The 72,089-nt window shown below is 43.7% G+C and overlaps 3 protein-coding genes across 3 annotated transcripts; 2 read left to right on the top strand and 1 right to left on the bottom strand.

The window, feature by feature from the left end:
• Positions 1 to 6,364: 6,364 nt before the first annotated feature.
• Positions 6,365 to 19,345, top strand: LOC310773249 (zinc finger protein 513-like; the record flags this gene model as incomplete). The annotated part of the gene is made up of 7 exons (XM_083633135.1): positions 6,365 to 6,461; positions 6,769 to 6,978; positions 8,972 to 9,094; positions 12,708 to 12,842; positions 14,076 to 14,576; positions 16,521 to 16,726; positions 18,722 to 19,345. The coding sequence occupies exons 2-7, from the start codon at positions 6,939 to 6,941 to the stop codon at positions 19,343 to 19,345; spliced, it is 1,629 nt and encodes a 542-aa protein (XP_083489261.1). The 5' UTR covers positions 6,365 to 6,461; positions 6,769 to 6,938.
• A 12,903-nt stretch (positions 19,346 to 32,248) lies between these two features.
• LOC310773248 (protein NLRC3-like) lies at positions 32,249 to 51,057 on the top strand (the record flags this gene model as incomplete). The annotated part of the gene is made up of 6 exons (XM_083633134.1): positions 32,249 to 32,525; positions 36,677 to 38,483; positions 38,720 to 38,893; positions 41,995 to 42,168; positions 50,202 to 50,248; positions 50,468 to 51,057. The coding sequence occupies 6 exons, from the start codon at positions 32,249 to 32,251 to the stop codon at positions 51,055 to 51,057; spliced, it is 3,069 nt and encodes a 1,022-aa protein (XP_083489260.1).
• A 708-nt stretch (positions 51,058 to 51,765) lies between these two features.
• Positions 51,766 to 64,158, bottom strand: dusp27 (dual specificity phosphatase 27; the record flags this gene model as incomplete). Its single annotated transcript, XM_083632525.1, has 6 exons — positions 51,766 to 52,446; positions 53,131 to 56,012; positions 57,371 to 57,588; positions 59,111 to 59,342; positions 63,033 to 63,151; positions 64,040 to 64,158. 5 exons carry the CDS (start codon positions 64,156 to 64,158, stop codon positions 53,167 to 53,169), a joined length of 3,534 nt encoding a protein of 1,177 aa, XP_083488651.1. The 3' UTR covers positions 51,766 to 52,446; positions 53,131 to 53,166.
• Positions 64,159 to 72,089: the final 7,931 nt, after the last annotated feature.

The following is a 72,089-nucleotide window of genomic DNA, read 5'->3' as shown; positions in this document are numbered from 1 at the left end:
CTATAAGGATTCAGAAAAGGTATCATGTGCCCATACTATCCCATCGTGAGGGGTGAATGTGGCCCTTAAGGTAGAAGAATGACTTCTCAAGGGAAATGAGCCAGAGCCCTAAATTTAACTATCGGTACCAGCCAGGTGGGCAAATCTTACTTGTGATTTTTTTTAATTCATATACCGTACATCCCTAGATTATGTTTTTATATGATAGACCTTGATGACTGGTAGCTTATTAGTGCTTATCCCCTCTTAAATTATGGACTGCTGTCGTTCAAAACTAGGAAAGTGCCCTCCCTGGAAATCATCTTTCTTTCATTATCCGTTGCCTAGGGTGTGTCTGGACTACTGTTAATATTACATAGATATAGGCAAACTATCCTATGATATTGTACATACTATACTATACTATACTATACTATACTATACTATACTAGATATACTATGCTTGTCTACTAAAGTGGCACATTTCTCAGTCAAAAACAGAGTAAATTGACACGTTTCTCAGTCAAAAATAGTTTTATTTGTGTTACATTATATGAACAGCCACATTCAAAATGTTTCCAGTCTTTCAGGCCAATATTAGGACAATCTACCCTTCCTGAGACACCATGCCACCCACGAGGGCAACACCATCATCGTCATTCACATCTGAATGTGCTGGTTGGCACATTTTTGTAGTTTGCACAGGTTTGTGCACTTCAGACCATTATTGAGACCTGTGGTTTGCACGACCTCACACACTTGCAGGAGAGCAACTGCAAAACGGTCTGGTGCTGGGGAACCGCACATCCACTGGATTTCAAGCTGCCCCTCATCGTCTGTGGTCCACCCATGGTCCTTGGGGCTTGGTACAGATGGCTGGGTTTGAAGAGACCGTCTAGAGATTGCAGTCTGATCTTTTGCATGAATGGAATGCATTAATAGCCAATCCTCAAATGGTGGAAGCTGGCTGGACTCGACCTCCCCACGTCTGGTGCAGAAAAGTTGGTATCGGAGGAGGTTGACATCTGTAATGTGTGTAGAGGGTACATATTAGGCATGGGTCGATTTCCGGTTTTACCGGTTCGGTTCGGTGTACGAGCCCAAACCGGTTTGATCACGTGCGAACCGAAAAAAAAATAAAAAAAATTGCCAGTCCATTCTGATTGCACTATTGTTCGTATTAGCCTCTTCTCAAGTTGCACTAGTATGCAAAAGTCTTATTTTGTTTATTATGTTGATGTTTGAAGAAAAGTTAAGCTGAATAGTTATGAGAAATAAATATAGGGGGTGTTTGTTACACAGGTGTCCTGCTTCTTTTTATTCAGTATCATTGCTGGTTGACAATACCAGCTTAGAGGTGTATTATCGCTATCAGGTGGACTGAAGTTGCACTACAGACAGTTATGGGCCACACTCGGGAGCCCTGCTTAAAAAAAAAAAAAAAAAAAAGTATTACAAAAAAAATCGGTATACCGGTTCGATCCGGTTTAGACGGCAATATCGAACCGGTTTTAAAATTTTCAAACCGACCCAGCCCTAGTACATATACATAATACATGTGGCACATGATTTCCAGCAGCTTCTTGAAGAGCTCATTAGAGACATCCCAAGCACGGCCGAGCTCAAGGAAGGCTTCTTGATATGTCCTGTCTGTTCAGGGTGCCCACTTTTCCGTGTCCTGCAAATACGCTGACAGTGTTGCAGCCAGTGAACGTGTGCATGCCAATCAAGGCGCCAGCAATACTATCGCCGTGTGATTTGCATAGTTTGGTGATGTCCTGGAACATTGTCTTGTTCTGTGTTCCACATTTTTGGTACATTGGGCATGGGATGTCCTTGCTCCAACCCAGAGTCAGTAGCAGGACATCTGTGTCTGCCATGATGATCATTGCCTTGAAGCCAGACTCTGCTACATGGAGAGCATGCATTAGCATGCAGGTGTCAGCTTCTTCCTGAGAGGATTTGAGCTGTGTTACCTCCTTGGTTCTTGTTGATTTTGAAGCAGACTACTTCACAGGTAACATATAAGGCCTTGTCTTGTAGTTTCTATCTGTGTTTGGGTCCTTTCCATTCCTCAAACAAGAATTTGATCAGACTGACTTTGCTGGCAGCGCTGTAGAGCAGTTTCCTCCACTGCTGGATGTTGTGGCTGGAATCATGCAGGTTGGCTACATCTGGCGGGGCAACAGTTGCAGTTGACAAGCTGACAAACTCATATTCATCTGGACTGAGTGGATTCACAAAGGAGTTTCCCATGATATCAACAATGGACTGTACTTTAAGGACCATAGGTGGACCACAGATGATGAGGGGCAGCTTGAAATCCAATGGATGCACGGTTCCCCAGCACCAGGTGCCGTCTTGCAGTTGTGTGAGGTCGTGCAAACCACCAGAGTGCACATGTCTCAATAACGGTCTGAAATGCACAAACCTGTGCAAACTACAAACATGTGCCAACCAACACAGTGAAGAAGAGCTTGCTGCACAGCTGACAGACTCAGATGTGAATGACGATGATGGTGTTGCCCTCGTGGATGACATGGTCTCAGGAAGGGTAGATTGTCCTAATATTGTGTTGAAAGACTGGAAACATTTTGAATGTAGCTGTACATATACCGTAACACAAATAAAACAATTTCTGACTGAAAAGCGTGCCAATTTACCCTCTTTTTGACTGGGAAATGTGCCAATTTAGTAGACAATTAAGTATAGCATATATATCTATCTAGTATAGTATAGTATGGTGTGGTATGTATAGTATCATAGGATAGCATGCCTATATCTAGACATGTAATATTAACAGTTAGTAGTCCAGACACCCCAGGGAGAGGATATAATGAAAGAAAGATGATTTCCCATAATTCCCATAAGTCCATAATTTAAGAGGGGTGGTTAAGCACTAATAAGCTACCATGGTCATAGGAATTTAAAAAAATCACAAGTAGAATTTCTCCACCCGGATGGTACCGATATCTTACATTTTGGGTTCTGGCCCATTTCCCTCGAGAAGGCATTCTTCTACCAAATTCAAAGGGCAAAATTCACCCCTCACGATGGGATAGTATGGGTTCATTATACCTTTTCTGAATCCTTATAGTCCTATATGAGTATTCCAGTGTTTGTTGTTTGTGTCTGTGATGTTCCTAGATGCCACAGTGCTGAAATAAAGACTATAATTTAGGCGAAAACTGTGGAAAAATGAATGTCACTGACACTTTGAAGAGCCCATGTGAGCTCTTTATTTGTCAGACAGACTCACAACTGAGCTCAAATGAAAGCTAAGAAGCTACCCTTTCAAATGTTGTCAAACATGTTCTCATAGAACATGGTTAAAGGTCCTGCCTAAAATAGGTTATGGATCAGCACCTAGAATCGAATTTATTGTAGGGGTTTGCTAACTTCATGAGCCGATAACTGTGACAAAGCTGCCATTCTGCAAAGGCTATCATACTAAAATATCATCTATGGATATATACCTGTTCAAAAATCATGATTAGAATTTGTCCACTTGAGTGGTACCGATATGTGCAATTTTTGTGTTTGGCCCATGGACTAAATAGGGGAAAATAAGAAAATGTCCAATAAATATGAAAAGCTACTCCTGTGGAAAGGCTATCATATATTAATTTACTTATATTGACCCTATAAACAATTTAGTATAGGTAAAGTTTTGCCCACCCATATGGTACCGATATCTGGTCTGGCCCATGGACTAATAGATAGATTTAGATAGGCTAGATAACCGACCTAACAACGCCAACAACTAAACAAACTCAATGTCTCACCACCCGCACACAGTCACACACACACACACACACACACACACACACACACACACACACACACACACACACACACACACACACACACACACCCACGCCACCAACAAACCCCACAGATGCAAAGAAAGAAAGGTTAACAAAGCCACACCAGTTACTCACACTCAAATGCCCAGCCCCTCCTCCCCCACAGTGCACACTGCCCCCCTCAGCCCCCCCTCCGCCACAGTGCACACTGCCCCCCTCAGCCCCTCCTCCCCCACAGTGCACACTGCCCCCCTCAGCCCCTCCTCCCCCACAGTGCACACTGCCCCCCTCAGCCCCCAAACACTCTTAAAATCCTCAACATCATTATTCATGTCATAATACATGTACTCAATCCTGAGGTGAGCTGTGACCATCGCCCTGACCATAGCCACAGGATCAGTCGGCCCAGCACCTCTCACCTTGTTTCTACGCGTTAGCCAAATGGCTAGCTTATCCTGCCCAAACAGAAAGTTCATTAAAGTGCACACATTTTTCCTTCTGAGTGAATATACAGGCTCCAAAATGAAAGATTCCACACTGAAAACCTCAAACTGCTTTAGTTGGGTAACTTTACTGAACTCTGGGAGTTGCACACAAACCATTCAAAACATTCAGAACATGTACCAAGCAGCGACATCCATGAAACGCATGCACAGCAGTTTCATTGTCATCACAGAAAGGACATTTGCTGCCCACCCTCGGGCTAACCCCGGCTAAAGACCTATTGGTCGCCAGGGCACCCTCCACTGTAGATCACCAGACCTTTTGAGGAGAGGAAGCTTGTAGAGCACTCTCCACCTAAACTTTACAGGGCTCTGGTCCTCTATCACATCCTCCCACTGATGCTCCCTGACATCCTGTAAGGCCCCCGGGTTCTTCACATTTGAATTGTTTTTACTTGGATATACTAGGCTAATAATAAGTCGTATATAGGCTACTGTAAGTGTGTCTGCTAGCTTCCATGACTTCCAGGTCAGTGAAGCCCATTCAAAGCTTATTGTGCAATCAGAGGAATGTATTAACTGTGACAGACAAGCTCTTCTCCTCGGGAAGAGCCTGGTGACGCGAGGTTAATCTCTCTATAGCCGTTTTCCCACATGCGTACCGGAAAATTACCTGTAAGTCAATATCGGACATTTCCTGGAATTTCCCTTCACACCTGAGCGCTCGCATGTGGGAATATAGCAGCGAAATTGCCTGTATGTTGGGGGGCGGGGGGAGGGGGGAGCTTATTTTGGGGGTCGGCAAAACTCCGATGGTGAAATAAGTTTGCTTGTCACACAATAAATCACACTCGTTTGACTTAAGGTTAAGAGCAGCATCAAGCCAGCGTAATAAACACAGCCGATTTCCCCCCTCCCCTCTCTGCTCGAGAGAGGCCAGTCCTTCACTCAGTCCTCCGCACTTCGTAGCAGCCACACAGGACACACAGCGAGAATGGCAGAGGCTTGCAAGCTGCCCAACGCTTGTATGTATGTAGAGAAAGCAAATGCACGAAGCGAAATGTGGAAGTAGTTTGCTTTGATGTGCGCGAATGATTAGATGATGCACGCTGGAAGTGAACGTTAAGCAACGTGTGTACACCTTGCCCATGAGAGAATGACCGGTGTCGCGGCAAATGACTGGACCCGTTCTATACTTGTGTTCCTTATCGCGCATACCGCTCTTCTGACTGGCTCGAAACTGGTGAAATGTCCACGACGACGGGGTCGCGCTTATACCGGTACAACAACTTTCACACATGAAGGCATTAGACCGCGTTCCGGTCATTTAGCGGTAAAAGGCGCATGTGGGAAAACAGCTTATGTTCACACAAAAAGTAATCTGTGGCAGAGCAGCAGAGCTTCAGAAGGTGAGAGGGTGTGTGAGGGAGAGGAGTGTCGAGGGAGTGTCGGTTCTGCCCAGCCTGATAATGAGCGAGCATAACGAGCCCACCCGACCCGAGCCCTAATTGTTTATTGTTTAAACCAGGGCCCTGTTGGACAAAGCACCTTAAGTTTGCTCCTTAAGTACGACACGACTTGAGGAGCAAACCTTAAATACTTCAGTGAACATTTTAAGGAGACCTTGAGGAGAAAACTTAAGGTTTTTTGTGCAACAGACTTTATTTTAAGGAAACCTTAACTCCGATTCATCTTAACAAGGAAAATCTTAACAAGGTGCTTTGTGCAACCTACCCGACCCTTCCAACGGGTCCCGTCGGGTTCCGTTCAGGCTATAGCAGACCTCTGGGTGCGCTGGTCTTTTTTAAGAGCCAAGTGTTTTTTCAAGTGTTTCTTCTTTTGTTTACCATGATATCAAATAAAGTAGACAATAAGAAGAGTCAATATTTACAGTGCACAGCCACTTGGATAGGCTAAATACACAATGTACAATAAATAGAATATTATAAATGTATTTTAAATTGTAATCCTCGCTAGTAATCCAATTTTTGACTGAATGTAACTGTAATATTGATTAGATTATTTAGATACATAATTTTTTCTGTAACTGTAAGGGACCACAAGGACTACAAAACCCACAACCGCCAGCGTGGTGACGTCACTCACTACCAGGAAGTATCGGACTTGAGCGCTTGTGTGTATCGGTGTGCGTTTCTTGGCAACAAAAGACTCTACAAAGAGTTATCGACATTTTTTGGACGCTTTCGATAATAATTTGAGGATCCCATCAAAGGTAGAATTCTCGGCGATTGATATTCACAGATGTTATTTAATTTGAAGGCTGAAATCGGCTGAAACTGCAGCTTGTGTGAATGTTGGAGTAGCTAGCTTGCCTTAGCTAGCAAGATGGCTCCATCTAGTTAGTGCGGAACAATAACAAAGAGTGAATCACCCTGCAAATTAGAGGGTGATATAGCCTACGTCCGTATGCAGTACCTCGGTCATAACCAATTTCTCTCAGAATTATTAACGCTAGGTAATAAATGGGTTTAACAGTTTAATTTGGTGATATGTAAATGTGCTGTGTGGGGTCGTTTCAGGCAGTAGCTATGGCCCAGCCGGCTCAGTGAGTGATGACACCGCTGCTATTAGGAGGAAGAGGAAGAAGGTGATGATGACACGCAGTTAGCTGGCTGGCGGACGGACGGACATAGCTGGCTGCCCCAAAACCCAGAAGATCCGTGACTGGTGCCGAAGAGAGACCAGGAAGATGCCGAGGAGAAAGCAATCAAACCCGCAGCCGGTGAAATGTAAGTCACTCAACCTACGCATCTTCTAGCGAGTTGAATCTGTTGCTGGTGTGATCTCTCGCTCTCGAACTGTCTATCTGTTTAACTTTAGGGAAGTGGCTCATGGTTGCTGTTTATCCATGTAGAAAGATTTCACATTTTTAAACTGATAGATTCTTGATCTGATACCTGAGTGATTTTGTGTATGTGTGTGTGACATTCTGGTGATTTGCTCTGGATTCTGAATTCAAAACCTTTCTCATATCAAGGACGGATGACCCCTGTTGATGAGAGTTTGTCTCTCTGACTCTGCCCCAAATCTGAGGATATCTTTTTATTGTCAGACAGGGTTTTGTCCCGAATCCCATGTCTGTCTGTATTATAGGTAGAGATAACAGAGAAACTATGATCAAAACAGTCAATCTTCTACGTATTCTCTAACCGTGTTAACTTCTTGTAAATGAAATAACGGTGAAGTTTAACAATTCATCAGTTTGCTGCGGACCCCATGGAACCCCCTCAAGGTTCCTGGTGGTCTCGGGACCCCACGTTGAGAACTTGATTTTGTTCGACCAGTCTTAAACATTTCATATTACAGGCTACTTCCATGAGAGGAGAAGAGATATTATTGAAATACATTTTGTCCTTTCTGTAGGTGTGTGTGTGTGTGTGTGTGTGTGTGTGTGTGTGTGTGTGTGTGTGTGTGTGTGTGTGTGTGTGTGTGTGTGTGTGTGTTTGTGTGTGTGTGTGTGAGTGTGTGTGTTATCTCATCCTGAATGTTCTGGCTCAGTTGGACTCTTCGCTTCCTCTCTTCCTCCTCTCTGCGTCCTGTCTCCACTTCCTCTTCGCTATAATCAGCCCATACCTGACCTCTCTCTCTCCCTCCCTCCTTCCTTATCTCCTTCCCTTACTCCCTCCCTCCTTTCTATCTTTCACTGCTTCCCATTTTTCTTCCTGCTGCTTTTCTGGCCTTTGTTGTGACAAGTGGCAAAACATCTCATTTAACTGTGTTATGGATTATTATTACTACTTGTCTTGGATGTCTCTGCTCGCTCTTCTCTTCTGTCTGTTTCTCTCCCTCCCCCGTTTCATGCTTTCTTCCAATCCGCTTCCTTTTTCCTGGATCTTTAGCTTTCTTTCCTCCCCCAACCCCACTCATCCTCACCCTCCCAACTCTTCCTCCTCTGCACTTATCTCATCCTCACCCATTTCCTTTGCTTGCCCGCCACAGTCTTCTCCCCCTTTCTCTCTCCCTCCCTCCCTCGTTCTCCCCAACCCCCCTTCCCTCCACACTTCTTCATCTTATTTTCTAAGCACAGATCGTCTCAATTGCCCTGCTTCTCTCCACTCCTTTAACCTTTGCTCTTACCGTTTCAAGCCAGAATGTGTATGGCCATAGGAATTGTGTGTATAGTCAGTCCCATTCCTGTAAAGATTGACTTTTGTTTGTATTATGGAGATTTTGTTTTCATAATCATCATCAATCATAATTCAAGACCAAACTCTGTTTTAGGTGAATATTTACAAAAACAAACACTATAAACGTAACTTTTACACCCTGAAAATAAATGTAAAACTTGTAGAACTTTCCAATGATACCCAACTCTTAAATGCAAACTAATGGAAATCTTAGATTTGCATTGGAAAACAGAAGACGATCGGGCCTTTTGAAGAACCTTCCTGAGGAGCTTCAGGCTGATCTAGTCAATAATATATTTTCCTATTCCCCCGCATAAAGGGACAGTCAAGTCGATGGGGCCATGTTCCACCTCAAATTATGCTGGCAACCTCCCTGTGTTCGTTCTATGGTCAAACTTCACCTGTGTGTTAATTTTTGGGTGAACTGTTTCTATTTAAAACTCACTTTTATTACCTTTTCTCTCCCTTTACATCGTTGTTTGCTTGTACTATTGATTTTATCCATTTTTGTTTACTCCTTTGTAAAGCATTTTGTAACTGTGTGTGTGTGTGTGTGTGTGTGTGTGTGTGTGTGTGTGTGTGTGTGTGTGTGTAGTGGAGTCGGAGGATGGGGCGGTGGTGTGTGAGCCAAGTTGTCTGGTTTTGGAGAGTGACTTCCTGCTGAGCGGAGAGCTGGAGTTTGGAGACTCTGAGATCATGGGGCTGGACAGAGACGCTGGTCAGTGATACCACGCACACACACACACACACACACGCACAGACACAGTCCCACGCAGAGTGAGAGTCCAGCCAAATACTGTAAACTGTGGGCTGTGGCTGGTAAGTTTGTCAGCTCTACCAGAAACTTTGGCAGGTGATCAACTTTTGGAGACTTTTATTCTGAAAATCACATTGACTGACAAAATAGTAAAAGATCAGGTTACTGGTCACTGTGGCCGTTAGATAAAGATGTTATTTTCCTGGCATTCACTAGTATCACAGAACGGCCCACATATTTATTTTCACTGCTGATACTAATCTTTAAAGTTGAAAGTTCACATGATCTTTTTCTTACTGCTGCTGATGCACAGTGAGTTCCGCTGGATCAGTATTCTCTGGTTGGGTTTGGCAACACTTTACTTGTCTAATCTAGCATCGATACTCTACTTACTATCAGTGACAAAATCTACATGTTCCCCAAAGTGTCACTTGCCTATTTGCTGTATCTTTAGTAAGCATAACGCTGACTTAATTTTGAAATGTAAGCCTAACCTGATGCTGTTACTAACCCTGAGATGATCCCTCACCCAGACACATTTAGTTTAGTGACACGTTATAATCAGCACGCATCTAAATAAAGTGTGACCGCAACATCTAGTTAGTATTTTCTTAGCAAGCCAAAAGTCTGCTAACACACTACAGCAGTGTTTGCCATCGCTCCCACGGAGCCACTCCCCAGCTCCCAGCAGCCACTCCCCAGCTCCCACGGAGTCACTCCCCAGCTCCCACGGAGCCACTCCCCAGCTCCCAGCAGCCACTCCCCAGCTCCCAGCAGCCAAACCAAACAGGGAATTGGTGTGGTGTCCTAGGGGCCGTCACACTTTGAAGCTTCAATCGATGCCGTGGTAAATTGATGTCCAAATCAGTATTCAAATGCTTTTTTTTCTTTTTTTTTCTTTCTTACCATTATTTTTAAATAGTAATCCAACATTATTCATTATGCGTCAACATTAATTATTATTATGCTTGTCACAAGTTTCGAAGCCCAAAAATGGTATTCAGGGACAGTCCTAGATTTAAAAGACTACAGAGTTTGCTAGGCTTTGAAAGGTTGCTGGTTGGAATCCCCTGGCTGGTAATATCCTGGTGAGGAAGTGCATGAGAAACATGTTCCACTCCCTCAGTAACTACTGTTGCTATGTTGCATAATAATGCAATAAGCCCCACGAGGCTGTTGTTTACAGTGTAGAACAGCTAAGGGGCGTTGTTAGCGTCGTGCCTAACTACACCCAACACTGTTGCTGTAGTCATTGAGAAACTAAACAACGATGTAAATATACAGGTACAACTTCCCCCGGGTGTGTGCGTGTGCGCGCGCGTCCTACACAAGCGGCAATCGTGCTGCTGTTTTCTTCTTCTATTTCCAGATAATATTCCATTGGATGACAAGCACAGTTTGTGGCACAAGATTGCTTCTGACATAATTGCTGAAATCCAAAAGAAAACATTCTTTATGCCAAAATATGATAATAATAATAATATAATTGACGAAACAAGTTAATTCTGCTCAGGGCTGCAGACTAACTTTTTACAGTGGGTGCACTGGTGCGCCAAACCCTCCAACAACAAAGGATTTTCTGACAGGAATAATTTCCATAGTGTACCAACGCATAGTTACCACTTTACAGAGGTTATATTTCCTCACACCTAGGCTATACTAGTATATAGTTTTTTTTACTGCTGTAGTGTATGTCATGTTTAACAAAAACTAGGCTACATTCAATGTACAGTAACTGCTTTGTGGTAAATTCTTAATGTAGGCTAAAACATTAATATTTTTAGAGGTTAGAGCAGGGGTGAGCAATTATTTTTCCTGGGGGGCCACAAACCCAGATTATTGCCGCGGGCCCCAAAAAAAGTATGTCATGCCGTAACCTCTAATTTATCACTAGCTTAAATTACGGTATATAAAATATACTATACTGCACACTTATTCTTCATCATTTATTATATTGAAAATCACTCCAAACAGCCAAGTTAGGTCATCTCATTAGATCTTTCTCGTAACGGACAAGCCCGTCTTTTATTGTCACACGAACACCACAATACATGCATGCGGCCACAACACACTCATGCTGACGGTGGCCGGTGAAAAGTGTCCTCTGCATTTAACCCATCCAGGCATGTCCTTTCCTCCGAGGGGCAGGCCAGGAGCAGTGGTCGCTTTCTCGTACAGCGCCTGGGGACCAACTTCGGATGTTGTCGTCACTGGTCGGATGACGATGACGATCTGATCTTCTGCATGTTTTTAGTGGGGGGGTTATATACGGAGGAACCCCCTGGGGGGAGCACGGGGAGAACATGCAAACTCCACACAGAGAGAAAGGCCCTTTCGACGAGATAACCCACCTGGGCAGTAGGCACTGAAGATATGGGGGGGGACACAACCACAGCGCCCACAGTGTCCCAGGCGAGAATCGAACTCAGGACCTTTTAACTGTGAGGCGACAGCGCTACCGACTGCGCCACCGTACCCCTCAGAAGTAAAATGGTGTGGTTTGTTTTAGACCTCCCAGGCCAGGCAGATCCATCATGAGGGCCGGTTCTGGTCCCCGGGCCGTCTAATGCCCAGGTCTAGGTTAGAGGATTCCTTTACAATTTACAGCATTGGTTTTAACCAACCAACCACACCAAGACAAATTCCTTTGATTTATGCACGGCCTGTGAGGTATGTGAATTGCATAGAAACAACCTGCCAAAATTGACTATTGCACAACTGATTTCACAAAAATCAAGGAAGCCCCCCTTCACAACCCTCCCTCCCCTCTCTTGCCATACTTTACCATACGTTTGCTGAAATGACACCACTCCTTTGAGACACAAAATTGCTGCTGTGAAAAAGATCAATAGGGTCTCAAAACCACACTGCACCAATGGGCTGCGGGCAGTCTTCTTCATACAGAGGAAGGCTGCGATTGTGGTTTCTGTAGCAAGTGGCTTTTTAGTGGTGAGGTTTTACCAATCTTTAAATTTGACCACTTCCATGCCCAAAAACCATGTAATCCATCCAGTGTTTTTTCCTAAATGTATTCATGTCCCCCCTCCCCCCCTGATTTCCATCCCCAATTGTACTTGGCCAATTTCCCCCTGCTGCCCGTTTGCTGCTCCACCCTCTGCCGTTCTGGGGAAAGCCGTAGACTAGCACCATGCTTCCTCCGACACATGCACAGTTGCCAGCTGCTTCTTTTCACCTGACAGCGGGAAGCTTCACCGGCAGGATGTAGCATGTGGGAGGTTCACGCTATTCCCACCAGTTCCTTTCCGCCCCGACCAGAGGAGGCACTAGTGCAGTGACCGTGACACATACCCTCTATCCAACTTCCCACCCGCAGACACAGCCAATCGTGCCTGTATGGACGCCCGACCAAGCCGGAGGTAGAACGGGGGCGCGAACCTGCGACCCTCGTGTTGGTAGGCAGGGAATCTACCACTACACTACCCGGACGCACCAGAATGTATTCATGTTAAGTTGGAAAAGCCTCTGACTGAAACGGCATTCATCACATCCCTGGCTTAAATGGTCATTTTCTATTTCCAAAAACGTTTTTTTCTTTCTCTCCGTTACTCTCCAGGTATGACGGTCTTCTCTCTGAGCGTGGAGGAAGACCCTTCAGCGCCAACAGACTCCGCCTTCCCAGCTTTCCTCTCCTGTAAAGGGTGTGGCCATCTTTTGGGAGACACCCCTTTGGGGGCGGGCTTAGATCTAGGTAAATGTCGCACTCTTTGATTTATTTTTGCTTTCTGGGAAAAAAGGTAGAAAAATTATGGACACCCTGCACACTGTCTTCACTTGCTCAAAATTGGAAACTAAAGGTAGAAAAGAAAACCACTGTACCTGGAAGAGTGTGTGCAGTGAGGCCGGGCCTTTCCACAACTCAGGGCCTCTCATAGAATCAAGAGGAAGGGGAAATCAAAATATCTGTTAAATAAATAATTACTGTATTTGTTTAATCTAATTAATCTAATTTAATCTAGTAATCTAGTTTGGACACAATTTTTTCCATATTTTAATTATTTTCCACATTTTAGAATACTATTAAAGACATCACTATGACATAACACAAATGGAATTATGCAGCAACCAAAAGGCCAAGGGCAAAAATCTTGCTCGAGTTTGATTGCACGAATTATTCACCAAAGTCGAAAATTTTCAATTCGAACGAATGAGGCGATTCACGTCACAAAATTGAGCTTCATTCACTTCAATCATGCTGCCCAGGGCGAAACGGCATCTGCTTGTTTGCATTGATTTTGTATGTAATCTTGCTGCGTGAATTTGCTAAATCATTTGGTGTGAACACCCAGTAAGAAACACTTTTCAAGCATTCAAGCATAAGGCTTTAAGAGAATGAAAAACATGGTACAAACATTTACGTCCTGATATCACCGTGTTGGTATCGTTCCCGGACCATTATTTTTTCCTAGTATGGGCCGGCATGACCACGCCCCGAACTCATTTGATTAGTCACTATTCGCTTTTTGGCTAAGATGAGGTTACGGAGTGAAAAAAGTGCAGCTCAGGGTGTGCTCGGGCTTGTGGCTTAATGGGAAAGGTACTTGCCTTCCAATCTGAGGACTGGAGTTCGATTCCCGGTTGAACCACACACATTTTTATAAAACATTAGGGTTAGACAGACATTAGGTTTAGGCAAGTACAACAATTTGGTTAGGGTCAGGTTATGGTCGTGAGGGTTAGGGTTAGGGTTAGGGTTTGGTTATGGTCGTGGTTAAATGAGAAAACCCTAATCTTAACCACATCTTTTTTACTTGCCGCACGTTTTCAGGAAGAAGCCATTGCGGCGACCAGTCAAATGAGTTTGAGGCATGGTCATGCCGGCCCATACTAGGAAAAAATGATGGCCCAGGAACGATACCAACGCGGCGATATCAGGACGTGCGTCCAAACATGGTTCTAATATTCCTTTTTGTTGTTGTTGAAGGGGCGGGACTGGACCTGGGGACGGGGCTTTACTGCCTAACATGCGAGGAAGGCCTACAGGTAGAGCAGCGTGTGGCAATGCTGGACGCGTCGCAGGAGGAAGCCACTGATTTGGCCGACCAGCCGGTAGCCAACGGCTCCGACAGGAAGAGGCGGGGCATAGCGGGCGACCTCCCCGCCAAGCTGTACTCCTGCTCGCTGTGCGCCTTCACCTCGCGCTACTCCAACCACCTGAAGCGCCACATGCGGACGCACGACGGCCAGAAGCCCTACCGCTGCCCCATCTGCCCCTACGCCTCGGCCCAACGTGTCAACCTGCAGCGTCACGCCCGCACACACACGGGCGAGAAGCCATACCGCTGCCACCAGTGCAGCTACGCCTGCAGCTCCCTGGGCAACCTGCGGAGGCACCAACGCATGCACTCGCAGGAGAGGCCACAGCGGAGGGAAAAGGAGAAGAGGAGGGCGAGGAGGAAAAAGACGAACGCCGAAACGGAAGAAGGTAACATGGTGAAGGAGCACGCACAAAATATCACTTGTATAGGACTGACAGTAGGCTTGACCAGGGGTTTGCAAAGGATTTTATATCATGGATTGTAATTTGATAAGTGAGACAAGGAATAAACATGTAGGAGTGATTTAAATGAAATATCTGTTTCCAATGTACATGGGAAGGTCATGTAACCTTGTGAGGCAGCTGGAGAAATCCATCTTGCCCATGCTCCAAGCTATTGGTTTAGCAGTGGGCTGGACCAATCAGCATTTTATTTTGGAAGAGCAGGTCAGATCGAAAAGGAAAAGGGGAAGCGACGAGTCAAAATATCATGAAACTGAAAGACTTTGAAAAGAGGAAGAGAAGCTCTCTCTCTCTGCTCGACTGCTTATCAATGTTAAACTGAGTGGTATCGGGCCCAGGACACTGCGTCCAGAGTACAACGCTAGAGTAGCTTCAGTTCACCAGCATTACAAGCAGCCAATTGTAAAGAGTTCAAAGGTCAGAAGAAATAAGCCAAGGAGGTAGAAAGGAAGAAGCCTGTGGTAGAAGAAACGTTATTTCAATGTCAATACACATTCCAGTACTTCAAGTTTGACCATGTTCTTATAGACCTTTTTTCAGGGCCTGTCTGTTAAAACACATTGAGTGCCAGCGACGCCATATGGCGTCAAGAGAAATTTACCGTAGACTGCCAGCGACGCCAAATGGCGTCAATAACTCCAAATTCATATTTTGACGGGGGAATGTCGATCTAAGCCTCTTACATCGCCTCTTACAATATGGGAGCTGTTGAATGTGTCTAGCCTATTTTACAGAACCCTTAGGTGGCGACAGTGCCCTCCCGATTAGACAGAGGCCAGGAGAAAAGAGAGAACAAGTCATGAGGAAACGGAAATCGCCATTGATATGCTTGAAGCATAACGTTACTTGGCTGTGCCTGTGAACAACAGCAGTCATCTGCTGCCACGGTTGAGCCCCATCCGTGTCCGCTGCTATGGTCCATCCATATGATTTAGTTGGCGACACCAGGTCTTTCTGAGGGGTTACATTGTTCTCGGCTGGGAGCCGAGGACACGCTGTGAAGGAGCGGGGGATGCAAGCAGCGGACTTTTCAGTTCAGAGCAAACAGAGCAAACCGCAGAGCAGAGACACTCGACTCCTCCCACCACGGAGGAGGGGGAGGAGGGGGGTGGGCACGCAGGGCACTAACAGCATACAACCATTGACACACACACACCCAGGCAGCAAGCAGCAGGCTCGAACTCAAAGCAGAATTCATTCTGTTGCCTTTCTAACATAAAGATGTGATTATCTCAAAAACTAATTTCAGCATGCTCTTTTCGGTCGAAAACACTCTTTTTCAGAGGGGTGTATTTCCAAAATGGAACGGTTTATAAACACAGTTTTTTTTTAAAAATGAAACAGAAGGGTTCAAAGTTTCATTGAGGCTATTGGTTGTCCATATAAGAGGAACACAAAAAATGATATGGCTATATTAAAATGCATTGCGGCCTATGTGGCACAGTGCAGCACCTTTTGCCCAAGGGCCGTGGCACTCAAAGTGTTAAATGAAAGCATATGCAAAGCAGCCCAATATTCTTTTTTCCTGTCGAACATCTGCTCTCTAAAAGTCCTCTAGAAACCAACATTTTGAAGCTTTTCAGCACATTTTTTTAACCTCTTCAAATGAATTTGCATGATACAGTTTTAATTAATCAATACCTGTCCCTGCAGAATCTAAGATTTTCTCATTTACAACTTTCCATCAAATGTATAAAAAATATATACAGTAACTACACCCCACCCCCCACCCGTTGATCTCTGCAGATAAATATGCAAATATTTTACAATTGTTACGATCCACCCCAATTGGTAATGTTAGTGTTTCTTTTTCTTGGAGGCTACTTCTCCTCTTCACTCTTCTGTCTCTTCCCTGTCCCCTCTCTCCAGATGCGGTGGTGTCAGACTTGACCCTGCGAGTGTCCCAGGACTCAGGCTACCTCCAGACGTTGGGGGGCCTGGGCTCTCCATCCGCCCCGCTGCCTGTGCTCCTCTTCCCCCTGTGCTGCCGGCTGTGCGGCCTGACACTGGAGGAGGCCGACCTAGAGGGGGACAAGGCTGAGGGGGAAGGAGAGGGGGAGACGGATGGAGGACAGGTACCTTTCTAAAAGATTCAATTTGTTTTGTTCATCTGAAACACCTTGGTTGTGATTGGTCGGCTCACAGCTTCTCAAATTGTAAAATGTTTTGCTCTGTCTAAAAAAGATGCCAGTCAGGCATAGCAACTTTCTAATGTGTTTGCTGTCTGTCCATCTGGGCTACTCCTGTTACTTAGACTTTCATGTAAAAAATAATAATAATAAAAATAAAAGCAAAATACACTCTTAGTGTCTTGAATAGAAATTAACTTCAGAATGAACATAATACGCATGTTCCGTTCAATGGATGTTTTTTGTTAAAGTGCCTTGCCTTGCCTGTGACTATACCATTTTTGCATTGGAGTCTCCAGTAGGAAATAAACTCATGACTGACAGTGCCATAGAACTCACACAAGACTAGATCACTCTGATCTAAGCTTCTTTTGCTGTCAAGTTGATGTTAGACTGGCTTTACACTAGGGATGTTCTCTTTTTTTTCCCACATTTTAAATTTTTATAGAACACAAACAAGACAAAACAGACAAACAGGCTCAGACACAGGGGAAAGAAATGAAAAACAAAACAAAAAATATTATCAACATTACAAAGTGGTGCCGCCAGCCACCTACGGTTCTTATGTTCTTGTAAACAATATACCTGGGATCTCACTCAAGGCTTCTATGGGAAGCCAGCTGGGTGAGTCACCCGTCACCCCTAGCCTCGTTGAGGTAGACTAAAAACGGGTCCCAGATAGTTATACATTTTCTAAGTGCATTGGTTCTCAGGAACCTAAGTCTCTCCATGCGTATAACAGAGGTCATGTCCGTCAACCACAATTGGAAAGGGGGTGGAGAGGGAGATTTCCATTCCTTCAGAATTTATTTTTTGCCGACAGTTGTCCCCAGTGTCAGAGACTGTTGCACAGCTGTAGGAAAGTTCAGAGAAGACTCCGAGCAGCCGAAGATGGCGAGTTCTGCCTCCGGCTGAAGGGCCACCCCGTAGGCCTTAGAGTACCAGTCAAATATTCTGGCCCAGAATCCCGTCAGTGAAGGGCAGAACCAGAAGGCATGAGACAGTGTGCCCTCCGACTGGGGATGTTCATTTTGAACAATTTACATAATCGAAAATCGGGAAAATTAACGATCAATTAGCGATTATCGATAGCGTAATAATAATAATAATATATATATATATATATATATATATATATTTTTTTTTTAACTCTGGTCTGGTAATAACGTTGCGCGTTCTCGGCCAGCTATAATGGCGATGCCGCTGTGTAGTAAGAATATCAGACACTAGCGCTGTGGCCAGGTAAACAAACATGTTACATGTCAGGTTACATGATGTAAGGCAATCGGCGTCTTCCAGCTTAACTGACAGCACAAGAGTCAAATCAACAGGCCTGAGCCTCACTGAGGTCCGCAGACCGCTGGGTGCGTTTGTTTGTGTCCCCGGCGCATGCCGGTGTGAATTCCCCATGTTTAAAACAGTTTTGTTGGCACAAAGGCCCGTGCCCAGCCAGAAAACTAGAGACTATATGAAGCTCCACCTCACGTTAGTCGGCTGTGCAATGGAGTGGGGCGAGGAGGAACGAATTCCACCCAAACCTAGTCCGCAAAAAAAAAAAAAGAATAATAACAATAATTGATCAAAATTCCACATGATCGATTCAATTCCTTAACAATCAATTATCGATTTTCGATAATTGATGAACATCCCTACTTTACACAATGCAACGCTCGCGCAGTCAGTTGCAGGTTGCACATGACACTTTTTACTGTTGCTGTGTCACCAAACTAAACCTGAACAATCAAATGATACAGCAACACACAACACAACTAAGTTGCATTCCATGCACCATGTCAAGCCAGCCTTCGTTTTTTTCCACTCTTTTGTAAAGTCTAAAGTTAATGTGTAAAGCTTATCATATTATTATCCAATGTTGACCTACACATCACCAGGAAAGTTTCTGTTTCATGTACTGAGTGCTTGTTGTGTCGGTATGTCCAGATGTGCCGGCGCTGCTCATTGGACCTGCTGTCCAAAGACCCGGCTAGCTCCCCCTGCAGCCCAGGCGACTCCCAGGGCTCCCGGCGTGGTCGGCGGGGCCGGCGGAGCACGGAGCTGTACCGCTGCCCCCACTGCCCCTTCCTGTCCCACTACCCCAACCACCTGGCCCGCCACGCCCACACCCACTCGGGGGAGAAGCCGCACCTCTGCCCGCAATGCCCCTACACCTCGGCACATCTCGACAACCTGAAGCGCCACCTGCGGGTGCACACGGGCGAGAAGCCCTACCAGTGCCCCTCCTGCAACTACGCCTGCGGGAACCTGGCCAACCTGCGGCGCCACGAGCGCATCCACTCGGGGGCCAAGCCCTTCCACTGTGGCGTGTGTGGCTACTCCTGCAACCAGAGCATGAACCTAAAGAGGCACATGCTGCGGCACACCGGAGAGAAACCGTACGCCTGCGCCCAGTGCGGCTACACCACCGGACACTGGGACAACTACAAACGCCACCAGAGGAAACACGGACACAACACCGACAGCTGGGACAAGCACGCGCCCATCAACGGCCTCGGCTGGGGCAACGACACTCAGGAGAGCCAGAGTCGAGGACAGGAGAATATGTAAGGGGGGAGTGTGTGTGTGTGGGGGGTGGGGGGGCATTTAAAACGTGTATCAGGGTTCCGTCGGTAACGTTAATAGGAAAAGATAGAGAAATTGGTCTGTACTTGCTCAAAACCAAATTTTAATGTTATATCAGTTTTCTGGGTTGCCACATAAAAATGCTTGACTGTAGCCTATCTCTGTGAGCTTGAGCTTTGTGCGCCCTGTCATCGAGCTTGATACACTTTATTCCTATCTACAGTATCACTCTCTGCACTGCGCTGTCATTGTTGGTCGCCTAGGTAACCGCAACCCCCCTCTGGTTCAGGACGGGTGACACACACAGCATGCGGTGGCACACGCTATGGTCAAGTATGCCAAACAACCAGGAGAAAATTATTATTATTGGCCTGTCATTTTGAAATAATTTGTCCTTTAAAAGTACTTGAAAAGTGCTTGAAAAGTGCTTGAAATCTATCATCACAAATGGAGTGGCAACTGAGCTTTTCTTAGCTGAACATAAAAGGACAAATGGAGACCCTGACAAACTGCTTTATATGTCATGAAATATGATGCACAAAAACCTGTAGCACCCCTGATGTAACGTTACACGTGTGACCTCCTTTAGTGTGTGTGTGTGTGTGTGTGTGTGAAAAACCTGTAGCAACCCTGATGTAACGTTACACGTGTGACCTCCTTTAGTGTGTGTGTGTGTGTGTGTGTGTGTGTGTGTGTGTGTGCGCGCGTGTGTGTGTGTGCATACGCATACGGGGGCGTGCACTATACACTGGTGAACCTTCAGCCTGATCAGGTTGGGGCTAAACTCAGGTGCCTTCTGCTGCCAGGGACCGAATGAATGACTGTAATGCTGCACTGACTTAAACTATGGGCATTAAAACACCAGCATGTGAGTATGAGAGTGAGTGTGTGTTTGTGTCTGTGTGTGTGTGTGTGTGTGTGTGTGTGTGTGTGTGTGTGCGTGCGTGCGTGCGTGTGTGTGCGCTGTGAGAGTGGGATCAGTCTTGTTGTCTGGACGGTGATCCATCCAGTAAATGCAGTCCAGAAAATCATGTTTTCAATGAGATTGTTGTAGCCAGTTTCAAATTGTGTCTGTGTGTGCACCACTGCTGTTTTCATGAAGCCAATCTGATTAATTGAAATGTATATTTTTTTCAGCAGATAATCTATATTTTGTAAATGTGGGTGGACTTGTGTGAGAATTTAATGGTGTTTTTTTCTTCTTCTTCCTATTACCAGATTGAACAGTTTTCATTTCCATATCTTCTCGCAAACTTATATTTTAATAAGTGGATCTTGTGGCCTAGGTTTTCATCTTGACAAGCTCGGTTTGGCAATCGATTTCTGTTTTACAGTCGGGTTCCTACCCGAGTTAAAAAATGTGGGAGATGTATGGAAAATTAGTTTGATAAATTCCCGAAGTTGCACCAAAAGTCTGTAGAATTATGAAAAAATACTGATATTTAGACTAGTTCTGGATGTTCTGGTTGTTAAGAATAATCTTAAAGTCACATTGAAATGAAAAATTACTTTTGTCACCTTTGTTAGCCAATTCAACAATAAATGCAAAAAAGAGATTAGGCCCCTCCCATTACATAAAACTTGCAACTTGGAAGAATCAAAAATTTCTGAAGTTCAATATAACGCACAGATCATTTTTTAACAGTCTCTCCTTCGACGCCAACATACTGTTTCAACCAGAAATCAGCCAAATCATGTGACGTTAAACTACAGCGACAATAGCCTACTGCCTTATCAAATTCCTCAAATCCACTAAAAAAAATCAGTCTGGAATATATGGAATGTTAAAATGTAGAATTTCCAGGGACCCTGCTCTAAAAGTAAAGGAAGTGAGTAAAGTTTTCTGTCTGAACGCAACAATTGCTGGGAAAAAAACGACACTTCACACAGAGTCCACACTGGATTTTTGACAGGTGTATTGCAGACAGGGAAGGTCTCTGGGGAAGTCGGGTCATTTGACAGCAATATAGCAGACCAGATGTTCCAACTCGTTTTGCACATTTGTTGCATTACATGGTGGTTTTCTGCAGTGGAAACCAGACTCTTTACCTCTTAGAAAAACATTAACAAATCAGGAAGGAATAACATTTGCATAGAAAAATCATGGAGTTTGACCTCAGGGCCACAGCGGGAAACCTGTTTTCATTTCAGCAGTGCGATTTGTTTTTTAAATGCTTAGTTTGCACCCACGCAAATTATTTCAGGTTTAACCCTTCGGCTCCTATCTGGTTTGAACAGAAATCTTTCAAGTCAAGCCAGGCTCAAAGTGTCCAGTCCGTAATGTCTAGCGCTGTTAAGTGACGCCAACCCATTTTGCTTGGATGTAAAACCATAAAACACTATTAATCCAGCCATTACTTGAGTGTGATAAGATGTCGAATTAACCATCAAACAAAATCAACTTTAAACTGTGAATTTCTCGCGTCCAGCGGATGTCTGCCAGACTAGCAAGTCGCAAAAACAATAGGCGCTGCTGGTGTAATGTTTGAACCTATGCCACAATGTGGATGAAAAAGCTCTCTTACGTTTTGATTAACGGTGATCAATATATTCACGCTCAAAATGGATGCATCATTTTCAACATGTTCACCATTTGTGTCACTTTTTCTATGATAAATGCAGAGGAAGTGCTTGTGGCTTCTGTAGGAACGCTCAAAGGATTGTCAGCAAATTCAGTGTTTAAGACACTAATACCACATACTGTAGATGTTCTTATTAAGGTGCTGAAAAGTGACACAAATTACCAGACTAAAAAAATAATAACCATCCTTTTATGTGTGTTATCAGGTTGTGTTCTCCATTCTACTATTAATCATAATCTCTCTGTTTCTGTCTGTAAAAACGTGTTCACAGTGCCTTCATAGCTCTAATAAAAGAAGTGTGGTTGAAGCCGAACTCTGTGTGCGTGTCCTTCTGCCTTTCCACCACTCCTATTTCCCCTTTTTACTCCGCTTCTTCGAAGAGGAAACACCTGCTTCACCAGTGATGCTCTTCCAGAAAACGTCTTGCATGAAAAACCACCCAAAACTCCCCTAAATACCACCACCCCTTGTGTCAGCAAGGGTGTAGCTCGGGGACACCCAAACACACCACCTCACCTGTTATCATTCATCACACATGCGTTTGTGATTCAGGGTCCACACAGGTCCTTGAAATCCTTGAAAGTTTGAATTTGAGGGGGGAAATCAAGGCCTTGAAAGTTTTCAAAAATATACATAAATAGACATGGTGTCATTGAAAGTGCTTGAATTGATATATTTTGTGCAATCAGGTCAGGTCACTCCCATAGCCCGGGAGCCATTGGGGCACTTTGATGACATCACCACCCGTCTCCAAACATCCAGATCTAAACACTGCCATAATAGTGCATTAATAGAAAGTTATTTTGATATATATTTTTTTACTTTGACATTCTTTTCATTGTTGTCTGTGAGCTTCTGTATTAAGCAGAGACGGACATGACATTATTATTCAAAGGATCTCTAAAAAAAGAAAACAAATCTCTAAAAGTTTGCTCATGTTGTCAACCAGATCCACTCTTGTCCTGCAAAGATTTGGCATGACTTGTGAATGAAGGCTACAGACCACAATGGTGCTGTCTAATACTGCCACCTACTGACGCAGAGTGAAAATGCAGTTTTAGTTTAGTTTCACTTTTGCTTGGGGAGCACATAATGCATAACATAACCGTGCATATTATGCACGGTGCTACAGGCACATTTCTGTTATTCTGTCATAGAATTTTCTTCTGAATGTTGAAGCTATCGAAGGCCATATCCGTAAGTTGATATCTCATGTCTTTATTCATCTATTGTGATTGTGGAATGTAAATATGGTCCATTTAGAATTGCTGTTTTCTCAGTTTAACATGAAGAAGCACATTAGCGTAGCTAACATTATCAGTCGATTATCCCCTTTTGGGACTGATGTTCGTCTCGTTTGGGGCTATCAGTCTGTAGACCATAGCCAAAGTTATATTCAGATCATCTGAATATACCAGCGTTCTGCAAAGGGCTAAGCCAAAGTGTATCATAGAAAAATAATTTACTGGAGCACTGATTATTCATCAAGCAATCACCAAGCATTCCTTTTTATATTCCTGAAAATATCCCTCAAGAATAACATTACTAACTTTACTAGATAGAGATACTCCTCGGGAAAACCACTACATTTCTGTCCACTAGATGGCAGTATGACATCTAGTTTGATTTGAATGTCCTAGCGGCCCATGTCGGCTTACATTTGAAGACAAACACATTGACACATGAAATGTCAATTTGGGTATAACAAACACACAAGGTATCATACAAACAAAGTATTATTTTACTTTCACAATAACCAAAAGAAATTAGGAGAATTAGAAGTAATTCCATGAAATAAACTTCCCGGCTCATCATATCAGGGACAATAGAGCATAAAATTAATTTAATGCGTATTTTCTTCAAAATCACCAAAAAACAAAGGTTTTCTCACACACACACACACACACACGCACACGCACACGCACACGCACACACACACACACACACACATTTGACCTGTTAGCTTCATCAGATTAAACATTGCAGCAGGTAACTATAATTACAACTCATGTCTGTTTGGAAACATTACACCCCATTGATGATCAATGAAGCAGCCAAACCAAAGCACACCACTAGAACTGCAGTGTATGTAATAATTCACACTGTTTAGATGGCAGGTTAAGTTAGACTGATCAGATTCAGCCTCGTCAGTTTAGACCCTAGTACGTGGTCAGAGGGTCAGAGCCGCGTGATTTCTAACCCCACATAGGATAAGCAATAACCACGCCCTGTGGCGCCGGGATTGGCCAGGAGCATTGAAGCTTGGGACTAAAGCACCTGGGGTTTTTCATCTTTTAAAATAAAGATGTTTAAAAAACTATTGCTTGTTACATTTTCAGTGCTGTACCTTTTCTCTGGGTAAGAATTGAGCTTGAAATTAACGATACATTATATTATATGAGAGCTATGAACGTGAAAACAACACCGTTTATATTATTGCATGTTTTTGTAGATTGTGTACATTGGGTAGATTACAATTATTACGCTTATTATTATTATTACTATGCTAAGGAAGCAGGGGCGTATGCAGAAATTGAATTATAGGTGGGCCTGGATCAAATTGGGTGGGCCTGGATAGGAAGGGGTGCAGATGCCCGGCCGAAGGCCGGGCCCACTCGGGTGGCCGGCCGAAGGCCGGCCGCCCAAAAAATTTGACGTGTTATTTTACTAAAAATAATGCATTTGACCATCATTTCAAGTAGAATGATACCACCCAAGCAAGAATATTTCAAGTGTTTCAAGTGCTTTACTGAAATATTTGGACCATATAATGATAATACAATTATCTCAACCTTAAAAGGTTACATATAGGTGCCAAATGTTGCATACATGAATGCTTATACTTGTGTGTATACTGTTACTTTATACAGAAATTAGAACCACTGATCCATATACTGCTGTGAGTTTAAAAAATAACAACACTGAGGCTGCTTCAAGTTTGAACAAGACGCCCTCTGGTTTATTTATCCACAGAGAGAACAAAATTCCTAGATGTCATGAAGTTGTCATGCATTAGACTCTGGAGATGATGTGCCCTGCGTTTTTACAAAAGTAACAAAACCATTGGCTAGCAATGCAGCAGCAAGTTTGCCTCTAGAAAACAACCAATTAAAAAAAAAAAAAAAAAAAAAAAAAAATTTTGGGTGGGCCAGGGCAAGAAGTGGGTGGGCGTGTGCCTACCCAGGCCCACCCGTAGATACGCCCCTTGGAAGGTAGGTGACCATAATTCATTTCAATGTCCGCTCTCAATATCGCTGTCTGTTCTCAAGAGCTATTCAGTTGGTTCATGAAATCGCTGGGCTGCGTGCCCTCCAGTGTTGCTCCTGGCCAATCCCGGCGCCACAGGGCGTGGTTATTGCTTATCCTATGTGGGGTTAGAAATCACGCGTCAGAGCCAACGTCTGAATCACAAGTCAGCATTTCCGGGTTTTGCCGTGGGAATCATAGATATATATAAAGGCTAGATAGCTTACCCGCGCTGCCGGCCAATGGAGAGCGACGTCGTCGCATGGCGGCCATCTTGCTACAGGGAGCTACTAGGAGTTATGAGCATCTGTTGTTGGGTTAGTATGGCAACATCATATGATCATAACTCCTAGGGAAATGGATGAAACTGCATGAAACTTTGTGCCTGAATCCCTCTCATGGCATAGATGCTTCGGTTTAATTTTGGTGTAATTTGGAGCCCATCAAAAAAATAGTGTTTTTAGTGTTTTTTTTTTTTTTTTTGGTCTATCTCGGGAACGGAATATGCTTGTAATAAACCAAACCGTTTGTAAATCCGTCAAGATTTCAGCGAGTTATGAGTATTTTTGTCTGTGAAGGTCACCAGCTACCATAGAGCGTACCAGAAAGGCACTGTAGCAAGATGACGGCCGTTCAACGACGCTGCTGACTCCGCCTTAAGCCATCTAGCCTTTATATATATCTATGGTGGGAATGCCTACGGTGAAATCTGATTGGCTGGGCTATTATGGAAGCCTGGCTCTCTGCGTGCATTGGTGCATCGTTCAAAATGTACGGTACAACCCCACGAGTTGCGTCACGCCGTCCGTGGTTGGTCAATTAATATGTCTGTCATGCCTTTTGCTTTGGTCTTAGGGGGCGGTCCATAATCACTTTTCATGAGTTGTGCACCAAATGTAGATATCTATCTAGTACTGACTACTGCAAGACTATTTAGACCCAAACATGCTGTGGAAAGAAGCTTCAGATTTAAAACAGCAACAGTGACGTGGAAAGAAGCTTCAGATTTAAAACAGCAACAGTGACATTGATATTTCCTCGGTCAAACACATAAACAAGTCCACCCCCACCCCACCCCCCTCTCTCTCTCTCTCTCTCTCTGGTGTCACTGTCAGACAGATTTTTCTAGACTTTGGCCTTGAAGTTCTGAGTCAGTGACCGCACCCTCAGATCAAACAAAGCACTGAAGGAGAATAAGCAGTGTAGAAGCTGTCCCCAGCGTGTCCTGCTCTGAAATCCAACTGTTTAGTCAGAGTGTGTTTGTCGTAGATGCCTCCACGTCAGGTTGTTTTTTCCTGAGTTTCTCATCGCTGTGTTGTTGTATTAGATGCTATGATGATTTGGATGTTGTGTTTTTGGGCTGTGGAAAATGGTTTGCTGCCACAATATAATGTGAAAGCTTCCAGCTGTTGAAGGTCTGTGTCTCTCCCTCACACTTGCTGTTTTAGCTAGTAGCAGACGTAAACCGGCTCGCACATGACTTTAAAAGATCTGTCTGCTTCCCAGGTGCCAGAGTGCTGCTCCAAAATCTATTCAAGATCACCATCTGCACAACGAGATAAAATCTCAACAGTCTGAGAAACTCAAAGATGACTTCCTTCATGTGCATATGCTGCAAGCCACAGGTAAATACATACCCCCCATGCTTTGGTGATGTTAAGTTCAGCCGTTTACACCAGCTCCATATCTGGCTGAAAGCCTACTGCAATACCAAAAACATTATTTATGTGGACAATTTTACTTCTTTTCATAATAGAACTGAGCTTTTTATATCGGACCACCTTCACCCAAATTACAGGGGGTCTTCTCTGCTATCTATGAACATTGAGGTCTCTGTTTGAAAAATGTAAACTTTTTTTCATTCAGTGTTTCACTCTGTTTAAAAAAACTTCCAGATTGGATCCCATCAATTGGCCGTGACAAAGCACCACTCCATGTGAGATCTGCCCTTATCATGTGATATCGAAAAGTCCTGTCATGACTAGAGATAGAGGTAACAGGGTGTATCCAATTATCAAACCTATTGTTATTCCTCAGACAATAATTACTGAACTTGACACAATACATTTGGCTTTGCTGAATGTAAGTTCCCTGGCAGACAAATCCTTTTTTGATTAATGATTTGACTACAGATCATAAACATGACGTTATTTTTTTAACTGACACATCAGGGTGGGAGTTACCCTCATGGTCATGGGCCATGGCCTCCGTTGCTCCTCCCTCTGGCCGTGATGCCCTGAGATCCCTAAGCCCACCTTGGCAGTGCCCTGCTAACAGCCTGTTACTGTCAGTTGCTTGAAAAGTATCAGTGGTCTCAGTTTAACACACATTTCAGAAAAATCGCCCTTCACGATGTCAATAGAGCAATGGCCCTTTGTGCCCTGGCATGTGGCCTTGTGCCCTAAAACAAAATTACGCCGAAGGCCTTGCCCCTAAAATGATGAAATTCCCACCCTGTGACACATGGTTGGATGAAAACAACAGCCAGGGCAGCAGCAGTCAGCGCCTCCCCAACTTAAATTTTCTGGATGTAATTAGAGCAGGAAGAAGAGGAGGTGGATGTAGTTGGAGCAGGAAGAAGAGGAGGTGGATGTAGTAGGAGCAGGAAGAAGAGGAGGTGGATGTAGTTGGAGCAGGAAGAAGAGGAGGTGGATGTAGTAGGAGCAGGAAGAAGAGGAGGTGGATGTAATTAGAGCAGGCAGAATAGGAGGTGGATGTAGTTGGAGCAGGAAGAAGAGGAGGTGGATGTAGTTGGAGCAGGAAGAAGAGGAGGTGGATGTAGTTGGAGCAGGAAGAAGAGGAGGTGGATGTAGTAGGAGTAGGAAGAAGAGGAGGTGGATGTAGTTGGAGCAGGAAGAAGAGGAGGTGGATGTAGTAGGAGCAGGAAGAAGAGGAGGTGGATGTAGTTGGAGCAGGAAGAAGAGGAGGTGGATGTAGTAGGAGCAGGAAGAAGAGGAGGTGGCTGTAGTTGGAGCAGGAAGAAGAGGAGGTGGATGTAGTAGGAGTAGGAAGAAGAGGAGGTGGATGTAATTAGAGCAGGAAGAAGAGGAGGTGGATGTAGTTGGAGCAGGAAGAAGAGGAGGTGGATGTAGTAGGAGCAGGAAGAAGAGGAGGTGGATGTAGTAGGAGCAGGAAGAAGAGGAGGTGGATGTAGTAGGAGCAGGAAGAAGAGGAGGTGGATGTAGTTGGAGCAGGAAGAAGAGGAGGTGGATGTAGTTGGAGCAGGAAGAAGAGGAGGTGGATGTAGTTGGAGCAGGAAGAAGAGGAGGTGGATGTAGTAGGAGCAGGAAGAAGAGGAGGTGGATGTAGTAGGAGCAGGAAGAAGAGGAGGTGGATGTAGTTGGAGCAGGCAGAAGAGGAGGTGGATGTAGTTGGAGCAGGAAGAAGAGGAAGTGGCTGTAGTTGGAGCAGGAAGAAGAGGAGGTGGATGTAGTAGGAGTAGGAAGAAGAGGAGGTGGATGTAGTTGGAGCAGGAAGAAGAGGAAGTGGCTGTAGTTGGAGCAGGAAGAAGAGGAGGTGGATGTAGTTGGAGCAGGTAGAAGAGGAGGTGGCTGTAGTTGGAGCAGGAAGAAGAGGAGGTGGATGTAGTTAGAGCAGGTAGAAGAGGAGGTGGATGTAGTTGTTATACATTTTGGGGTGAACTGCCCCTTTAATATCTCCGATGTCATTGTATTCTTATGCTTTCTCAATAGTTTAGTTCTCAATGAGTTTTTTTGCTTTTCACCTAAGAATGTATTTCCCATAAAATATATACTGACATAAAACATACCGTATATACTGTATCCAATCATAAGCATTACATGTTAATGCACATGTTGATTATTTTCATTTGGTTGTTGTTGATGTCTTCAGGATATTGCTCGAGAAAACGGAGCTGCAGGTGCTACAGAACCAAGGGTGAGTCTGCTTCATTATTGAATTCATACTTTTCACTTTCAGGCATTTAGATGACTCATTTCTCCACTGTGACTTACAATGAGTGCAAAGGTTGACTTAATCATTTAGATCAGTGGTTCTCAACTGGTCTAGGACCCGAGAGGCACGGGGAGAAGATGCAAACTCCACACAGAAAGGCTCTTTTGACGACCCCACCCGGGTGGTGGGCACTCGAGGACATGCGGACAGGCACGCATTCCTTCAGCGTTCACAGCGTCCCAGGTGGGAATCGAACCCAGGACCTTCAAGCTGTGAGGCGACAACGCTTACCACTGCACCACCGTACCCCCCTTCGAACGCCATTTTCAAGCTTGTTAACGTGATATCTCAGGAATGCCTTGATGGAATTTCATCAAATTTGCCTCAAACATCGACCTGGACTCAAGGATGATCTGATTAGATTTTGGTGGTCAAAGGTCAAAGGTCAAGGTCACTGTGACCTCTCGAACACCATTTTCAAGCTTGTTAACGCGATGTCTCAGGAATGCCTTGACGGAATTTCATCTAATTTGCCTCAAGCATCGACTTGGACTCAAGGATGAACTGATTAGATGTTGGTGGTCAAAGGTCAAGGTCACTGTGACCTCTCGAACGCCATTTTCAAGCTTGTTAACGCGATATCTCAGGAATGCCTTGACGGAATTTCATCTAATTTGCCTCAAGCATCGACTTGGACTCAAGGATGAACTGATTAGATTTTGGTGGTCAAAGGTCAAGGTCACTGTGACCTCTCGAACGCCATTTTCAAGCTTGTTAACGCGATATCTCAGGAATGCCTTGACGGAATTTCATCAAATTTGTCTCAAACATCAACTTGGACTCAAGGATGAACTGATTTACATTTTGGTGGTCAAACTTCAAGGTCACTATGACCTCATGAACGCCATTCCCAAGCTCATTAACGCAATATCTCAAGAACGGCTTGATATAATTTCTTCTGATTTGGCTCAAACATCGACTTTGACGCAAGGATGAACTGATTCCATTTTGGTTATCAAAGGTCAAAGGTCAAGGTCACTGTGACCTCTCGAATGCCATTTTCAAGCTTGTTAACGCGATATCCCAGGAATGTCTTGATGGAATTTCTTCGAATTTGCCTCAAACGTCCACTTGGACTCAAGGACATTTTGGTGGTCAAAGTTCAAGGTCACTGTGACCTCACACACCCAATTTTCAAGCTCTGTAACGCAACATCTCAGGAGCGCCTTGACGGAATTTCTTCCAATTTGCCTCAAATGGCGATTTGGACTGTAGAATGAACTAATGGCGGAGGCATAAGTCCACGTTGCGGTCGTTCTAGTTTCTCTTGATTATTCTACTTTTGAGTTTTCTTGTTGCACTTTTTTGTTTTCTCCTACTCTTTTAATTTAGTCACTTATGAACACTGGGAAATTTGCTATATAAAATACACTATCAATCACTTTGTATGGGTTGACATCACTCCAAATGGTTGAAATCTCATTTTGGAATAAATCTCTTCTTTTCTACTTATAGTTCATTACATTGTTCTTCTTCTCCTACTGGTTGTCCCTGCAGGGAGAGCGAGGCACTCCAGGAGAGAGAGCTCTCCTGGTGTCTGGAATCGGGCTGAACATGCTTCAGGGACCCGAATGTAGTCCAGGAACAGCAGAACCAGATGGGCCGAAGGTATAGCAACCATCATACACACCTTTTACAGAAGTTTCTAGACTTTGGACTTAGATTGTATACAGGGTTCGTACGGTCATGAAAAACCTGGAAAAGTCATGGAAATTTAAAATACAATTTTCATGCCCTGGAAAAGTGATGGAAAAAAATAAAATCCCCAAAGTTTTGGAAAAGTAATGGAAATTTGTTTAATAAATCTTTTCATGACGTTAATTTACACTGAGTTTAAAATTATTTGCGTGCTTTTAAAAGAAATAATGTAACTTTACATGTACATGTATGTGACAGCAGGCTAGTGTGTGTGCAGCAGGCGCCGAGTGCTCTGCCTTAACTTCCAGTCGTGGGCGTGCTTAGCTTCAACACAATGAACATGGCTGCTGCAACTGTAAGCGGTCTTGGACAAAGCAGATGCACAGAGTGAAATATGGGATTTTTTTTGCTTAGGCCTATGTTACGTTGCTGACAGTAAGGGGAAGCCCACGGACACAACATCGCCTCTGTCTGTAAACAATGCTTCAAAGCTGTGCATGCGAAGGAAAGCTTGGCCAAACATCTCGCCGATAGACATCCTGACTTGTTCAAAGAGCGACAGGATAAGATAATTACATTCCCTCAAATAAGTCAAGTCAAACGAGTGTTATTTTGTGACAAGCAAACTTTTTTCACCATCGGAGTTTGACGAGGAAATGCGCTCAGTCAGCGCAGCCCAGACCCTCTGCCAAGTAACGTTATTGAGTCATGACGCTGTTTAATAAGTGATTAAAAATGTAAACCATGTAAAAGCTTTAATAGGCTACAGTTGGTCAGTGCTCAAAAGCAGGCAGGAACAGGTTGGTCAAGTGAAAGTGGATCCCTAGATTTAGAGTCAACCACAAGGCATTTAAGCAACCTGAATTCCTGCAAAAGAGTGAAAGTGAGTGAATAAAATTCATAAACAACACCATGACCTCGGCTCATTTAACTTCACAAGACACATTTACACCAGAAATAAGTTGAAATCAGTGATTAATAATCAATGAAATCTAATGATGTTTTGTCTGCAAATTGCATCATTGGGAGGTTGATTCTGGCACTCAATATTAGGGGTGGGCAATATAATATTGATTTTATTGTGATATGAGACTAGATATGGTCTTAGATGTTGGATATGGTAATATGGTGATACAGCATAAATGTTGTATTTTCCTGGTTTTAAAGGCTGCATTACAGTAAGTGAAGTGTAGGCTAGTGACATTTTAAAGTAGAATGTCGTAACTCACTTTTTCATGTATACACCGAGACTTCACAAAATGTTTGTTCATGGTAATTTGTTTTTAAAGTCATGGAAAAGTCATGGATTGTTCTTTGTTGTAATGAAGGGGTTGATAAGGTCTGACAATAGAACAAATATTATCAATTGCATTACTAATTACTTGTGTGAGCTGTGACCATTGTTCTTGGAGTTGAATATTACCTGTGATTTGACCAGGGAGCAACGATGGCGACGGATAAAGAGAAGCTCTTGGAAACGCTGGAGCATTTGAGAAAGAAAGAGTTCAAGAAGTTCAAGTGGGTCCTGCAGCAAGATGACAGCCTGGAAGGTTTCCCAGCCATCAAAAAGAGACGACTGAAGAAGGCAGACAGGCACGACACAGTGGATGAGATGGTGAAGACCTACAGCGGAAACATTCTGGAGGTGACCAAGGAGGTTTTAACGAAGATCCCCAGGAACGATCTAGTGCAGAGTTTGTCAAACAGCAGCCCTGGACAAAAAGGTAAGAAATGCGAAGATTTAAAAGAAGGGACATTTGAAAAAGGACACAATCATGCATCACAAATATTATTAATATAATAGAGTGGCCGGCGGCCGCGCGGCGACCCACACGAACACAATCCGCCCTATTTAGTAATAAACTAACATAATCCATCAACTGAGCATGTAAATGCCACCGACTGATGATGTCATACCCACTGATGATGTTGTTCAATAGAAGGTTTGTGTGCACATCCAACCTTTTGTTAGGCCAGGTGCTGGGTACAGAGGCACAATAGAGAAAAAATAGAGAAATACCCGCACACTGGAGCAGCTCCAATATATTTAATTAAACAGCTACTGCAAGGCAATCATCAGGCAAATGGCATGAGGGAAGACATAACAGGTATATATGGGGACAAGGGCTGATGACAGTACATTAACGGCAGCTGCCGTGAGTCAATTAAGCCTAAAGTGCATAGCCAATAGCAGGTAACCAGCACCTTAAAAGGACCTGACTGCGGCCAAAAATAAAGGCGCAATCAGTCATTTTTTTATACAAATGCAGGTAGCCTACAATCCTCAGTAATTGCAATAAAATACATATATATACCTGTTATGTCTTCCCTCATTCCATTTGCCTGATGAAGACCCCTGTGTGGGTTGAAAGCTTGCAGTAGCTGTTTAATTAATTATATTGGAGCTGCTCCAGTGTGCGGGTATTTCTCTATTTTTTCTATACCCACTGATGATGTCTTGCCCCACAATCGTCGAGTGATGTCATACCCACTGATGATGTCTTGCCCCACAATCGTCGAGTGATGTCATACCCACTGATGATGTCTTGCCCCACAATCGTCAAAGTGATGTCATACCCACTGATGATGTCTTGCCCCACAATCGTCGAGTGATGTCGTACCCACTGATGATGTCTTGCCCCACAATCGTCAAAGTGATGTCTTACCCACTGATGATGTCTTGCCCCACAATCGTCGAGTGATGTCATACCCACTGATGATGTCTTGCCCCACAATCGTCGAGTGATGTCATACCCACTGATGATGTCTTGCCCCACAATCGTAGAGTGATGTCATACCCACTGATGATGTCTTGCCCCACAATCGTCGAGTGATGTCATACCCACTGATGATGTCTTGCCCCACAATCGTCGAGTGATGTCATACCCACTGATGATGTCTTGCCCCACAATCGTCGAGTACATCATCATCATAGTCGAGTGATGGCCAGTGGTGGTGACTGATGATGTCTTACCCACTGATAATGTCAACTGAGCATGTTCAGGACGTCGAGTGGTGGCCAGTGTGGTGATGATGTCACACCCACAATCATAAAGCACTTCATATATCAAAATGACCAAAATGACCATGATCAAAATTAGTTAAATCAGCTTTAACATAACTGAATCTCAGAACACTTTTGTCAATGCTGATGAACTAACCAGTCTCCAACCAATGATTCATCTTTTTGTCTGTTCACTGCACACACACAACAGTCTGTTCTCCCTGCTACCCTCAGGGAGGAGATACAGGGTCCCAAGAGCACGCACAAATCGCTTGAGGGACAGTTTCTTCTCACAGGCCACGAGACTCCTTAACATATACAAATAGTGTAGTAGCCGTACTGTACCGCACTGTAGATGGTACCATTATGTATGACTAATGTTCAATAGTATGTTTAATTAGGTATACGCTATTTGCACCTAACAGAATGTTATTATGTTTAATTATGTTTAAAGTATGTTCATGCCATTTGCACTATGGGCCTCTTTTTTTATTTATATATCTTTTAATTTTTGCACTATGTTGTAATGGAGCCTACAGCACAAGAATTTCACACGTGATACTTGTACTACGGAGTGAGTGACAATAAAAATCTTGAATCTTGAATCTTGAATCTTGAATCTTGAATCTTGCAGAGCAAACGGTGGGAGATGCTGGTAAAAACCCAAGAGAAGCAGGAAACAGGACAATCATGGCACAGACCGGAGGTGTCGTCAATACACCTGATTTTACCGGAGCTAACCTTGAAGGGGCTAATATAATCTTCAATATCAGCGCTAATGCAAATGGTAAATAGTTTGCTGGATTTTGTGAATGAAAAATCTTTCTGATTATTCTGCAATTCACATCAGACTCTACATGTTTATGTTTCAGTCCAAACTCATGCCAGGACAGAGGAGACTGACACTGTCTCTCCTGAAGACAAAGGTACTGGACTGTCAGAACCCAATTATGTTCCACACACAAATATTGTAATGATGGATTTCTACGCTAAATGCACTCATACATCATTAGCAATCCAAATTAATAATAATAATACTGTACATTGTATTAGTTTCTCCAGAAAACAGTATGGCCAAAGCCTCCTGAGTTGAATATTCTGTATACATACTCAATAATATGCCTTATAAGCTGATTGTATCTTTAGAAAATCAAAACAGTATTTCCCTATTAATTTCCCTATTTCCCTTCCGGTAACACTCAGATCCCCCATCCATTCCAATGGATGGATAAAAAAAAGCTCAGTAAAAGCTATAAATCTTTCACTTACTTGCAACAAAAACCAATGAAAATAACAACATCAACAATGTGTTTGCTCTACTCCCATTACTTTCTGACTTCCAACATACTGTTCTTAGCCATCAACCCAGAAGTCATTATTGGCTCCAATTGTAAGGTAAAAACCTTGAAATACAGCACATAAAGACATGGGGCACTATCTTCCCAAAAGCGCTAATTAAGCGTTTGCGCTCGTTTAACGCCATGTGCAATGCAAATTGGGGGTGGGCACAAGCCATGCTTGTACTGGGCATAGGCGTGCCACATGCCAAAGCAGGCGTTTCAACGCTAAAATGTGGGGATAGATGGCATTATCCTATCGTCAGCAGCGCGCAATTACTTTGCGCTAAGAGCTTTGAAAAGGACCTCTTACCGCACTAAATACCTTGCTGCACTGGGAGCGCAGCGCAGTGCAAAGTAAAATTCCTTTTGGATATGTCATTACGCACAGACTTGCCACACCAGGACATCAAATTATGCTGCTAAAATTGGGTATTAGCAGATAATTCAGTGAGGCAATCAACTATAACTCACTGAGAAACTTTTATCACATCGCAAAGAGGGAAATTAATTGAGAAAACCTGTTGGACAATGGACATAGGCTATTTACCTTCATAACCCGGAGGGCCGTTGGCACCACAGACAATCTGTGAATAAGCTCTCTCCATCTCTCTCTGTCCTCGCACGAGTGAGTACACTCTATTACGCATGGAGAGAATTACAGCATATTGCATGCCTCGCGCAAACAGCAGGAGGTCACGTCTACCAGACAATTATATCACTTTTAAACAGTTACATTTCTGTATAAATAAATACAATTATGCTCCCGTGAGGTGGGGATGCTTTTTTTGCTGCTGGGCGGGGGTGCAAAACACGGCATACCACCTGGACAAATGCGCAAGGCGGACTGTTATCTTGCCTGCGTTACGGCACGCGCAAACAGGTGTGCAAGCGCTAATAGGGGATATCGCCTGTACGAAGATAGGGCCCATGGTTTCAGTTTAACTGTCACCATGAAAAGTCAGGCTGTTGTAGTTATTACCCAATCAAATTCAAATGGGAACAAATTCATTATGGAGACTATTTTTTATTTCCGATGCTACTGAGCTACTTTCCTGAGATCGCAAACGTGTTTACAGCTGGCTTATTAAGTTGCTTGGAAAAAAAGGTGTAATGCTGCCCAGAGCAGCAGCATGGCTCTTAGACGTGTTTTTATTCATTCATTCATTTATTTATTTATTATACAATGGAGTTCTATGGACATGGCTTCATTGGGCCCAGTTACATGGACGAGACTTGTTGGCAAAACAAAATCATTGCTGATTTTGTTATTTTCATAGGATTTGTTGGCTGTAAGAAATGCATAAAAACACCAGCCTTAACCATTAAGGAATCTGATTGGTTTCATGAAACTCGTGGTTGAGTATTAATAAATTATTCTACAACAGCTACCTTATTCCTTACATCCAGTCAGGACCTGCTTGTCCACCCACCAGTAATGAGCTGAATAGAGTCCATGGAGTGTGTAAATTATCAGGACATGCTTGCATTACTCTACTCACCTCTTATTGAATTAATTTGTTTGTTCTTTCAGAAACTCTTACTGGAGAGTGCCAACGTCAACTCAAATCCAATCTGACAGAGAATTTTCAGGATTTGTTTGAAGGGATTGCTAAAGCAGGAAACCCAACACTCCTGAATGAGATCTACACAGTGCTTTACCTCATAGTGGGAGAGAGTGGAGAGGTCAATGAGGAACATGAGGTCAGACAGCTTGAAACAGCATTCAGAAACCAGAGAGCAGAAACAACAATCAAATGTGAAGACATCTTTAAACCCTTACCTGGAAGAGATAAACCACCCAGAACATTGATGACAAAGGGAGTGGCTGGCATTGGGAAAACAGTCTTAACACAGAAGTTCACTCTGGACTGGGCTCAAGACAAAACCAACCAGGATATACAGTTCATATTTCCATTCACTTTCCGAGAGCTGAATCTGCTGAAAGAGAAAAAGTTCAGCTTGGTGGAACTTATTCACCGCTTCTTTAGTGAGACAAAAGAAGCAGGAATCTGCAGGTTTGACAAGTTCCTGGTTGTGTTTATCTTTGACGGTCTGGATGAGTGTCGACTTCCTCTAGACTTCCAGAACAACGAGATTGTGACTGATGTCACAGAGTCAACCTCAGTGGATGTGCTGCTGACAAACCTCATCAAGGGGAAACTGCTTCCCGCTGCTCGCCGCTGGATAACCACACGACCTGCAGCAGCCAATCAGATCCCTCCTGAGTGTGTCAACATGGTGACAGAAATAAGAGGCTTCACTGACCCACAGAAGGACGAGTACTTCAAGAAGAGATTCAGAGATGAGGAGCAGGCCAGGAGAATCATCTCCCACATCAAGACTTCACGAAGTCTCCACATCATGTGCCACATCCCAGTCTTCTGCTGGATCACTGCTACAGTTCTGGTCTCTATGTTGAAAACCAGTGAGAGAGGAGACCTACCCAAGACCCTGACTGAGATGTACATCCACTTCCTGATCGTTCAGTCCAAACGGGGAAACATCAAGTATCATAAGAGAGCTGAGACAAATCCACACTGGACTACAGAGACCAGGACGATGATTCTCTCTCTGGGAAAACTGGCGTTTGAGCAGCTGGAGGAAGGTAACCTGATCTTCTATGAAGCCGACCTGAGAAAGTGTGGCATTGATATCAGAGCGGCCTCAGTGTACTCTGGAGTGTTCACACAAATCTTTAAAGAGGAGAGTGGGCTGTACCAGGTCCAGGAGAAGGTCTTCTGCTTTGTCCATCTGAGCATTCAGGAGTTTCTGGCTGCTGTCTACATGTCCCACTGTTACACAAACAGGGATGAGAACTGGCAGGTACTGGAGACATTCCTGGGAAACGTCTGGGGTAGATATGAACGCAGTAGACAAACCCTCGATATCTTCCTGTGGAGAGCCATGGACAAATCCCTGGACAGTAAAAATGGTCACCTGGACCTCTTTGTCCGCTTCCTTCATGGCCTCTCATTGGAGAAAAGCCAAAGTCTCTTAGGAGGCCTGCTGGATCAGACAGAGAGCAGAGCAGAAAGCATCCAGACAGCCATCAGCAACCTGAAGGAGAACAGCTCCAGTACTTCTCCTGACCGAAGCATCAACATCTTCCACTGTTTGATGGAGATGAACGACCAGTCAGTACATCAGGAGATCCAACAGTTCCTGAAGTCAGAGACCAGATCAGAGAAGAGACTATCTGAGATCCACTGCTCAGCGCTGGCCTACATGATACAGATGTCAGAGGAGGTTCTGGATGTTTTGGACCTGGAGGCCTACAACACATCAGAGGGGGGGCGATTGAGACTGATCCCAGCTGTGAGGAACTGCAGGAAGGCTCGGTTAGTACTGATGTGAATACTAATAGTATAGAACCGTGTAGAGTGACCTTCATACTTGACACCATCAGAATTACACTAAAGATCTATACTTCCTCAAACATACACACTATTAACTGTTGTTCTACATAGCAGTGGTGCACACAGTGTTGGGCATAACACGTACAAAGTAATGTGTCACTGTAATCACATTACTGGTCTCACCTCTGAAGTCGAACCCTCCGGTATTCTTTATTCAGATTGAGGGGCTGCAGCTTGTCAGAGACTCACTGTGAAGTCCTGGTCTCAGCTCTGAAGTCCAACCCCTCCCATCTGACAGAGGTGGACCTGAGTTACAACAACCTGCAGCATTCTATGGTGAAGCTGCTTTCTGCTGGACTGGAGAGTCCACACTGCAGATTGGAGACTCTGAGGTCAGACATAATATTTAATAATGTGTTGATATATTGATATTGTAATTTGAGGACAGCTGTATAGACCCTTTTACGGTGGACATCACAGGGTTAGTTGCGCACGCATCGCGGTATCCAAAACTCCGCGGCATCCAAAACTCTGCGGCACTCAAGCCGAAACGAGAGAGATCCCCGGAATACAGGAAAAAGGCATCTTGTGCCGTATGCGTATAGACGCTGGACATTCCCACTAGGAATATGACGATGTCCGGCACTGCAACTTTGGCGATGTTTGGATCCTAGACCACACATGGGCAAAATACGGCCCGCGGGGAATTGAAGAAAAAAAAAAAAAAAAATGGGTTTTTTTGTTTTTTGTTTTTTTACAGTGCACCTGAACGCAACATGCAAGATAACCGCTGAATAAGTGTCCAAATGTTCATGTCATTCTGGCCAATACTCCACTTCTGTTATAACATTTCAGTCTGGAATATGGAATAGGCTATCTTTCAGTAATCTTTATGACTAAAAGGCTTAAAGTAATCTCATGTGTAAGAAATGACTGTTCTACAGTCATTTCTTGTGGCCCAGGCCCACTCAAAGAAAAACAAAACGACCCCCAAAAACTCAATAAAAGGCAGAATTATGTTAATAAATCTCATCTGCTTCAGCCATTGGATTTGTATCACTATTATATCAGGAGATTAACAAGAAATTACCAATCACAACGGGAGAGAGGGTTAAAAATAAGGAGACTCCCGCGAAAATCAGGAGTGTTGGCAGGTATAGGTCCCTATCATTGCATCGGCGCTGTTTCTAGGCCGAGCGCCTGGCCCAGCCCAAATCAGTGGGCGTGGACCAGCGCACTTGATATCGTCGTGCTGGCGCTACACGCAGCCAAAAGCATTACAACCACGCCTTTTAAGCGTAAAATTATGCACCGTCATGCTCATTGGATAACTGCAATAAACGAATCGCACGCTTGCCTTTTTAGCTCCAATTCCAGTGATCCCGCAAAACCAGACGAAAGCCAAACGCTCTGCCCCCCCCCCCTCCCTTCATCCAGTCTGTCTGTCTGCATTATAGGCTATTATTCCATATTATTATGCTTCTCAAACCAATCTAACTGCAGTTTCAATACTGCAAGCATGTAAATACGCTACACTATAGCAAGATCAAAGTGAAAATAATGTTCTAAAGGCATCAGCTACAAAAATATAGCCTATCCCTATATGATGAGATTAATTTTATATTGGTGAAAGTTTGTTCAGAAGGATATCGTTTTCTCTCCCCTGCTGCAGGTAGAATGATGCACATAAATATACCCTACATTATGTAAAGTCATTGCATAAATGTGTTTTTATTGTAAAACTAAATGTGAAGTTGGGCCAAGTTATTGGAGCGGACATCACAGTATAGCACATGACAGTAGAAGGACATCACAGTATAGCACATGACAGTAGAAGCGCGTTCTGAAGCGCATTCCGCTGACACTTATCTAAATGACGTTAAATCGACAAAGGATATATATAGGCCCAGGAGGACATATATGTTTCACTTAGGGTGGTGTTTTAATTTTGATGATTTATTTGGTCCAATATTGAAATGTTCTACAATTGCAGGCTGTGTTACCATTACACATTATTTTAGATCAACCTTTTATATCTATTTCGCCTCATTTGGTTGCTATTTAGTAGCGAAATTGAGTACCCAATTGCATGCTGGGGCATTCACAGGCAGTCAGAGAGAGACAGTCGTATTGTGCCTGTCAGACTGCCTGCAGCCTCAAAGCGGTACACGGAGTTGTTTTACCCAGGCTGGACGCGTTGTCACACAGGCTTGTGACAGTAACTCAACGCGGAAGGATTTATTTCACAATAAACTGGTAAACGCACACCAATGCCTGCTCCTGTCAGTAGGAGAGAGGGAGAGAGTGACACAGAGAAGGGTGACAGAGGAGAGAGGGGAGGGACTGGCCCACTGAATAGGCCTGCTTTTCAAAGGCGCAAGGCGCTAAATTAACGCCAGATCGGAAGATAGCAGTACGCCGGTATTTAGCGCCGACACGCCCACTTTGGCCCATTCTGGGACTGCGCCACGCCCATTCGGCCTAAAGCGCATTTGGCAGCGTAAAGCCATATTGATATCGTCCCAAAACAGGCGCAAGGCACGTTTTTTTGCGTTTAAGGCCCGTTTTAGCGCCGAAGGCTTGTGGGAGAATAGGGCCCATAATCTCCAATGTGTGGCCCTTCGCTTACTTGAGTCAGTATGGCCCTCAGGTAAAAAATGTTGCCCACCTCTGTCCTAGACCCATCCTGACAGTGAGTACGGGTCAAGAAATCTCACCCCATTGAAAGAGTTAGCTTATTTCTGTAAGGTTACCTGTCTGTTGCTGGCAAAGCTTTAAAATACGTGGAGGAGGCGTCAGCATCTTCCATATTTGTATGACAGCTGAACCACTAGTTGTAACTTTTTGCACCGAGTTCAGCTCCACCCACGAAATACGTCTTCGCTGTTTACAAACAGTAAAAAGGTCTATAGAGTTATCCCATCTGAAATCAGACAGAATCTGGTTTTAGAGGCTATCTCATATTCTCCTCATGTTGCTTTCACACAATCCTTTTGTATTCTAATGAATAATGAACTTTGTTGATGATATAGTTTTAAAGATACAAGAGTTCAGATAGCTCCAAAATGGCCTCCGGCTATTGGGGGCAAAACTTTAATGTGAGTCTTGGAGGCATAATAATTACTGATCATATTTTTTATTGAGGTAATTACCCAGAACATATAGTGCACATAATCACCCAGGTATGGATCCAACTGGATACACACTGTGGTATATATATATATATATATATATATATATATATATATATATATATATATATATTTTTTTTTTTTTTATATAGAGGGATAAAAAGTAATGTGTTGATTTTAGTACGCTCTTCTATCTGTGCACAGTTTAAGTTTTATGGGGCTAGCTAGACCTAACATGTTACTTTGTGTAATAAATCCTCACACTGACAACATGCTGAAGTCCATTGGATTATGAAACACTGGATTGTTGAAAGCTTCAAGAATGTTTTATTTTAAAGCTACTTGCTTTATTCTTTATTCAGATTGAGTGGCTGCAGCTTGTTAGAGACTCACTGTGAAGTCCTGGTCTCAGCTCTGAAGTCCAACCCCTCCCATCTGAGAGAGCTGGACCTGAGTGTCAATGACTTACGGGATTCAGGAATGAAGCTGGTTTCTACTGGACTGGAGAGCCCAGAGTGCAGACTGGAGACTCTGAGGTAAAATCAGTTTACAGTTTTTCTCAGTTGATTCAACACATTTCTCCAAACCAAGGTCCGTTCTCTCAAAACAGTTTTCCTTAATCTACAAAGGTTGCCCTGCAGGTTTTACATGATGATTTGTGTTTTATTGATCCAGCTTCATATGGTATACACAGCAGTGAAGCTCTATATAGTCTCAGCTCTCAGATGATTGGAGATCTCCGCCTATCCGGCCCCTAACACAGTGATTTTCAAACCTTTTGTGCCCAAGGCACACGGAAAGGCACACCTGTATTCATATCCATGCAAAATAGCCTGTAAATACTTTTTATTTACCGTAAATTCCGGACTATAAGCCGCGGCTTTTCCCCCGTTTTTTGGCCCTGCGGCTTATATAACGGTGCGGCTTATCTATGGATTTTTTCAGAAAAAATGAAAAAATAAAAATATCTCTTCTTTAGCACTCTTTCTAACTATAAATCCACTTCTGTTTTAATTTCCTCTCTTGCCCCCTTTTCACCACACCGCGGACACTGTGTGCACTGTAAAAAAAAACAAAGGTGGTGTTGTGTTATGTTGTTTTGTTGAAATGTTAATACGGTAAATGGGAGCTTCCTCAAACAGCCATCTCTTTCCCGACAATCCCCTCTGTGCATGAACCCTTACATATGGTAATTACGGTAAGCAAACGGCCACTCGGTGACCTCCAAAATCGATGGATTTTACAGGTTATTTTATGTGCATTGCTTTGCTGCTTGTTTTTTCGATTATTTTTTTGTAAAGCACCTTGAATTGCCTTTGTGTATGAAAGGTGCTATATAAATAAAATTTGACTTGACTTGACATCATTTGGCGGAAATCAACCGGTTACTCCTACCGGTTCAAAGTTCATTATAGTAGCAGACCGGAATCACAACAAGAGGAGCAGTAGCAGCAAACGGTCGTGCACTACCGGTAACTCTCTCTCACTCACCATGGGGAAGAAACGCAGAAATTCACACGACGCAGCTTTCAAGTTGAAAGCAGTCAATCTCGCATTAAAAGACGGAAATCGAGCAGCAGCCCGTAGCCTTGGCATCAACGAGTCAATGGTGAGGCGTTGGAAGGGGCAGCAGGAGGAACTGTCTCAGTGCAAAAAGACCAAAAAGTCCTTCAGAGGTCATAAAAGCAGATGGCCCGAACTTGAAGATTCCCTTGAAGATTGGGTGTTGACCCAGAGAGCAGACGGTCGAGGTGTTTCCACCGTGCAGATCCGACTGAAGGCCAAAACAGTCGCCACCGAAATGAAAATTGAACATTTCAGAGGTGGCCCATCTTGGTGCTTCCGATTCATGAGACGAAAGGGACTGTCCGTCCGGGCGAGAACTACTGTGTGCCAACAACTCCCTCCCGACTACCAGGAGAAAATCACAAACTTCGGCGAATTCACACAAAGGAAGATCAAGGAATATTCCATCGAACCGGAGCAGATCATAAATATGGATGAAGTGCCTTTGACGTTCGACCTGCCACTCACTCGGACTGTTAACAAGAAAGGTGAATCGTCGATCACGTTGAGAACCACTGGGCACGAGAGAACGAATTTCACTTGTGTTCTGGCCTGCTCTGCATCTGGAGTAAAGCTGCCGCCAATGGTGATTTTTAAGCGGATCACGATGCCGAAAGAAAAAATTCCCAGCGGGATATGCCTCAGAGTCAACAAGAAAGGATGGATGATGGAGAGTGTCATGAAGGAGTGGCTGGCTGAGTGCTACGTCAAGCGCCCTGGAGGATTCTTTCGCCAAAAAAAAGCTTTGCTCGTTCTCGACAGCATGAGGGCTCATATAACAGATTCCGTGAAAGCAGCCATCAAGAGCACAAACTCAATTCCAGCTGTGATTCCTGGGGGCACAACGAAGCATCTGCAGCCACTTGACATCAGTGTCAATCGTGCGTTCAAAGTGGCACTACGCGTTCAGTGGGAGGCGTGGATGACGAGCGGCGATAAATCATTCACCAAAACTGGTCGCATGCGAAAAGCAACTTTCGCTCAAGTTTGCCAGTGGATCCTGACAGCGTGGAGGAGTGTGAAAACATCCACGATCACCAACGGGTTCCGAAAGGCTGGACTGCTGCGTGATGATGACGCCGCCACAGCTGAGCGCCTTCAGAGGCTGTTCGATTCCGACACCGACAGTGACGAAGAGGAGTTTGTTGGTTTTGAGAGTGACAACGAAGGAGAGAGGAGAGTGGTTGACGAAGCCACCCTGAACCTGTTCATTTCCGACACTGAAGTTGAGGACTTTGGTGGTTTCAGTACGCAGGAAGAAGAGGAAGACGAGGATTAGTGACTTGACTTTGACTCTGTTTACAGCCGTTTGCTGCACCTTCACCTAAAAGATGAAGACAAGGATTACCGTAATTATACTTTTCTGTTTGGATTGTTGACAGCACCTTATCCTTTTGAGGATTGTTTTATTATTGTTTTACAGTTATTTTGTTTACAGCACCTTACCTTATCCTTTTGAGGATTGTTTTATTATTATTATTTTATTTTTTATATTTATTTTGTTGAAATGTTAATAAATGGGAGCTTCCCCAAACAGCCATCTCTTTCCCGACAATCCCCTCTGTGCACGAACCCTTACATATGGTAATTAAACATTAAAACACCCGCGGCTTATAGTCCGGTGCGGCTTATATATGTAACAAACAGGCAATTTTGCTGCTGCGGCTTATACACCGGTGCGCCTTATGGTCCGGAATTTACGGTACTTAACAAATGTATTTAGGCTACTTCACAAAATAATTCAATAATTCATTTGAAACTTTGTAAAATTACATCAAACATCAACATACCATTTAGGCTAATCAAACCAATTAATGAGCAATTTACATTCTGTTATTAAATCTGACCGATTTTCCTCCCTGCCTCGATCCACCTGTTACTCTGTCATCTTTGCTGTCTGACCGGCTGACATATGCTGCTAGTTGACACTCTCTTCATTGAATGCAGTTCTTAATCATCATTATTCTATTTGTTGTCATGGGGGGCTGCTGAGAGAGAGTCCATGTGATGGGAAACTTAGTGAAACAAAACTGAAAGTAAAATCATTGCTTTACTTTTCGTCTTCTTTCCATTTGAAATCATTTGAAATGCGCTCTGACAACACGTCACACAAGTGTGCCGCGGCACACCATTTGGAACCACTGCCCTATAACAAAGCTATGCCCCTTTTTCTCTAGTTGAGCGATGCGGATAGAAACTAAATCTAGTGAAGCTCATTGACTCAGAGAAGATCATTTATGCTCTGATATCTTGCCATTGGATGACTGCACCTCTCTGTTCCTCTCAGCCATAATTCTCTGTCACATCTCCAGCAAATAGCAAATAGAACAGCTAGATTGTAACCAGTGGGAAGGTGACATGATCATCTCCCCAGTTTTAACATCTGCCCTGCAGTTACCAGTTAGATAGATAATTCATATTAAAATGTCATTGAACACATTTAAAGCAGGCTAGTTATTTTGATCCTGAATTACACTGTGAAGGTCTTAGTTCTCTGTGAGATGAGAACCATCCGAGATCAGTCATTTCACTTAAGTCCTCAGGGCTTCCAGACTGGAAATCGTTCCTGTGGTACTGATGCTGCAGATTTGCTAGCACAGTTTTATTGATTTGCTTTTGTGCAAGCTTTGTTGTCTTACCTCACTTCTTCGTCTTGTTTATCATTTTTATATTTTGCAGTATTTATTTATATCCACTTGTTTTTAAAGCGTTTTCTAATTTATATCCATTTAAATGTAAGTAAAATAAAGGGTCAGTTTATCAGCCTCATCAATAGAAAGAATACAATAGTACAATACAATAATACAATAGTAGAAATAATACAATAATGGCATACATATAAGGGTCAGTTACCCTCATAATTACACTCTGTCAGTATAAAATAATACAACAACAATAATAATAATAATAATAATAATATTAATAATACATGTTATTTGGAGACACATTTCAAAACACCCAAGGTCGCCGTACAGTGCATAAGAGACATAGCATTTTAAAAGATCATACTCAGATAAAAAGAACAAGCATGGCAAACACCAGCATAATTAAAACAAGACGAGTGTAGATAAAAGAAAAGACAGGAGATACACAGCAGGCAGGCAACATAGATTGACTGCTGTATATGATTAAAGTGAGTATAATGACATTAAATATAAGATTCAGTTACCCTCATCAATATAGTCTGTCAGTAGACATAATGAGATTAAATACTACAGAACAACATTACCACATGTGTTCTTGAAGTGAGAAAAAGCCAGCACACCAAATGTCCTTTTACAGGTTTTAATGAATCATTCATTAAAACCTGTAAAAGGACTGGTGTCAGTGGGGTGCTGGCTTTTTCTCACTTCTGGACTTGCCTGGCACCCAAGTTTTTATCTATTTTTGAGTGTGCTTGCTACCGGTGAGTTTCACATGTCTTCTTGTCCTTCAGGCTGAGTGTCTGTCAGCTGTCAGAGAGGAGCTGTGAAGCTCTGGGCTCAGTTCTCAGCTCCCAGTCCTCTAGTCTGAGAGAGCTGGACCTGAGTAACAACAACTTGCATGATTCTGGAATGAAGCTGGTCTCTGCTGGACTGGGGAGTCCACACTGCAGACTGGAGACTCTCAGGTCAGGATCACTGTTACTGTTCAACAGACCATTTAAATTAACATGCACATTAATGTCAGAGAAACTACCTTAACTCTCCTGCTGATGTGGTTTTCGAAACCATCTGAGAAACCAACATTGAATGAATGAATGAATTTTATTCTGGATAATGCAAGACAGACATCCAAGGGATAACATGAAAAGTGTGAACACTTATTTCCATCATGGTCCTTGGTCTTGTAAAACATGACACACATCAGCATAGTAATATCAGATAAAGCAATACAGAACAGTCAAAGGATAAAAAGAACAGAAGATAAAAAACAACATATAACACCAGGGGACTCACGTTTTACACAAGCTTGCTCAAAAATATTTTTTTCAGAATGTTTTTAAAACCATTTAGAGAATTAGCAAGCCTAATTTCCTTAGTGATTTTGTTCCATTCCTCTCCACCCCAATAGAGGAACGTACTTCTTCCTACTTTGGTCTTTAGATTGGGCAATTTTAAATCTGCTACACTGGCTCTTGTGTTCTGACTATGGATGTCATGGACATACTGGAAGTACTTGTTGAAGTAGTTGGGGGCAAAGGTCATATAATATTTTATATACCATTGTAAGCTTCAACTGTTGGACTCTTGATTTCCACTGGAAGCCGATTTAACTCTTTAAAGTGGGGTGGGCCAATGTGCGTTTTTGGACTGAGGCCTAGGATGACCATTCAGCTGTACTTTCTCTCCTGAGATAATATTTCATTATTTCTCTCCTCACTGCCTCTGTTGGTGAAACCTGAAGTAAACGATTGCCAGATTGAAGAAGTTCAGAATAGGCATTACACACAGGCGGCAAGCTTGGGGTTTGGCAGAAGAAGCTTTATAAGTGATACTGAAAGCTGTAGTTCCTCGAATAGCGACTTGAGGCTGGCTCCAAAAGGGAGTCATTGCCTGTTCACGCCCATGTTAAAATGCCCATCATAGTGTAACCGAGTTGAATCAGCGCGGATTCCTCGTGAGTCCCGAGTGGTAGTGAGTGGATTGGTTAAACTCACTCCCCAGGTATAAAGGCATGTTAATCAGCTCCACCAAGGGAGCTAGCTCTCTTGGCGTTGCGGTTAACATGTCGGACTCCCAAGCCGAGGGTCGGCAGTTCGAATCCACTCCTGGACAAGCCCTTAACATGGGTTGCTGCAAGTACCACCTACACAAAGCCGTTACAATTACAACAGGATTAAGCATGGCCTGGTTCAAAACACGTTTTTGTCTATTTAGCTAATTTCACCTTTCTGTACGGGGGTACATTTTTATATTACTCACCCATTTAGAGTAAAATAGACAATAGAAAAGTCAATGTTTTTGGCGTGATTGACAGGTTGCCTGTCCAGTGATCACGCAGCTTGCTGATCACGGACCAATAGCAGCTGGAGCTGCGGCTCTGGGAAAGCTCTGGTCTCGTGCAGTCAAGTACATAATATCGTTTGTCCATGTTTAAACTAAGTGGAATATTGATTTAACTGAAGCTACGTAAAACTACAGTGAAGGAAGTGATTAAATGTTGAATCCATCCACCTGTTTCCAACTAAAACTCGGAAAAACAAGGTCTAGGTTGAAAATAACCAGAATTATGTTTTAAGAGAGAAACTCTGCTGTTGTCAATATTATTGAAAATTATCAAGCTTATTTTACTTCGAAATCAAGGAAAATTTTACCGTGGTGGTTCACCTGATATCACGCGTATGATCGGTCCTTCGCGCGGCCGACGTGGGTTCGAATCCGACCCGAGGTCCTTTGCCGCATGTCATCTCCTCTCTCTCTCCCCACCTGACCCCTCCCCCCCATTTGTTTTTTTTACTAAGATATTTATCAATATTGTTTTATTACCCAGCAGTACAAACTATACCTCACTGATGAAAAAGTTGCATTTTGTGTATGCTTTGTGTGTGTATGCTGTGTATGCTGTGTGTGTGTGTGTGTGTGTGTGTGTTGTGTGTGTGTGTGTGTGTGTGTGTGTGTGTGTGTGTGTGTGTGTGTGTGTGTGTGTGTGTGTGTGTGTGTGTGTGTGTGTGTGTGTGTGTGCATTTGTGCTCGCGCAGGCTGTCAGGCTGTCTGCTCACAGAGGAAGGTTGTGCTTCTCTGGCCTCAGTTCTGAGCTCCAACCCCTCCCGTCTGAGAGAGCTGGATCTGAGCTACAATCATCCAGGAGCATCAGGAATGAAGCTACTCTCTGCGCGACTCGACTCTCTCAGGTATAGAGAGGCAACCGTTTATTTGACATGGCATAATGTAGAAAATGATTGTTCAAACAAATCTATGTTCATTTCACTTATTTATTTATATTGTTTATTCCTAAAACCACAGATGAATGATTAGGTGATTATGATGATGAGTGGTTTTGATAGTCGACTAGTCTGTAAAACCCCTAGCGTCCGCACTGCAGCTAAATACAGCAGTTGCTTATTAGAGGTTCATCCTGTTCAGTTCCCACACAGTTCAGTTAAGGAAACATTCAGGTGCTGATACTGAATCTGATAGTGGATTCAGTCGGTCTGAGTAGTGTGAACCAAAACCGGACCAGACAGCCGGTTGTTAAGTTTCGTCAGGCTCGAAACTTGTTATGTTGCATAACTTTATATTTGTTGAGTCGAGGGGAAGAGTTGAGACATTCTGATATTTTCTATCAGTTGGTTTCCTCAATACTGCAGTTGCTGCAGAAGTTCTGTGTTCAGGCCAAAGGTTGCATCTTTAAAGCATCAAGTTGATGAGGTGGAAGAAGAGAAAACTAAGCCACTGTCGGTGGAGGTAAAAGGTAAAGGCCCAACGATTGTCACACACCTGAGTGTGCAAAATTTGTTCTCCGCATTTGACCCATCCCCTGGGGGAGCGGTGAGCAGCAGCAGTGCCGCGCTCGGGAATAATTTGGTGATCTAACCCCCCAATTCCAACCCTTTGATGCTGAGTGCCAAGCAGGGAGGAAATGGGTCCCATTTTTAGAGTCTTTGGTATGACTCGGCCGGGGATCGAACTCACAACCTCCCAGTCTCAGGGCGGACACTCAAACCACAAGGCCATTGAGCTGGTGGAGGTTTATTGACATTAGATGGATAAATGGATGCCTACTGGTGTTACTGGTGTCCAGTAAACTAAAAACACAGGCGATGTGAGCTGCCATATTGGTCTGCAGTAAATGTTACTATGGTTACAGACATTATTTACAGGAGTGGAGTGACTCCGCTCTGCTCCAGTACTCTGATTCATGAATTCATTGTGAACGGAGCTGCTGAGAATTTGAGGCATATTGTTTAATGTTGTAAGGAGGGTATGAGTGACGGCGTCTGTAAAATCACTCATATGGAAGGTTATGAAGGTATTATCAAAGAGATTATGCCGCCTGACTTTATTTACCCCCCTCCCCCCAGTGTGGACCAAGATGCAGTGCGGTGGTTGAAACCAGGTCTGAGCAAGTGTAAGTGTGTATTTAGTTTGTTTCATTAAAACAAAGCAGTACATTCATTTCCTATTCAAATAGAATGCCCATTTGTGAGATCTAGTCATTCAAATCGATTTTGATCTAGTCATTCAAAAGAAATTAACAATCAATATGTTAATAAATCAACCAATATTAAACACACCAGTGTATTAGATGAGAAGCTGCTGCTGTATTGAGCCTTGTTCTCTCCATCAGATGCCTGTGAACTCACACTGGACCCAAACACAGCAAAGAGAGAGCTTCTTCTGTCTGAAGACAACAGAAAGGTGACCATAATGAGAGGGCAGCAGTCATATCCTGATCATCCAGAGAGATTTGACTCGTGGGACCAGCTGCTGTGTAGAAATGGTCTGACTGGTCGCTGTTACTGGGAGGTCCAGAGGAAAGGACAGGTTTATATAGGAGTGACTTACAGAGGGATCAGTAGGAGAGGAAGGGGTGATGACTGCAGGATTGGAGGGAATGAAAAGTCCTGGAGTCTGGACTGCTATGATTATCGTTACACTGTTTCTCACAATAACAGCACAACAGAGATAACTTCCATCTCCCCTTCTGGGTCTAAAAGAGTAGCAGTGTATCTGGACTGCTCTGCTGGCACTCTGTCCTTCTACAGAGTTTCCTCTGACACACTGAACCACATCCACACCTTCCACTCCACATTCACTGAGCCACTCTACCCCGGGTTTGGGTTCTGGCCTGCGACTGGTTCCTCAGTGTCTCTGTGTCAGATAGAGGAGGGAGAGAGAAACACTCACAGTGCTAACCAAAGACTGCTGCTGAAATGATACAGTGGAATCTGATCAACCGCTTATATTGATCAAAACGCTTGGTCCCGAATCATCCCTATACACATGCTGTTTAAATAATTCACTTATAGTGATCAATACTCCGCTTACAGTGATCATTTTGGGCCTTGTCACACCTGAGAACAATAGGAGAAATCTTTAAAACTACAGTTATTCTATTTTATTTTTTTACTTACAAAGTGCCAGAAATGAGCCAACGAGATACAGCAGTGATACTTGGTACATGTTTGTCTGTATATGGAGAGATCAGGGCATCTCTGTCTATGTGAGACTGCTGTGTTTGAAACAGCTGGAGGCCTAGGCTAACTTATTGATTTATGTATATTTAAAGCCAATAACATTCAGTAATAGCAAGGCTGTCCATTTCATTACTATATAAGTACTGTATTCATGTAATAAATATACAAATCAATTCAATGTCAATCCAGTCAATTAAATGCTAATCTGTATTAGAAATGAAGATTTTTTTTTTTTTTACAATAATCATCTGCTTATACAGTAGTGATGATCAATTTGATGTGATCACTATAAGTCCACTTGTAGTTCACTCTGCACAGGATCACACACACAGATCACGGCTTATTCTAATGTTAATCACAAAACAACTGTTTTCTTACTTTTTCAGAAAGTTTATTGCAATAATAAAATAATGTAACAATACAAATGGGACTGAAAATTTGTTTCAGGAATTGCAGAGCATCTTTCATGAAAACACATAGTAAATGTGTTTTATCATTATGAATTTCACATTCAGTGATGGTACAATCAAAGCTTTAGTTTAGGGATAAACCATTTCTGTATATTAATATATTAATGTAGGCTATGAACAATATCACTCACATTCATCATCATTATACGTTAGACTATGCTGAGTATTTTTGTCCTGTAATTCTCGTACTGATACACATACATATTTGATATCAATAAATAATTTAGATTACTGTAAACAGATATAATAGTGTTGTGCCAACCTGCTTTACACTATTGAATTACAAATGAAGAGTTTTGATCCAAATACAATTTTACACAATTTGAGAAAATTGACACCTACTTTTGCCCAATTATTGATAGCACAAATTTAAACAAATTACACTATGACATAACGCAAGTCCTTAATCTACAAAGTAGCACTATTACAGAGAGTTTCCTTTGTATTTTTGATATTTTGAACAATGAACTTCAAGCAGGCTAATTATTTTTCTTGTCTTGAATCACTCTTTAAAGTTAAAAAGAGCCAGTGGAAGAAGAAAAAGAAAGACTATAAATAAATAAAAATCTCTGTGCAGATGTCTGTGAACTGTAGCAGCAGCATGATTAGTGATTCCCTCTCATTCTCTAATAAGGGAATTCGCAGTTAACTTTCATTTTCTTGTATCACTACTAGGGGTGTCACGATACACTCAGTTCACGATACGATACGTATCACGATACTGGGTTCACGATAACGATACGATACGATACGATTTTAACAATATTTTTTTAAACTTGAATAATAACAATATATGACTGGAAAAGTAGTATTTTATTTGAAATGCACAGATACAAAACATGCTGTTGTGGGAAATTGTTATTACAATAACAACTAGAAAAAACATGAGATTGGAGATAAGGCTTATCTTGAAATAGAATGAGTTACACCGTCACTTAGATTTACTTTGAACTAAAATGTTTATCAGTAGTATAAATTCTCATTATGCATCTTCAGTTTTTCTTCAAACTCAAACAACAAGACTTTTCTTAGTCTATTTTTTATGCATCTCCAGTTTTTCCTGTCAAGTAAACAGTTTTGCCAGAAACTCAATTGAATGGTTTCTATCCTGTATAACTTCTCATGTGTCTCTTCAGAGACTTGTTCAACTGAACTACTTTCCACACATTGAACTTCAACAAACAAAGACGTTTCTTAGTCTATTTTTGAAAAAAAAAAAAAAAGTTTTGATTTTTTTTTTTTTTTTGATTTTTTTTTTTTTTGCGATATGAGATTTCATCTCAACGATACATATCGTGACGTTTTACTATCGCGAAATTTCGTGGGACGATATATTGTGACACCCCTAATCACTACTATGTGAGATTCCATTGTTGTTTTTAAGATTCATTCTTACTGTGTGACTTTGATTCCTGCTGCGCCCTCCAAGCGGTGAGCACCTCGTCGTCTTCAGCCTCCGCGGCGGCCCGAGCTCGGATCCTCTGCCTGGTTTGGGCAATGAAACTAGCAATGTCTTCCTCGTCGTCCTCCTGGGCCTCCTCTCTCCTACTCCTCCCCTCTGTCTCACTGCTTTCATACCGTGACTGATGAGCAAACTTTCTCTTAGCGGAGAAGTCGTGGTAACTCTCCACCCCCTCCTCGCTGTCTTCATAAGCTCCGTACGACCTCCCCGCCCGGCTGTTGCTGTGGGATTGCATAAGTCCGTTATCTAAAGGTGATCTTGTACCCCGGTAAATATGCTCTGGGCTGGTGTCTCGACTAAATGGATCTGGATCTGCATGAAACCTTGACCTGTATCTGGCTGTAGAGCCGTACCCCTCTTCCTCTTCTTCACCGACAGCACAGGAGGCCCTCCGGCTTGAGAAGTCAAATTCTGAGGCGGAGGCGTCAAGATCGTCGTAGGGATCCTCCGACGGGCCAGCTTCTGGTCCGTCTGTGTTCAAAGACGAGGCCGGTTTCCTTGGGGGAGGCCTGACACTCTTCAGCCAGTCGTCAATACTGGTGTTTTTGTTTTTCTCCAGTGCTGTGTTTAGATTCAGGCACCCAGACTGGCCATAACTCCTTGTCGGTTTCTCTGCCTTTTTCTTCGTTTCTTTGAGAAAATCCTCCTCTCTCTTCTTTCTCTCCTCTTCCTCCTCATCATCTTCATCCTCCTTTGGTTTCTTCTTCTTGTAGAGAGTGCTGCGCTTGTTGTCCTCCAGGATCTTCTTCTTTTCATAGGTAGCCATCTTGTCCCTCATTTCAGACTTGATCTCTTTGTCCATCAAGTCCAGTTTGCTCAGGTTGACCTGGTCCTGGAAGAGGCTGTAGAGGGGAACGCTGGTAGTCGTGATCTTGTTCTTCTTGGAGGCCAGGCTGGAGCCGAGTGCAGAGCCTCTTCCGGTGAGGCCTGAGATGCTGGAAGACCCGCCGCCTGAGAGAACTGACTCAGTCCTGCCACGGCCGCGGGACAGCACAGTGGAGTGTGAAGCTCCACTCAACATGGAGGCTTTGTCATTGTCCATGCCCCGCCCTGAAACCATGCTTGAGGCACCTCCAAAGCTAAGCACTGATCCAGCACGTGAAGGAGGCAGCAGGCTCATTTCGCTCTGCTTCTGCATGATCGTTTCTGAGACGACATTAGCGATCCAGTTCTGGATGCTGGCCAAGTTGACCATGGGTTCACCTCCGGGGCCCTGGACAGTAGGCACTGGGACAATGGGAGGAACAGACATCATAGGATGAGGCGGGACCATAGATTGTGCTGATCTGGTACTGCGAGCCTGCGATACAGAAGATATGAAGGACGATCTGCCGCTGAGCATGGACATGTTGTCATCATTGGCAACGCTCGGCGGGCCCGTGACCCCAGCTCCAGCCCAGAAGGCAGAGAGAGGGATGGTGCCTCCGCTGACGCAGCTCTCCGTCTCCCACCCGCATATTGATTGACTCTCCTCTAAGGTTTTCCTTGAGCGTTCCAGAAGCTCTTCACGCCTCTGCCTCCTCTTGACCGTGGCAGAGTCCTCGCCCCGACTCATCTCCACAATCTCATCCGTGTTCTCTTCCCCCAGACGTTTCTGCTGCTTCAGCTTCCACGTCTGGTAGGCTGTCAGGTTGACATCTTGCAAAGACGGTGTCCGAGCTACTCCCTCACCATCAGCTTCACTTCCTCCTACAGAGCTTTTGTCTCCATCCTCCCCTTCTTTCTTGTTCCAACCAAACTGGATCCTCTTGATGCGCCAGCGCTCCAAAGGTGTCAGCTTCTCCTTGTTCCTCTGGCAGAAGTTGTACATGGAGCTAGTATCAGAGAGAATGCTCTCCACGTCATCGTCAATCTTCTTTCCTCCTCCCCCTCCTCCTTCTGTAGCGGTGCTCTCGCTTTTTTCATCATCCTCTCTCTTGCGGTAGCGAGCAGCGGCCTGTTCCTCAATCTCCCTCAGGCGCTGTTTCCAAATATCAGAGTAACTTGTGCAGCTGGAGGTGGACATTGCATCTGATGGCGGTCGTCTGGTCCGACGCTTGATCCGTTCTTTCACAGCTCGTACGTCCTCGCTTGTGACGCTCTCCAGGTCGGCATCTCCATCCTCTCCCTGCTTCCATGGCCGCGCCCCAGGGAGCGATTCCCCATCCTCCCCGTCGCTGTTCAGCTGCGCCTCCCACCATTCATCGCTCTGGTATTTCTCATTTCTCCTCTGCCAATCGCGGATCATGCTGTCGACACCATCGTCATCTTCCCCCTCTTCCCCGTCGTCTCTCTTGGGCAGAACAAGCTGTTCCTGGGCGTCAGTTGGTCCTTGCTTGTCCAGTCCATTCTGCGCTCCAATCAATCCACTTTTGAGTGCTGCAGCAGCCGCAGAGGAGGCCACGCTGCTCATCACACTAGCTCCATCCTCCTCCTCCTCCATCATAATGGACTGCGCTTTCACCCCCATCATGCTCTGCTCATCCTCTTCATCAGTGTCATCATCATCATCATCGCCGCCCTCGCCAAAGATGCGGGCGCGAGCACGTGCGTCGATAACCGAGCACTGGCTGAGCGTGTCATCGTCGTCGTCGCGCTCTTCCATCAGAGTCTCGTTGAGCTCTCGCAGCTGCTTCAGGAAGCCTTCGTTGGGGTTGATGGCACGTTTTTTCCTCATGGTAGTCAGAGCCTCCATGATGGACATGTGCTGGAAGATCATGAGGTAGCTCGCCACCAGGACGGCAGAGCGACTCGCACCCATCATGGAATCCACAAGCACCTTGCCTGCAAGCAAACCAAATGCCCAGTAGTATTAGATTCACTGCTTAAATGTGTATGGCTGGATTTATAATACAATAATAATAATAATAATAATAATAATAATAATAATAATAATAATAATAATAATAATAATAATAATAATAATAATAATAATAATAATAAATATGAGGCATGTTTGACCTTTTCATTGCTGTACTAGGAAGGCATGGAAAGTGATCATCTTTGGCTGGCAGGTTGAGTCAATCAGCTTGATGATAACTACACTACTACAGTATACTGCAGCTTGTGTCAATATTCCTGTAAACTTTCTCACCAGCTGGGGGCAGCATCCACCCTTTTAAGCATGGGCTGTTAAACCCCCCTTTTTTTAGCCATGAAACTTGACAAGGAACATTTCTTAACAACCTATTTTGCCTTGTAAATCAAGTGTAGTGAAAGACTTCTATTATCCTTTTCCAGGAATACATGGATAGATCTTCCGTTTCATAACTTTTCACATTTCTAAGAAACAAAGATTAAAGGCCCTTTTCACAGCAACCATTCTGAGGTGGTAAAGCAGCAAGTGTAACCAATAATATTAACGAGGGCCCTGGCACTGGAACACTTAAATGAAATGGAACCATAATTAATGATATGGGTTGCACCTGCTTTACTTCCTGCTTTACCACCTCAAAAAGGTTGCTGTCAAATGGGTCTACTGGATTGTCTAAGCTGAAACATTATTTTTGTATTCCATAACGTCAGCCACTAATTTATCATCACTTTGTATCTTACAGTTCTTTTGTTTGATGGTCCAGTTTTTGAAGGGTCTCATTGGGGACAGGGGGTGGAGTGTTTGTCAGTGAGCTGTGTTTAAGTTAATGTGGACATGGGGGAGAGCAGCTGTCACCTTGGTACTGGCTTATGACCCCCCCCAAAAAACACACACACACACACACAAACACACACACACACACACACACACACACACACACACACAAAAACCCTTGTCACTGGCTTCCATCAAAGTGTCCCTTGTTGTCAGAGAGTCTTGGCTCTTATGATTTACGATTGCTCATGTTCTCCAGTAAACTTCAATCAGAAAGTAGGCTAAGCAAATAATTATACTTCATGCGTGGGTATTTCTGGATTTGTCTGAATTCCTCTTTTCATTCAATTCTCATTATTTCAGAAAAGATGGAAAATATATCATAAACAGGAAAAAGAAAGAAAGACAGGAAAGCAGAAAGGCAAAGGCAGAAAGACAGAATAACAGTTCAGTAATTGCAGATGATGATTTCACCAGAAAAAGAAGAGAGGAAGAAAGAACTGAGACAAAGACCCTCGAGGGAAAGGGGGGAAAAAGCATCACAATCCCTCACCTTTATGCGTTAGCAGGGCCTCGTCCAGGAATTCTGCGGTTGTCCGGAAGTGCGGGGAGATGTCGGAGTCGGGGAAGTCGTCCAGCTCGATGCCCATGTACTGGATGTTCATGTTGGCGTAGAAGGTCTCGCCCGTGTAAACGCCCGTGCCATGGGCGGCGTTCAGGATGTGGGTGATGCCCATCCGCTTCAGACGAGCCTTGTTGACCGCAACAGAGCTTAAAGAGACAAACACGTAAAGTCATGTGTTATTGTAATTACATAACTTTTTCCTGTAATGGAGTAAGCCTTTGTTCACTCCTGGCGCTTAACATAAGCAGAACTGAAGTTGAGCTCACGCTTAACCGGTCACACCAGAAGCACTCTCTTTTCCTCAGCGCCTCGATCGGTGCGCCTTGAACCCGCCCACAACTTGGATTGACTACATGCCTGGCAGCTTAACGCTTGGAAAATAGGACTGAATCCTGAACGATCGCTTGAGCAAGGCACGCACGCGGCTGGTGTGAACAGCTTCACCCGTTACCAAGGACGCCGAAATGAAACTTGCGGGTTCAGCGTAGGTTGAGCTTTGGTTGAGCGTTGCTTCAGCGAATAGTGTGAACGTGCCGCAAAGTAAGTGGCCGTTCACACTATATGCCGAAGCAACGTTCAACCTAAGCTCAACCTGCGCTGAACCCACAAGTTTCAGTAAGGTGTCCTTGTTAACAGGCGAAGGCTTAGCCTTTGTTCACACAGGACGCCTAACGTAAGCAGAACTGCAGCTTGAGGCAGGCTCAAGCTGAGCTGACGCTTAACCGTTTGACGCGTCATGCTTGGAAAATAGGACTGAATCCTGAACGATGGTGTGAGCAAGGCTTGAGCGTGCCTTGAGCGTGACACTCGGGCGGCTGGTGTGAACGGCTTCGCCTGTTAACAAGGACGCAAGAAGGACGCAACAAGGACCTAAATGAAACTTGTGGGTTCAGCGTAGGTTGAGCTTAGGTTGAGGGTTGCTTCGGCGTATAGTGTGAACGGCCACTTAGGCAATAGTATTCCAATGTCAGTAATGATGTACTGATGTAACAGATTGGTTGTTAGTTGCATTACATTCCTTAGCATCTTTAACCTCTTTGTTGGCATAATATCTATGAATGATTCCCCGCATACTTTTCTGCCTTCAAGTTAAATCTCAACAAATCGCACCATGAACTTATGAAATTTACTTTACATTAATTGCTTAAGAGAGGGGAGCATCCAAACCAGGTGTTTTAGAGCGGTAGGCATTTTTGGGCCATGAATCAAGTACAATGTTGGTGAAAACCTTTAATCACACTCAAGCTCAGTAAATCCTGCAAACTGACATCTGACAAATTTTAAAGTCCTAAACATGTCACAAGAAATCAATATCTCAATGTCAATATCTTACAGCCCTACTTCAAGTCATGTTAGAAATATCAGAATGACAGTAGAGCGCACATGAACAAGCCAACAAAGTGGTAAAAACATTAAAAAAAAAAAACATAATATCGACAGAAACATTTCAGGCAATTTAATAGTGTCAATCAGAACTAAACAGCAAATATTGTGTTTTAGTAAATTAGTACCTTATGTACACTATTGTATTCTACAAATGGTTAGTATGTTAATATGTGTTCCTTAATCTAAAGAGTTACCAAATTTTGGGGGGATTTGGCCAATCAGATTCCTTTTCACTCAGTCTAAACTGTAGCACCCTGCTCACCCTGCCTCATGTGGACTCACTTCTCGCCGATGAAGATGTTGGGCCACACCTCATCCACAGGGTTCATGGGGGCCTCCCGGCGGTCCTGCACCATGGCTCTCTGGATGTCCAGCACACAGGGCGTGTTGTAGGGGCTGCGGTCATCCATCATGTCCTTGACCCGGTTGTACAGGTCCTCCACCATGAGCTGGTCGGCGCTTTCCAGCATGGACTCTGGGATGGACTCGGCCCGCACGCCTCGAGGCGGCAGCTCTGAGGAGGTAAAACCCATTTTAAAGGAATAGTTCACCCCAAAATGCAAATGATGTCATCATCTCAGATTTCCCCCCTGCTTTCTCCCAAATTGTATTTGGCCAATTTCCCCTGTTGTCCCGGCTGTTGCTCCACCCCCTCTGCCGAGAGCTGTAGAATAGCCAGTGTTGGGCAAGTTACTTTCAAAATGTAATATACTACCAGTGTTGGGAAGTAACGAGTTACTAGTTACTCGTTACTGTAATAATATTACTTTTTCCAAGTAACGAGTAGTGTAACGAATTACTATAGAATATAATTAATAATATTACCGTTACTTCAAGATAAAACAACTTGTTACATCTTTTATTGAGTCCATTCTGTGATGCCGCTGCGCTGCAAAACGACACGCAGTCGGCATTCACTGATCACAAGCAGCATGGCTTTAACGCTCCCAAAACAAGGTGACGTCACCGCAGAGCACATTCAGAGCACCAACAGGCAGGCACACCTCCCTCTCTGCCCTGCTGAGCCAAGGAGGAAAATCCGTGGCTGGATATATTCCCATGACTTTGTTTTTGTCGGGAAGAAAGGTGACACGAACATCAAAGTCAAATGTAAACGGTGTCCAGGACAGGTAGGCTACTAACACTCTTTCCACTGTGAAAAACACGAGCTCAAACTTCCTAACGTTAACGTTATGGGACGAGAGGACAGCACAACAGAAACCGGAAAACTGTTAAAATACAGAGATAACGTAAAAACTCACAAGCTGGTGGACATCAAACATTGATGTTATTATTGTCAGGTTAATGTTAATGTTGCAGAGCTAACGTTATTTGTGACACAAACTTGTTACGCAAAGATGTAGCCTATACGTATTGAGTTTGCATTGGCAGTGCATACTGCATTCTATAAAACAGAAGCTGTTTAAAAGATTGCATCTTGTCATCACTTTGAGCCAGGTGTGCTCTTCATCAAGCATCTCTGTAGGAAGCTGTGCTCTGGCAAAGCGATTAGTTTAAATGGAACGGCACATAATAGACCTAGTTCACACATTCGCACCGCAAAGTCTGCATTTTGATGAGAAAAATGCTATGGGCCTTTTTCACAACGGCCGTTTGTGTCTAGAAGGCAGAGTATACACAGGTGCAACCAACTAACTAATTAGGGCTCCGGCACTGGAACACCTAAATGGACTGGAAGTTGGAAGCCCTAATTAACATCTTCGTGCACCTGTGTTACCTCCTGCCTTTTAGACACAAAATCACTGCAGTGAAAAAGGCCTATTGCCATTTGTGTGGAATGTAACGGAAAAGTAATATAACGAGTATGTAACGAATTACTTTTGGCATGGAGTAATAAGTAAAGTAATAATATTACTTTTGAAAATAGTAACGAGTAATATGTAATATATTACTTTTTTAAAGTAACGTGCCCAACACTGTATACTACATATTACTAGTTACTTTCATTAGAAAGTAATAAGTTACTTTACAATAGTACTGTCTGTGTAGAGTAACTTGTTACTTATTACACTACTTTTGCATTACTTTCACCAAAACAACAGCAGCAGCAGAATGACATCGCCGCCCCGGAACCATCCCGAAAAATAATTTCAACTGCCTTGAAGTCAGTTTAAACAATCCAAAATTCTAAATGTTATTCTTTTCCTTTGTTATTGTCATCTGTAGTGGTTATTTGCAGTTTGATTAGGGAATTAATGTATCTTTATTTAAATATGTGCTTTGATTTAAAAAAAAAGTAACTCAATTTGTAACTTGAGTTACTTGACAAAGTAACTGGTATAATATTACTGAAATCCTATAAGTAATAAGTTATATTACTGAGTTACTGCTAAAAGTAATATATTACATGTAATATGTTACTTTTGTAATGAGTTACCCCCAACACTGAGAATAGCACATACTTCCGCCGATACATGTGCAGACGCCAGCCGCTTCTTCTCACCTGACAGCAAGGAGTTTCACCAGCAGGACATAGCGTGTGTGGGACGATCACACTATCCCCCCAGTTCCCCTCCCCCCGAACAGGCGCCACGACCGACCAGAGGAGGCACTAGTGCAGCAGCCAGGACATATACCCATGCAAACATGGCCAATTGTGCCTGTATGGATGCCCGACCAAGCCAGAGGTAACACGGGCTCGAACCTGCAACCATTGTGTTGAGTAGGCAGGGAATCTACCGCTGCACTACCCGGGCACCCTTCCCTGATTTCTTTGATCACAAGGCTGTGATGCTACACAGCATTTATAAAAAAAACAACTCATCAATGGCAGGTATTTATCCAGCGCCGTATTCACCAGGGAACATGATTCTCATGTGCTATATCAAGCATGCATTATACATTAAGCGACTGCTAATGTAATGCCAGATGAAAAACTGCTGCAGAAGGTCGCCTGTGATATGAGGCGGAACTCAATTTCTCAATCAGCGTGCAGGGCTCCTCATCTCGCATGAGAATGTTTCAATCTCACCGTCTGATAATGAGCCGCAGGAAGGAAATGTCGACACAGTAATATAGAGTGTTTGACCAGACTCGATTAGTTCAATATGGAGTTGTCATCAGTATTCCAAATGCTGCAGTTGGATGAGTAGCATAAAGTTCTGAAGATGAGCCCAGTTCTCGTGAAAATAAGGAATGGACAATGGACACAGTAATGTTCGGGAGTATGATGACACTCACACATACCCTTTTCTTGAAGAAGTCTTTAGTCTTTAAACTGATATTATAGCAGAGCTGATATATACTGTATGGTATGTCATACCAGTGATTAGTCTTAGTTTAAAGGAACAATCCTCTTCAAACAGGGTTCAAGTCAATCAAGCAGTGCTTTCTGCATCTTTTCCATTGAGGAGGCCAGATTTGTAGCTTTGAAAGGATATTAGCACATTTGTTATTCTTATTTTACCTTCTTTTAAAGGTGCTAAATGAATTGGGATACCTACTCATCGTAAAGAAACGAGACCACGGTGGAGACGATTGGCCTACTCTGTATTGTTAGGTCTAATGTTTAAGCCTTGTTGCTTATGGGAAGTCTTGTTAGATTTTGAGCTCTATCTTGGTACATGTGCTATCCGCTTTTTGCGCTTCGCGCACCTGTTTGCGCCTGCCTTGTACTTTTGTCTCTGCACGACGATAGCAGTCTGCCATACGCAAGTGTCCAGGTGTTATGCTGAGTTTTGCACCCCGGCCACCAAACGCATCCCCACCTCACGGGAGCATATTGTAATGAGTTATACAGAAACGTAACTGTTTAAAAATTATATAATTGTTTGGGTAGACGTGACCTGATTGATGTCCTGGCGTGGCACCTGGCACGTCCGTGCATAATGACGTTTCTTTCCTGCAGCAGCGCGGAGATTAGTGCGCTCAAGCCCAGCGGGTATTTTAGCGAGGTGCTTTTCAAAGCTCTTAGCGCAAAGTAATTTGCGCGCTGCTGACGATAGGAGAATGCCATCTGTCAACACATTTTTGCTCCGTCTGGTTTGGCATGTGGCACGCCTACCCCATGCATGTCCAGTACAATTATAACAGGCATGCGCTTCTGCACGCCCCCAATTTGCATTGTGTGCTGCGTTAAACTAGCGCAAAACCAGCGCAAATGCTAAATTACTGCTTTTGCGATTTTAGGGCCCTTTGTCTTTTGTTGCAGCACAGTCAAGTCTTTGTATTACCTCCCTCTCACCTTCGTTGATGATCTGCTTTGCAGCGATGGCTGACGACAGGTGAATGGGCTCCATAAAGATGCTGTCTGCATCAGAGCCAGAGATCATGGAGAACCTGGACTCTGACAGCATGGAGAAACTGGAGAGAGAGGCGGGGGGGGGATCAGTGACAATAAGAGTCCACAGTATAAATACATGTTACATTGTTGACTGTGTCAAAAAAGGTACCCTGGTCACTTAAAACAATGTGACATGTCAAGCAATTTCAGTGGGTCAGTCAGAGTTAAACAGCCAATGATATACAAGAAAATTGACAGATCAGAATCAGATTTCAAGGGTAGCCAGTGCCTCCCTGGCCGCTCCTTTGGCTCCTCCCCTGATGCCAGTCCATACCCGACACCAGAAGTTAATTTGGGCAAACTCAATTAGTGGAGATGTCTGATAAAGAGATGTGCAGTTGTAATAGTCACTCATATGTGCTTTGCTGTCATTTTGCAAAAGTAGGTGTCGGTTTGCCCAAATACAGGATCTGACAGCTTATCTCATGGAGAGTTGAATGAAAACGACTTTTTAATGCGCAGGGTAGCCAATAGCGTACATTGTCTTCTATAGAACTCCCACATCTGAAATCAATCCCACAGGAGTGTAACAGTGATATACTATGGTTGGGGGTGGCAGAGGGTGTAAATATTTGCCTCCGATGCTGGAGACTGGGGTACTGCCAGTGTTTCAAAGTCTACATTTTAGACATAAGTCAGATTTAATGTTATTCTTATTTAAGCCTAACACAAACCATAACCCTAAATTTAACCAAGTTGTTGTAGGTGCCTAACCATAACACAAGTTGGCTACGATCTTGTGGCATCGAAAAAAGACTAAAAAGGGGTACCCAGTGCATTAACAAGTGACGCCAATGCGTCCTGACTTAATGTCAGTATTTGACAAGTTTGGAGTGCAAAGGTGTTGCGTAAACAAACTGAAAGCTGACAGTCTGGTGCTGGTGAAGCTGTGCGGGGCAGGGACATACTTGCTGGGGGATGGACAACGGAGGTAATGAGACTGGACATCCTTGACGCTGCTCTCCTCTTCGGTCCCGTCGGGCACCTTCTGGTCCCCATGCTCCCCGCTCCCGTCGGCCGACGCCATGGCAACTGGGACGTGTCCTTCCTGCTCGTGTCAAGGCCAGATCCCTCTGTTGAACAGAGAGAAACAGAGATTAGAACACACAGCTACAGGTACAGCTACAGTGCCCCTTTACATGTATACTTTATTCTGAGAGGTCACAAGAATACTTTATTCTGAAAGGTTTACAGTGGCTGCAATGGGAGGTACTTTATTCTGAAAGGTTTACAGGGGCTGCAATGGGAGGTACTTTATTCTGAAAGGTTTACAGTGGCTGCAATGGGAGGTACTTTATTCTGAAAGGTTTACAGTGGCTGCAATGGGAGATACTTTATTCTGAAAGGTTTACAGTGCCTGCAATGGGAGGTACTTTATTCTGAAAGCTTTACAGTTGCTGCAATGGGAGATACTTTATTCTGAAAGGTTTACAGTGGCTGCAATGGGAGGTACTTTATTCTGAAAGGTTTACAGTGGCTGCAATGGGAGGTACTTTATTCTGAAAGGTTTACAGTGGCTGCAATGGGAGGTACTTTATTCTGAAAGGTTTACAGTGGCTGCAATGGGAGATACTTTATTCTGAAAGGTTTACAGTTGCTGCAATGGGAGGTCACAGGACTATTGTTATACTTTATTCTGAAAGCTTTACAGTGGCTGCAATGGGAGGTACTTTATTCTGAAAGGTTTACAGTGGCTGCAATGGGAGATACTTTATTCTGAAAGCTTTACAGTGGCTGCAATGGGAGGTACTTTATTCTGAAAGCTTTACAGTGGCTGCAATGGGAGGTACTTTATTCTGAAAGCTTTACAGTGGTGTTGGAGGAATTTAAGCTGCTTGAATCCCTTGAGCAGGATCTTGTTGAAAGCATCCTAACAATATTCCTGTGACCTGAGTGTGTTTATGTGAGGTGGAGGTGATAGAAAACACAATAAGAGAAGTAGAAGTATTTTTTCTTCTATGAAACCCATTCCTGTTGTGTCATCTTGATGTTGTATGGTCTTATAAGTCTCTTGGGGTTCCTTAGTCTTGGATCCCCCCCTCTTATCTATATAAATAATAAACAATAAATGTATAAACTATAGCACCTTAAGCATAGAGTAAAAAATATAAAGAAAGTAGCATTGAACAAAACAAGAACGATTAAGTAAATAACTGCAACTGCAAAACAATGAATAGGAATACCTGTGTAACCAGTGGTGTGATCTACCTGTGTAACCAGTGGTGTGATCTACCTGTATAACCAGTGGTGTGATCTACCTGTGTAACCAGTGGTGTGATATGTGTTAAGATGTCATGTGGTTTGATGTGTAACCAGTGGTGTGATATGTGTTAAAGGCCGGCTTTCCTGATTTTCAACCATATTTGTGTCATTACAATGTCAGTAGTTGGATTAGATATTGCAGCCTTTACCTCCCCTCACTCAACCCTCCTGGCTGATCTCCCTCATCTCTCACATATTTTCTTGACGCTCTGACGTAAAACGCGTCAGAGCGTCAAGTCCAGACTTGCGGAAGAGAGCAGCTGTAAACTACAAGTGTTGTGGGGGTGTGCCGCCATGGTTCCGCCTCTAGAGGTCCTCCACGCCCCTTCACACCTACTGAAGAAAAACAAAAGGCAGCCATCTTTTTTCACCGCATAGCCTAGGCTAGCTAATGTTAGCTCCCCTAGCGCCTTGCAAAGAACCATATCTCGGGAACGGAAGCAGCTACAGACACGGGACTGGCGGCATTGGAAAGCTCGTCAAATTTTACATCTAGTAGAAGGTGCGTTGAAGTTACGAAATCAACGCTGAGCAATGTACCCTTTTTTACATTAAATAGTTACAACATCAGATGCTCATAACTCCTAGGAAAATGCCTTAAATTGCATGAAACTTTGTGTGTGAAGACATCTCCCGACATATATACTTCGGTTTAAATTTGGTGCAATTTGGAGCCAAAAAATAATAATATTATTATTATTCTTCTACAATTGTTTTATGTCAAAGCCTTCTTCTTCTTCTTCTTCTTTGAGTTTTATGGCGGTTGGCAAACATATATGTGCATTACCTCCACCCCACACAGAGTGGATTTTGGTTGATTGCTCAGGCTCTGAACAACCAATTCAAAAAATTTCAACGGATTCCAACTCCTTAGGGGCGTGAGATGTAATATATCTTCATATTCCCCACGGGAAAGCCTTCCTTTAAGATGTCCATGTGGTTTGATGTGTAACCAGTGGCGTGATATGTGTTAAGATGTCCATGTGGTTTGATGTGTAACCAGTGGTGTGATCTACAGTAGGTACAGCTGGTACACAAGCTCAAGGATCTGGGACTAAACACAGCAATGTGCGACTGGATCCTGGATTTCCTGACAGACCGCTGCCAGGTGGTGAGGGTGGGCAACCTCACCTCCTCCCCACTGACCATCAGCATAGGAGCGCCCCAGGGGTGCGTCTCCAGCCCCTTCTGGTACGACCTCTACACCCACGACTGCGTGGCGACTCAAACTTCGAACACCATCGTGAAGTTTGCAGACGACACAGCAGTCGTGGGGCTGATCTCGGGGGGTGACGAGACGGCCTACAGAGAGGAGGTGGGGGCCCTGGAACAATGGTGCCAGGACAACCACCTCTCTCTGAACGTCTCCAAGACCAAGGAGATCATTGTAGACTACAGGAGGGGGGGGGGGCACACACCCCCCAATCACCATCAACGGCACAGTGGTGGAAAGGGTGGACAGCTTCAAGTACCTGGGAGTCAACATCCACCAGGACCTGACTTGGGCCGGCCACACCGCCACTGTCAAAAAGGCCCAACAGCGAATACACAGACTCAGGCGCCTGAAGAAATTTGGGCTAAGGCCAGAAATCCTTAGGGACTTCTACAGAGACACCATTGAAAGCCTGCTGACTGGCTGCTTCACCACCTGGTACGGGAACTGTACCACCATGGACCGCAGGGCGCTACGGAGAGTGAGACGCGCGGCCCAGCACGTAACAGGATGTGAGTTGCCAGAACTGCATGAACTGTATAAACAGCGGTGCCTCAGGAGGTCGCTGAAGATCATCAAAGACACAAACCATCCCCACAACAGCCTGTTCTCCCTGTTACCCTCAGGGAGGACATACAGGGTTCCAAAAGCACGCACAAATCGCTTGAGGAACAGTTTCTTCCCGCAGGCCACGAGACTCCTTAACATACACAAATAGTGTAGTAGCCGTACTGTACCGTACTGTAGCTGCTACCATTACGTATGTCTAATGTTTAATTGTATGTTTAATAAGGAATATGCTATTTGCACCTGTATGTCAAATACGCCGAATTTAAAACGCAGAGTTTAATTGTATGTTTAATAAGGAATATGCTATTTGCACCTGTATGTCAAATACGCCGAATTTAAAATGTTTAAGCACGTCTAAAATATGCACATGGCATGTGCACCTACAGTATGTGCAGTGAATATGCCACTGTCTCTGACTTGTCTTATCACTATACTGCCTTATTGCTTGTTGTGTCTCTTGTTGTTTTTGCACTCATATGCCCTGTTATATTTGTACTATGTTGTAAACGGAGTCCACAGCACAAGAATTTCACACGTGATACTTGTACCATGGAGTGACAATAAAAATCTTGAATCTTGAATCTTGAGTATGTGTTAAGATGTCCATGTGGTTTGATGTGTAACACATGTACACAATGTACAACTGAACATTGAGCCCACTTGTAGAAAATAGTCATATATTGTGTATCACGTCAAGCCTAAAAATATGAATATGATAAAAATATGAAACCATATTGCCCAGCTCTATGCCAGCGGAAGTGGGCTATAGGTCACCCAGATAAACTATGGATGTGGTGCCGAAGGTTGTTGGTTCAAATCCCTGCGTCAGACTCTGGCTTCAGAAATGTTCACAGCAGTGATGCTTCCTTCTCATCAGTAGATTGAACACTGATATCAATACGCTGATGAAGGAGCCTAGACAGTCCCTGACTCTAGCTCAGTGAGATAAACACCTGCTTAGTGTGTAGTTGTTCATTGGTTCAAATCCCACCTGGCTCACCCTTTTCTTTTTCTTTCAAATCAGATGCCAAACCCCAAACGGAAAAATATATAGACAGTCTAGATGTGTTTTCAGAAGGAAACTTTACAGATGTGCTTCTTATTTTCATGCGATGTCTGTAAAAGTTCAGACGTCTGTGGTTTCCTCTCTCATAATCCCCTGCTCATATCTCTGTGGAGGTCAGGGATAGACCAGCCCCCCTATGGCTCCAGGTGGTGGTGGTGGAGCGGGAATCGAGCTGGCCACCCGCTGGTCTCTGTGTGGCCGACAACTCCATCACACCACCAGCTCCCCTTCGCTCTCACAGCTCTTCTCTGAGGGCTTTTCTCTCTTTCCTCTGGCTGTCACCATTCAAAACTAACAGGCTCAAACCCACAACCTCACTGTCTGAGGCTCAAACCCATGACCTGAAAACTGACTGAGGATCGAACCCACAACCTCAAAACTGACTGAGGATCAAACCCATGAGCTCAGTACTGCTGGGCAGTAATCCAACTCTCTGAGCAACAGGGTCACACTTCTTAAGACTGGTTTTCTCACAGCTTTTCAGTGTTTCACCTGGGTGTCCACTTTCAAAACTGTCTGACTGACTGGGGCTCAAACCCACAACCTCAAAACTCTCTTGCACCTGTCAAACTCTGTGAGCCACCGAGTCTCACAAGGTCAAGTCGTTTCTGTCAGATTTTTTCACTCTTCACTTGAGAAGTTCTTCAAAGTCCAAGCTTTCACTGAAGCTCAAACTCAAAACCTCCAAATTGTGGTGTGGCCATAGGTGTCAGTGTAGGGCAGGCCAGAGTAGTCTGGAAAAGTATGGAATCTTGAAATGGAAAATGTGTAGAAACCCTGGGATAAGGACTAAAATGATTTTCAGATCATAAATAAATTATTTATGATCTGAATAATATGAGCTTCTCATAAACCTGACTTGTTCTTTAAGATTAAATTTATTGCAAGTTGTATTTGTAGGGATTTCTGATATGAGTGGAGTCACTAGTTGGTAGTTGATGTAAATGCATGTTAAATCAGACAGTGAAGCTCATTCAGTTTCACCTTAACTGACGCATGAGAATAAAAGGTAACTGGTTCTCGTCTCACCGAAAAACAATAAAGGGGTTTTCTAAATTACTGTTTTCATGAAGTGTGTTTGTTTTAGGCTCTGCTTTTGGATCAGATGTGTGACGTTTGTTTGAGAATGTGTGTCCAATCACAGAAGGACATGAGAGGATCCTGTTTGCATTTCAACGTAAAGGCCTTTTTAATCTTTTTCATTTTAAAATGTTTGGAAAAATCTCTTGGCTCACTGAAGATGGCATATGAAACACATCAGAATAAATATATTTTTTAATATCATGTTTGTTTTTATGTTTGGCAATGTTTAACACACGGAGAGGTTTGTCTCTCTTCTTGTGTTTTGTGTTTCTCTCGACTCACTCGGACTTCACGTTGAACTTGTAGTCCTGCCAGCTCATTTTCTGCATATAATCTGTTTCTATGAGATCAGATCAACTAAGACAAATCACAGCGGTGCTATAAATGGATTAGTGAGGCTGCATGTAAACACGCCAGAGATTGGATATCATATCACTAATAAGAATGATCTATCTGTATGGCACTATTCACGTTCCAAAGTGCAGCCAAATTAAAAACAAACAACAAGAAAATGCTGTAATAAAAGGGAAGACATTCCCACTGTCTTGAAGGTGTCTGTTTGAGTGACTATTGACTGACTGACTGACTGACTGACTGACTGACTGACTGACTGACTGACTAGTGATTGCTAGTAATGACTGGGCAACAGTCTGTCATCATTTTCAGAACAGAAAATGACTAAGATTGAACAGAGGGAGAGAGAAGGGGGGTGCAGGAAAGAGAAGAGACAAACTGACCAAACCTTCACATCACATTCATCATAATATATCATAATATATCTAATCCAACTAATTTTACCTGCTATCTCAATATTGAAGGATTTGATGGATAGATGACAAGCTGTAAGAAAGAAAGAGCCAGTGTCATTCAGAGAACAAACTGACCACCACTACTAATTTGAAAACTAATAACTCAATAATACACAAGGATTTTTAAGGACTGCCATTTTCAGAAAGAAAGAAAACTGACCCAACCTTCACACACACTCATGTCCTAACAATATGACTAATATATACAAGGTTTTAAAGTGATGTTGTACGTGCATGTATGTGTGTGTGTGTGTGTGTGTGTGTGTGTGTGTGTGTGTGTGTGTGTGTGTGTGTGTGTGTGTGTGTGTGTGTGTGTGTGTGTGTGTGTGTGTGTGTGTGTGTGTGTGTGTGTGTGTGTGTGTGTGTGTGTGTGTGAGAGAGAGAGAGAGAGAGAGAGAGACTCAGCTGGGGCAGTATCAGGCCTGTGAGCTTGTCTATTTTTAACAGTGACAGCTGCCCCAGAGACTGTCAGGCCCAACAGAGAAGGCCACAGCCTGAGGCGAGGGAGCAAAAAAAACATAGAGAGCCTAGAAAACACTCACAAAACTGTTAACAACACCCTCCACTACACCCCAAAATCTTCTTCTCTTGTTTCCTACCTCTTTGCTGATGGTGCTGAGGTCGTCGTCGTCCTTCCTGAAGGAGTTTTGTCCACGTTTGCGTCGTCAACTCGGTGGGACTGTCTCACATGAGGACCTAAAGTTGGAGAGTCCCCACTGCACTGGCACCCACCCCCCCCCCCTCTCCCGCCTACCACCCTCCTACCCCCACCCACTTATCCTCCCTCCGCCCCTGTCAGTCACCTTACACCCATGTGATGTCACAGCTGCCTCACAAGCTCTAAGTCACCACAGATACAGGGACACACAGGCAGAGAAAGATGCATAGAGACACATTAAATAATCACACACATACACACAGCGCCACTACACACATACAGGCATACACACAAGCTACACAAACTCTCACAGTGTACAGACACACAACACATACATGTCATGATTCACATCATAAAAGCCAAACAGACGTCATTTTTGGGGGGTCATTTTTACACTTGTAGGGATTGTGGCTTGCTCAAACACACTTTACAGTCATGAGCGTTCGAAGAACCGACAACCCTTAACCACTAGGCTACACCCTGCCACCGATCCTCATTCCAGACTGACTGGGATACAGGGATGGCTACCAATTAGCCTACTGCAATAGAAAGTCTTTGGGGGACAGCATAGTGCCTTGCTCTAACTGTTGAGCTACACAGGGAATTGAACCCCTAATTATTATTATTATTATTTTTTAATTAATATTTTTTTCCCGATTTTTTATCCCCCATTAGTGCTAACTTAATTTATTTATCCTGGTTGCTACTCCACCCTCTGCCGATCTGGGGAGAGCCGAAACTGGCTCCATGCTTCCTCCGAGACATGGGCAGTTAGCCAGCCGCTTCTTTTTCACCTGACAGAGGAAGCTTCACCGGTAGGACATAGCACGTGGGAGGTTCACGCTATTCCAACCAGTTCCCCTCATTCTGAACAGGCGCCCTTAACGACCAGAGGAGGAACCACATTAGCAACCAGGATATTGCATGTTTTGGTGAAGGGGGTTCCTATATGAAGGAAACCCCCGGGAGGGACGGGGAGAACATGCAAACTCCACACAGAAAGGCCCTTTTGACGACCAAACCCGGGTGGTGGGCACTCGAGGACATGCGGACGGGCACGCATTCCTTCAGCGTTCACAGCGTCCCAGGTGGGAATCGAACCCAGGACCTTCGAGCTGTGAGGCGACAGCGCTTACCACTGCACCACCGTACCCACTACCCCTAATTAAATTGTAATTATATTACCCTGTTGGGCAAATCTGTGTAATTGACTGGTGTCCAATGATGTCTGTTTTTGGGCAATGATGTCTGTTTTTGGGCAGGTTTTGGGAAACATATAGATGGAGGATAAGCAAAC

This window comes from Poromitra crassiceps (assembly GCF_964638095.1).
Source record: "Poromitra crassiceps genome assembly, chromosome: 3".
NCBI lineage: Eukaryota > Metazoa > Chordata > Actinopteri > Beryciformes > Melamphaidae > Poromitra > Poromitra crassiceps.
This window is presented reverse-complemented; position numbering and strand designations above follow the sequence as displayed.